The sequence below is a fragment of the Mixophyes fleayi genome, chromosome 7 (genome assembly GCF_038048845.1).
Source record: "Mixophyes fleayi isolate aMixFle1 chromosome 7, aMixFle1.hap1, whole genome shotgun sequence".
In the NCBI taxonomy this organism is placed as follows: Eukaryota; Metazoa; Chordata; class Amphibia; order Anura; family Limnodynastidae; genus Mixophyes; species Mixophyes fleayi.
The window spans coordinates 112,515,122-112,577,700 of record NC_134408.1 but is presented as its reverse complement, the minus strand read 5'-3'; the positions used below and the strand labels follow the sequence as shown (position 1 = coordinate 112,577,700).

At 56.8% G+C, this 62,579-nt stretch overlaps 1 protein-coding gene and 1 long non-coding RNA gene across 2 annotated transcripts; both read left to right on the top strand.

Annotated features, from left to right (window-relative positions):
• Positions 1–3,441: 3,441 nt before the first annotated feature.
• On the top strand, positions 3,442–8,460 carry LOC142098551 (protein kinase C delta type-like). Its single transcript, XM_075181386.1, has 4 exons — positions 3,442–3,482; positions 4,823–4,914; positions 7,184–7,246; positions 8,283–8,460. The coding sequence occupies exons 2-4, from the start codon at positions 4,841–4,843 to the stop codon at positions 8,458–8,460; spliced, it is 315 nt and encodes a 104-aa protein (XP_075037487.1). The 5' UTR covers positions 3,442–3,482; positions 4,823–4,840.
• Positions 8,461–9,332: 872 nt separating this feature from the next.
• Positions 9,333–12,913, top strand: LOC142097035 (uncharacterized). The gene is made up of 3 exons (XR_012678095.1): positions 9,333–9,472; positions 10,083–10,211; positions 12,814–12,913. It is a non-coding gene; the product is annotated as an uncharacterized LOC142097035 (long non-coding RNA).
• Positions 12,914–62,579: the final 49,666 nt, after the last annotated feature.

Sequence of the window (62,579 nt, the reverse complement as noted above, 5' to 3'; positions counted from 1 at the left end):
TACATGTCTGTGTGTATGATCCTGTGTGTGTTTATGTATATGTGAGTCTGTGTATGGGCATACTTGCCAACTCTCCCGGAATGTCCGGGAGACTCCCGCATTTCGCATGAGTCTCACGGACTCCCGGGAGGGTGTGGCAATCTCCCTGATATGCCCACTTCCTAGTGAAATGGGCAGAATTAGGTCCAAAACGCTGCGATTCTCCGGGAATCTGTGTTTGACCCCTCCCCCTATTGTAAAATGACGCATTTGCGTCATTACGTCACGGGGCGGGTGCAAAATGACACAAATTTTGGAGCCCTGCCCACCATCATGCCCACCTCCCCCGGCAGGCTCCCAGAAGCCAACTCTAGAAAGTTGGCAAGTATGTGTATGGAACAGTTTACATGTCTGTGTGTTTGACCCGGTGTGTGTTTGTAGCCACCCCCCTACACATACTGGACATGTCCACTGATATCGTGGCGTGGAATTTCCCCTCCTCAAATCCTGCGTTTGCCCCTGAAGGAGATGGCTTGCATGGAGGAGGAAGAATTGTAAAGTTCATCCTCCAAACCTTTTATTAACTTAGACGTTTACCTACTTCTTTCAAAATAAGATTTGGTGTAGCAGCATTTACAACTTAAATTAACCTTGAGAGTGATAGGATATCATCTCTGTCTTTATTATAAATGTCAATTTTGTGTGTGTGATTTTTTATTTTATTTTATACATCGTGTAAAGAAATGTTTATATATAGTATATAGTGGTCGAAGTGGAAATTTAGACATGGAGGCATTAAAAATATAAGTGAATAGAATTTAATAATTTTACAATGAAGGCGTTAGGTATGAGAAGTGGCGGTACGGAATACCTCTGTATACACCCCCGCTTTGACCAAAATAGATAGATAGATAGATAGGTAGATAGATATGCGTCTGATTATAAAAATAGAGCTGAAGACTTCAGGAGTAGCAATATTTTAACTCTATCATCATCATCATCACCATTTATTTATATAGCGCCACTAATTCCACAGCGCTGTACAGAGAACTCACTCACATCAGTCCCTGTCCCATTGGGGCTTACAGTCTAAATTCCATAACACACACACACACACACACACAGACTAGGGTCAATTTGATAGCAGCAAATTAACCTACCAGTATGTTTTTGGAATGGGGGAGGAAACCGGAGCACCCGGAGGAAACCCACGCAAACACGGGGAGAAGATTCAAACTCCTCACAGATAAGGCCATGGTCAGGAATTGAACTCATGACCCCAGTGCTGTAAGGCAGAAGTGCTAACCACTAAGACACCGTGTGATAATAGCAGGGAAATACCCTGTAAATAACTGGCTTAATCTTATTTAACTAATCCTGTATTAAAAATTAAAAACTGATTTTCGCACTTCAGTGCAAACTAATTGCACTTCTACTTTTAATACACACTTAACAAATACCAACCACTGTACTTATCATTGTTGCAAACTTTTGCCCACAAGACATGGTTGTTGAAAGAGCGCAGGGGGCATGTACAAAGTACCCTTCCTGGACATCACTTAGAGGCTTAGTGTTGGCAATCTGAGCTTTAGATCCTTTGAGCCAAAGAACACAGGTTTAGCATACATACACTGATCAGTGACATCACTAAAAAGACTGACAAATGAGGTGAATAACATTTATTATTGTGTTACAATGGCACCTGTCCAGGTGTGGGATATAATAGGTAGTTTTGGAAGTTGATGTGTTGGATGCAGGAAAAATCGGCAAGTAAGGATATGACCAAGGCCAAATTGTGATGGCTAGACAATTGGCTCAGAGCATCCCCGAAACTGTAGGTCTTGTGAAATGTTCCTGCAGTGGTTAGTACCTACCAAAAGTGGTACAAGGAAGAACAACTGGTGAACTGGCGACACCCAAAGCTCATTGATGTGCGTGGGGAGTGAAGACTAGTCCATTTAGTCCAATCCTACACTATCCCACACTATCCTACTGTAGCACAAATTGCTGAAAAAGTTAATGCTGGCTATTATAGAAAGATGTCAGAACACACAGTGCATGGCAGCCTCAGACCAGTAAGAGTGCCCATGCTGACCCTTGTCCACCGCCAACAGTGCCTACAACGGGCATGTGAGCGCCAGAACTGAACCTTGGAGCAATGGAAGAAGGTGACCTAGTCTGATGAATCACATTGTAATTTACATCATGTGGACGGTTGGGTGCGTGTGTGTCGTTTACCTGGGGAAGAGATGGCACCAGGATGCACTATGGGAAGAAGGCAAGCTAGCAAAGGCAGTGTGATGCTCTGGGCAATGTTCTACTGAGAAACTGTGGGTCCTAGCATTCATGTGGATGCTAATTTGACACGAAAAATCTACATAAACATTGCTGCTGACCAAATACACCCCGTCATGGCAATGGTTCTCCCTGATGGCAATGGCCTCCTTCAGAAGGATAATGTACCCTGTCACACTGCAAAAACAGTCAAGGGGGTATATTTACTAAACTGCAGGTGTGGCGATGTTGCCTATAGCAACCAATCAGATTCTTGCTGCCATTTTGTAGAATGCACTAAATAAATGAAAGCTAGAATCTGATTGGCTTCTATAGTTTTCAAACCTTCAGTTTACTGAATATATACCCCAGGAATGGTTTGAGAAACATGACAAATAGTTTAAGGTGTTGACTTGACCTCCAAATTCCCCAGATCTCAATCCAATCAAGCATGGGGTGTGCTGGATAAACATGTCTGAGCCATGGAGGCCCCACCTCACAACTTACAGGATTTAAAGAATCTGCTGGTAACATCTTTGTGCCAAATACCACAAGACACCTTCAGAGGTCTTGTGGAGTTCATGATTCCATGGGTCAGAGCTGTGTTGGTGGCACAAAGGTGACCTACACAATATTAGACAGGTGGATTAAATGTTGTGACATGAGTTGGGCAGACAAGATATAAGGGTAGACTTTGGAAAACACCCAGTAAGAAAGGCATCATAGGTAAAATTCATGGACATATATGTGTATATATGTGTGTATGTATGTGCATTGGGTGTTATAATTAAACGGGAATGTGATGGGGTTCCCGTTAATATTTTACACTAGTAGTTAGGTACATTTAGCTAAACCATGGCAACACATGGTTAAATATTATTAAATATGTATTCCCCATTATATTACATGTAACATCTTTAAAGGGTAATGTCACAATGATTTCGGAAGATATTTATAAACTTTTGCACACATACTTTATTAGTCCTCTATGTTACATATGCTTTTGTCTTTATGTTTCTGTGTTCTTTATGAGGCTGACCCTGTAATGTCTCCTCTAGGTCCTGCTGGCAAAAGATTCCATTACAAGTCACCATTTGGCTGTGAAAGTCATCAGTAAGAGGGATCTGCTAGTTGAGGGCGAAGAGAGTGTGATGGTGGAGCGTAGAGTATTACAACGTGCATCTGGAAGTGCTTTCCTTGTTCATGGCTGCTTTGCTTTCCAGACCAAGGTACCGCTGTGACCACCTCCTTATTGTCAAATATTCACACAAATGCAATATAACCTCACTTGTTTCTATTGCAAATTATGTTTCTTTACTAAAACAGCAAATCTTATCTCTTACATTCCAGATAGATCCAGAATCTTTCGGGCTCATTCACATCACAATTAAGTTCCACATTCAGGTTTATATCCCTCTCCACTGCAGTTTTGAATCTCCTGCCCTGTCCACTACTTCCGTACTGGTCATTTAGTCATTTCATTTTGAGTTTATCTGGGAATGGGCACTCACTGGACTGATATAAGGGACAAGGTGGTGGATCATGAGGATGAAATGTCCTACATTGGAAATTCAGTTACGAGCCAGCTGTCCATGACTCCTTCTATCATATAGTTGGTGATATATCATCCGCCATCACTGCTGTAAAGCACTCTCCCCATTACCACTGTAGCAACACATTTCGATTCTCCCACCTGTTGTATCACATTTCCCACCCCTCCTACCTCTGTGGTAACACATTCTCTCCCCCTCACCTATCTAGTAACACATCCTATCCCCTTATCTCTAAAGTAACACATTTCTTCCCCATCCCTCGCCTGTAAAACATTCAGTCCCCTCTGTTGCAACACACTTGTTCCCTGCACCCCTCCTGTCATGCATTTCCCTTCATATAATTTTCCAAGGCAGTGGAAATGCGAGACTATGCTCGACTGTAATACAGTGATGGTCTGGTAGCTCATTCATTCTGATTCACTGCCAGACTGACTTCACTAACATATTGATATGCTTCACTGCAGCACAGTGGGCAAACCCCTACAACTACACTGAGACTCAGTACAATGTGGGACAGGACTAATACAGGGGAAGAGTTATATTTCTTAGGTATAATAATAATAATAATGATAATAATAGGTACCCCTGCATCTGTCCTGCTGCATGTACACTGCCAGAAATGGCCTGGGGGGCCTCATGTGGCCCACAGGTTGTATATGGCTGCTACCAATAACAGCTTGTAGTGCTAATACAGCCTCTGGAATAATGATTGCATTTCCTCAAGTCTGTCCTGCTATTGTCTCCTAAAAGCATATTCTCCAGCTTCCTCCTTGCTGAAAGTCTGATTTGTATTACTCCATGTTCTTTATGCCTCTAATTGCCTCATCTTTCACTCTTGTATCTCCTGCTCTCCATCTGCCCTCCCAATGTCTGTCTGTTATAATCCCAAAAGGAAACAGGGAGGGAGGGAAATATTTAAAAATACATAACATATATATTTCTTTATTTATTGTTTATTTTTTCCTCCTGGCTAACCCCACATATTTAATTATAATTCTGCTTCTACCACAAAACAGGAGCTTGTGCTACTTGGAATGGAATATGCAAGCGGCGGCGATTTCCACGACTTGCTGTGCAGGAAAGGCCCCCTTAACATCCCCAGTGCAAGGTGAATATAAGAATAATACATTGTAAAAGCCACTGGATATAGGAAGGACTAGATATAGGAAGGACTAAATGCATTGATCATGGAGATAGATGGCATATTAGAAATAACTATTTACACTATATTTTGCAGAAAGAGTGCTACCAATAGAAATAGGTTTTCTAAAGCATGACTCATATCTGAGTTATATCTTATAAGTAGGATACAAAATTATAAGGGTGGGGTACGATAAAACAATGGTAGTAATTCCGACACCTGTCATGCCTCCAAAAAAAAGCCGGAGGAATAAAAAATCGACTTGCAAATAATTAGACTTACCTTGAAGACGACGCTGGAGATCCCTGAAAAGAGCAGCATAATGACAGGAAGGCTTTCCGATCGTAGAACTCACCGCCTCTGCTGGCAGACGTGATCACGACGTGTGTGAAGCAAAATTTAAAGCGGCAATGTGGGGTTCATTAAGGTTAAGTGGTTAAACACTTAACCGAACATTGCCGCTTTAAATTTAGCTTGACAGATGTCTGACGTGATGATGTCAGGCAGCAGAGGCGGTGAGTTCTCCAATTGGAAAGCCTTCCTGTCATTATGCTGCTGTCTTCAGGGATCTTCAGCGTCATCTTCAAGGTAAGTCTAATTATTTGCAAGTCAATTTTGTATTCTTTCGGGGTTTTTTTAGAGACATGACAGGTGTCGGAATGGTGGTAATCGTAAAAACAATTACCACCGAATTATAAGCAGTGAAAAACAGGTCGCAGTCTCAACATTAACTGACTCCTGGGTAAAGCCATCAGCATAGCCATCGTAGCTCTGTGAATTTTATTAGTTCTGGGTCCCAGATGAAAAAACTTAGCAATATTACCATGATTGATAAAACCAGCAATATTTAAAGTTAGAGCTATGGGGCCAGTTAGTCTCTATGGCCAGACACTAAACCAGGAACTTGTATTCTCTCAAAACTAGATGCATTGAAGTGCCTGGATGAACTAAGCTAGGAATGCCCCAATCTGCCCATCTACTCCTATTAATAGTTGTGACACTCTTCAGCCTCTGCAGTCTAAAAACCTCACCCTCTAAGTTTTGTGTGTCAAGCATAACAGGTGGAATTACAAAAATCATGTGTGACACCAGCAGGGTATTTGTTAGAATGTCCTTCAGTATATTATAATTACTATCAGAAGCATAAAAGTAAGAATCTCAGAACATCTGAGAATTATAACAAACAAATTGGAAAACCATAGCCTTCAAAATCACTTCCTGATAGACCATCGACCCCACTGCTCTCAGATTTATTGCCATCTAAAAAGTTCTCAAACTGAGGAGGAGTAGGAATCATTTATTGGCATGATCTTGAAAGAGGAAGACCGATGGATGTATCAGCTGAACACAAAATCCCCAAGAGGTCTCCCTTTAAATCTGCATATATATGATACTTCTCTTTGACAGCGTTAAGTTATCAGTCATAGGGGGCCTATTTATTAAACCCTCCCTGCCCTTAAATCCACCATCGTTCTTTAACATATGATTTCTGCTATTCATGCATGTTGCTATTATTGCTTTTATGTATTATAGATATATCGTTTAATGGCATTACCATTATTGGCATCTACTGTTATTTCCAATACTGTATGCTTTGTATTTTTCCTTACAAGCCTTTTATTTAATGTTTATTTAATTGTTGATTGAGGCAGGGATACATCAATGTCCTCTCCCCCTATAGCAGCTCCACACAAGACACATCACTGGGGCAAAGAAACAGTCTCTCTCCCTATATCAAATAACATATGTGTCACATACATGTCTCGGTCATGGATTATTATACTTTTGAGAATGCAGGATAAAAATCTAATGTTATTCTTGTTGTGGCTGATTGTTATAGGTTGCAGGAGCTAATACACTAAACAATTCCAGGCAGTTTATCAAGTCCAAATAGGACACAGATATTGCCTTACATGTGGCTACCTTTTATAGCCGACCTTAGAAGTGGTTAAATGGGTTCCATACTATAGTTTGTAACAATCCTCTGTTAATGGACATAATCATTGTCTGATTGTATTTTAGTTAATTTTTTAATTTATATACTTATTTTCTATAAACCCTTATAATGAATATATTGAATAAATAAATGTGAGACTTTCATCTAGCACACAGAACAAGAAGCATCATATTAGACAGTTGGTCAGTGTAGAAAAAAAAACAGAGGAGTTTTAAAGGATTTTAGCCATAAATTTACCATTACACTAATGCAAAATTAACTTATTTTTCTTTCCACCAGGTTCTACGCTGCTGAAATCATATGCGGGGTTCAATTCCTCCATTCTAAGGGCATAGTCCATCGGTAATTATAATGCTATAGTTTTACAGTAGTTTAATAAAGTTGTATTACAATGCTCTCTACTTTCTATCCATTGGCAAATATTTCCCTCTACAACTGACTGATAGCAGCTCTACATCCTCTATGCCATGGAAATTGGGCAGTAGAGTTTAGTACAAGCCAAGAAACAGACCATAAGCTACGTTTGGCTAGTGTTAATTTTCTTCTGAAAGTCCAAACCGTTACTAGAGTTCAGTATGGGAGTTATAGAAGATGCGATTTAGCAAATAATAGTAAAGGTTAGCAGCAGCTCAGAGAAAGAAGTGAAAGAATATATGAGTTAGAAAGTTCTAAACTGGATACCAAGAAACATAGGCCCTGCCTGGGACAGAAGAGGGTAGTAGGCAGACCACGCTTTCATCATCAGATCACATTTGTAACTTATTTTAAATATATGTACTTTTGTTGGGCGAAAGGGCTCTGATGCCATGAGTCACACATGTCTGCCACCATTAAAAACATCACTGAGCATTTTAATTACTGGTGAATAAAAACATTTATTATAAACAATTGGAGTTGATTGAGTTTGGGCCTGTTTATAAATCAGGGTATCAGGGAGCAGCACAGGAAATGTGGTCTAGGGGAAAGGCAATCCTGTACACTAGTCACTGGAAAGGGCTCTGCACAGGGTCTCTAAGCTGGTAAATTGTGTGGGGTCACTGTGCAGGTATAATGTTCTGGTATAATGTGTGAGGACACGACTGAGTATAATGTGTGGGGGTATAAACAGTAATGGTGAGATTAGTAAATTGGGTTTGTTTATGACATTATGCTAAATCCGCTTTGAATATCAAAATGGCACTAAATGCAATCATTCTCAGAGCATTAAAAGTGATCAAAGGTTTCCAGAGTGACACTGCTAAACATACATTCAAAACTACTAATGTTTGCAATGTACATTATTAAAGTGTAATTTCATTTTGCACAACAAAATAAATCTTGTTTGTATGAAAGCATCGCTTTATGGCAAAGGTCATAGAAAGGTTTTGTTTATTCACAGAGACCTCAAGCCTGAGAACATCCTAGTGACTGAAACGGGCCATTTAAAGATCGCAGACTTCGGTCTTGCAGTTGAGAACATCTATGGAGACCGAACAGCCACTGAATATGCTGGAACACCTGGCTATGTTGCTCCTGAGGTGAGGCTCACAGGATTTTCCTACAGTTTACTTATGTAACTATAGATATTTTGTATAGAAGCCTAGAGAAAAGCAATGTGGCTACAAAGGGGACACTTTAGAAACAGCCTGCACATTAACTGCATCTGCAAGCTATCCAATAATGAGTAAAGCAAAGTGCGGTTTCACACAAGACCTTCCAACAGAGATTATCAGTCAGTTAGCATTTTGAAGCTATTGTCATTATCCGTTACATAAATAGATGATTTTGCATATTTATAATTCTCACTTCATAGTGAGACTTCAGGTCTACCCTGTTTAAGTTGTACAGTTGATATGTCTGCAGAAGACCACTGATGATCCAACAATGGAAAGAAATAGACCCCACACTCATTGTGCCCTGCTTTAGTGGTAGGGAGTCCTGGCTATAATACAGGTGATAGCTACCTATTTTGGTAGGAAAGTTTAGGTTGTATTTTATTATATGTATTAAATGATATGTCTTTTAATGTCACTATTGGACACCTTTGAGAAAAAAGCACTATATAAATAAAAGTATTATTATCAGTAAATAGGAAGAAAGTGTGGGGAAAGGTAGGTGCATAAGTCATAAACTATTATTAGATTCCCTAAAATGTCAGGTTCAGAATTTACAAATGATGAAAGAAATTAATAATAATAATGATAATACATTTGTAAAGTAACTGCAGCCTACCACATGAAATACAGCACATGTTTCTGTATCTATAAGTTTGTCGCACATCAATGTCCTGAATATTTTGATACTAACTAACTGAATGCCAGTATCTTATCTATTTTCATATAAACTATTATATAGAGAGTGATGGACTTGGGCAATGGGATTAAAGAATAAGAAGTAAAAATTGATTGCTAAAAATTATAATAACTATTATCTCTCTGCCGGTAGATGCTGTCTGGTGAGGAATATAATGCCGGTGCTGATTGGTACTCATTTGGCGTCATTGTGACCCAAATGATCACTGGAAGACGTAAATATCATACCACACTATTCAAAGCACTTGGCGCAGATGTAAAGGACATCGTGAAAAAGGTAAAATACATTTTAAATTTAATATTAGAAGTTATCACAGTAAATGATGCAATTTTAATATCTATAGGCAGAAAAGTTGCTTCGGCACTTTACTTGTGAGAACTATGTACAATAACCATTGCCTTTCAAGAGCATGAACGCAACATAAAAGGCACCATGTGACACTACGATAACAGAGACCATTCCTAAAATGTGAGATAAATGATGTCTACTCATAGATGTGGCTCTAGATTTCCTGACCAGAGATATTCTCCTCTCATACACAATAGGGTACAGTAAAATACATAAAGATAAAGTACATTCCAATGAAGTTACAAGGAACACTCATACTTGCATAGAGAGATCAATATTGGGACAAATATAAAGAATGATTCGTGGTTAGATGTTCTGATTGTAGAATATTTATAATGTGAGACATACTACAGACCCCAGATATAATCTCTGTATCGACCTCCTGTAGCCATGGACAAATCATGCTATATGCCTCTGTTCCTTGCAGCAAAATGTTTGTAAATTGATTGTATTGTGTAGAAATGCAATGACTGAAAAAGTCTGTGCTCCGTGCTGAGTAAATCAAAGTGCCTAAATTAAAATCAAATTACTCTTTCAGCTCCTCTGTAAAGATCAAGGCATGCGATTAGGAGTTCATGGAAACATCCGCCAGCATCCATTCTTTAAGAATGTTGACTGGGTCTCGTTGGAAGCCCTTAAGGTTGAACCCCCATACAAACCTGCACCTGTAAGTATACAGCAGAACTTGTACAAACACTTGGAGAGCCTGTAAATAAATGCTGTTCAGCATATGGTACATAAGTACAAGGCACATAGACCTACCGAGATGTAGACATGTGTACACGTGTATCAGATGGCATGCAACCATTTGACATTTCTTTTTATGCAAAAAAATGTCTTCTTTATAATTATAACAGTGAAATTTAAAATGCATGCTCAGGGCTAAAGAAAGATTACAACAAGGCACATTTGGAAGAGTTTCCTTTCACCCTCTGGAGACAAATAAGTAGAAAATACTTTATTATTACTTTAACCATACTTTCTGTTAGCTGAATTCACATATGTGAAAACATCCGCTAACAATTTTTGTAAAGAAAATGTTTGTGCTGCACTTCATATTAAATTAATATGACAATGGGCCTCAAGCTTCAGTGGTGTCATAAGTTGCTTGCGAAATGATGGGCTTCATTATCTTGAATGTTGGTTCAGGGCACAAATATATTTAATCTCCTGGGCATCTATTATGAAGCACAACATGTCTGCTGCACAGCACAAAACCAGCTATGAACGTACCATGTGTCTTGATTTCCATCACTGTACCTAGATTTCCATCTAGGCTTGCAGAGCAAGATGGTAATGTTAGTGGAAGACCACTAGTTTGCACAATCAGAGGACTTGTGTAGAATAAGGGAGTTTTGTACGAAGCAGGTAGTAGGCACACCAGCACACCTACATTTCCAGATCATTGCAGAAACCAGGTTATCTTTTGCACTAGCTCATCGCTGCTGATCTTTGGGGCTCATCCTAAACGTTAATGTAACCCTTTTGTCCTTAAGTTTCATTTTGAGCTCCACATACTCAAAGTTGTCATATATAATATAGTATTTTAGAAGAAAAACTGAAGAAACAATGAAAGGGGTTTTAGTAGGTCGATCATGTTTACACTTTTGCACAGTGAGCTTCTAGAGATTAATTAGTCTCTCTGCACACAGAGATACACATCTAGTTTATGGAAGCGTGTCTCTAGAGTAGTGCTCTGGTTGGAACATCCATAAGAGGTGATGGAAAATCAAGGCATTTTATAGTAAGCACTGGGAGCAATTCATAAATTACCTCCACTGTGTAATTACTTTTATCTGACCAATGGCATATAATTCACATAATGCACATGGCTGCATTAGTTTAATATATTTCCATAATAGAAAGACAGAGATCTCCCCACTAAATGTATTGGTTGTATCTGATGATCCCCTCACAAACCCATGTTGTCCTACACTTTGTAAGAACCATTTAGGAATCTGTCGTCAGAAAATAGTGATTTACAATTGTGATACAGTTTCTAGACACAGTTACAGTGTTCCCTTCCAACATTTCAACCTGTTTCAATATCTCTAACAGGTTTATTACTGTGATGTCATAATAGCTGTTCTTATTTTTTACATCACTCTGTGATACTTTTATATAAATATATGCTGCTTTCCTGTAAATAAACTCTTCTGACCTGAGTCATTAAGGGCAAAGCAGAAAAAGGAGTAACATTGCACCTGGGCAAATTCATGTAGCATTGGAGGGGGAGGTAAATTTAAAATGTGAGGACAAATTTATAGTTGGGGAAGGGCATGTCCTAGATCAACTTTAAATTTCAGTGTAAAAATAAGCTAGCAAGTATTTGTGTGCTAGATAAAAAAAAACAGCCAGTATTTAACTTATGTGCAAAACAATAAACTAATTTACACCCATTGCATTGTACCATGGTTTGTCCCGGAGAACATTACTTATTACTATTTTTACTCCTTTTTTTGCCTTACTTTCCTTAATGACTCAGCCCTTCTTATTCTTTCAGCACCACTGTAACGCTGTAAGAGGCCAGAAAACACATGACACAATGGGAAGATTTGTGAAATAATTTAGTCACTTCTGTAAAACTGTTGTTCTGAGCAATAACTTTCTATATTTGCGCCACTTTTATGATATCTCATTCAGCGATCTGCAGAAATGTTGCAAGAGACAAAAAAATTGCTCCATTATACATAAGGAGCCTGATTCATCTTCAGACGTAAGTCCCTTTGTGCGCCCTATCTTGTGTGAAATAGCTCTGAGCATGCTCAGAAATGTACCTTGCAACAGTGAATGCAATTGCATGCAATTCCTCTCTGAACACAAGTGACATTTACCACTGCCTACGACTTGAAGGGTGGAATGGGATAAGCAAGGGATGAATGAACGTAGGCAATGTACAGTAAGGCCATGCTGTGGGCGTGCCAACACAGATGTGGCTCATGCAAGTCCTGGGTTTCTCTTCAGTACGTGTTTTTTAGCCACATCATTTGTACTAGCTATAGGATAGGTGTAAGTGCTGACTGATATTGACGACTATCATACAGCAGTTTACATACAGCAAGTAATATGAGATACGCTTGTATTTGAATAAAGTCAAAACTATGATCATGTTAAGTGACCGTTATTTAAACACAAGATGCGTCCGATGATGAATCAGGCCCAAACTGCTCAAAAAGAACAATTGGCAGCATCATAAATCATTTCTGTATCTACTAAAAAAAAAAAATACAGTTATAGCTAAAGTACACATTTGTTGTGCTTTTCTATAGGTAACGATTACACACTCACCCTCCAGAAAGATGGATTTAAACAGGATGGAGAAAGCAGAGGCCCAGAGACCATCAATAGCAGCCAAGGACCAGGCCATATTTAGAGGATTCACATTTGTCACCTCCAAGTGGAAAATGCTCCCAACGGCAACGAGCCCGAGATGATAGCAATGCTGGTTAGAGCAATGGTTTCTGTATATATGTATATATGTATATATTTTATGTGTTTGAATGTTCATATCTATAAACTGCATAGGTCATATGTTTTTACCCATGTACTTAACCTTAACAGAAAGTAATTCTTATAACTTTAAAACAAGAGTAACCACACATACAATTTGTAACTTGGCATAAGATAATAGTTTATTTAGCTATACTGGTAACACCATCTGCTTATTAACCGCTGACTGCCCGCTCTCCTACCACCGCTGAGACTTCTTGCGGAGTCACAGCCCGCCAACACATAACCTCACTGCCTTACTCAACTGTGCGGAAAGTTGCTCAATAAAGATAACAGTTCCCTCATTACTCAAATGGACACCGTCTTGCCGAAACAGATGACCTTGCACCACTCTTATTAAAGGGTGAGTGATAGACATACCCCCTAGCTCTTTTATGACTAGCGCTATGGACCTGTTTTGCTTTCTCTTGCTTATGCCCATTTTTTTATTAGGGACCGGAAATCTCAATGTGATTTGGGGAATAATATTAGACTAAAGCAAAGTGTCACTCGCCGGGTCTTCGGTTTGGTTAAACCGAGACCAGGCTCACTCACCTCTCCGCCGGCGTCCTCACTCCACCGCCTACCAACCCCTATTTAAGTCACCTTCCACTCAGATCCTCTGCCTGTTCTTGGTCCACATTTTCACCTGGGAGCTCCTTGTGGATTTACCTCCTGGTATCTCTGCAGCTCTCCCTGTCCTACTGTCTACTGCTATCCTCCACCATTCCAGTGGTAATATTCGCAGTCCGCAGATCATCTCTACCGCCTCTTGCCGTCCACTCCTGCTGTCCGTAGCTCCAGTGGTGATATTCTGCTGTCCGCAGATCATCACTGCCGCCTCCTGTCGTCCACTCCTGCTGTCCGTAGCTCCAGTGGTGATATTCTGCTGTCCGCAAATCATCTCTAACGCCTCCTGGCGTCCAGTCCTGCTGTCCGCAGCTCCAATGGTAATACTCTGCTGTCCGCAGGTCATAACTGCCGCCTCCTGGCGTCCAGTCCTGCTGTCCGCAGCTCCAGTGGTAATACTCTACTGTCCGCAGGTCATCGCTGCCACCTCCTGGCGTCCGGTCCTGCTGTCCGCAGCTCCAGTGGTAATACTCTGCTGTCCGCATGTCATCCCTGCCGCCTGCTGGCGCCCGTTCCTGCTGTCCGCAGCTCCAGTGGTAATACTCTGCTGTCCGCAGTTCATCGCTACCACCTCCTGGCGTCCGGTCCTGCAGTCCGCAGCTCCAGTGGTAATACTCTGCTGTGTACAGGTCATCGCTGCCGCCTCCTGGCGTCCGGTCCTGCTGTCCGCAGCTCCAGTGGTAATACTCTGCTGTCCGCAGGTCATCGCTGCCGCCTCCTGGCGTCCGGTCCTGCTGTCCGCAGCACCAGTGGCAATACTCTGCTTACCGCAGGACATCGCTGCCGCCTCCTGGCGTCCGGTCCTGCTGTCTGCATATCAAGTGGTAATAGTCTGCTGTCCGCAGGTCATCGCTGCCGCCTCCTGGCGTCCGGTCCTGCTGTCCGCATATCCAGTGGTAATACTCTGCTGTCCGCAGTTCATCCCTGCCGCCTACTGGCGTCCGTTCCTGCTGTCCGCAGCTCCAGTAGTAATACTCTGCAGTCCGCAGGTCATCGCTGCCACCTCCTGGCGTCCGGTCCTGCTGTCCGCAGCTCCAGTAGTAATACTCTGCTGTCCGCAGGTCATCGCTGCCGCCTCCTGCCGTCCGGTCCTGCTGTGCGCAGCTCCAGTGGTAATACTCTGCTGTCCGCAGTTCATCCCTGCCGCCTACTGGCGTCCGGTCCTGCTGTTCGCAGCTCGAGTTGTAATACTCTGCTGTCCGCAGGTCATCGCTGCCGCCTCCTGGCGTCCGGTCCTGCTGTCCGCAGCTCCAGTGGTAATACTCTGCTGTCCGCAGGTCATCGCTGCCGCCTCCTGGCGTCCGTTCCTGCTGTCCGCAGCTCCAGTGCTAATACTCTGCTGTCTGCAGGTCATCGCTGCCGCCTCCTGGCGTCCGGTACTGCTGTCCGCAGCTCCAGTGGTAAAAATCTGCTGTCCGCAGATCATCGCTGCCGCCTCCTGGCGTCCGGTCCTGCTGTCCGCAGCTCCAGTGGTAATACTCTGCTGTCCGCAGGTCATCGCTGCCGCCTCCTGGCATCCGTTCCTGCTGTCCGCAGCTTCAGGGTTAATACTCTGCTGTCCGCAGGTCATCGCTGCCGCCTCCTGGCGTCTGGTCCTGCTGTCCACATATCCAGTGGTAATACTCTGCTGTCCGCAGGTCATCGCTGCCGCCTCCTGGCGTCCGGTCCTGCTGTCCACAGCTCCAGTGGTAATACTCTACTGTCCGCAGGTCATCGCTGCCACCTCCTGGCGTCCGGTCCTGCTGTCCGCAGCTCCAGTGGTAATACTCTGCTTACCGCAGGACATCGCTGCCGCCTTCTGGCGTCCGGTCCTGCTGTCCGCATATCAAGTGGTAATAGTCTGCTGTCCGCAGGTCATCGCTGCCGCCTCCTGGCGTCCGGTCCTGCTGTCCGCAGCTCCAGTGGTAATACTCTGCTGTCCGCAGGTCATCGCTGCCGCCTCCTGGCGTCCGTTCCTGCTGTCCGCAGCTCCAGTGCTAATACTCTGCTGTCTGCAGGTCATCGCTGCCGCCTCCTGGCGTTCGTTCCTGCTGTCCGCAGCTCCAGTGGTAATACTCTGCTGTCTGCAGGTCATCGCTGCCGCCTCCAGGCGTCCGGTACTGCTGTGCGCAGCTCCAGTGGTAATACTCTGCTGTCCACAGATCATCGCTGCCGCCTCCTGGCGTCCGGTCCTGCTGTGCGCAGCTCCAGTGGTAATACTCTACTGTCCGCAGGTCATCGCTGCCACCTCCTGGCGTCCGGTCCTGCTGTCCGCAGCTCCAGTGGTAATACTCTGCTTACCGCAGGTCATCGCTGCCGCCTCCTGGCGTCCGGTCCTGCTGTCCGCATATCAAGTAGTAATAGTCTGCTGTCCGCAGGTCATCGCTGCTGCCTCCTGGCGTCCGGTCCTGCTGTCCGCAGCTCCAGTGGTAATACTCTGCTGTCCGCAGGTCATCGCTGCCGCCTCCTGGCGTCCGTTCCTGCTGTCCGCAGCTCCAGTGCTAATACTCTGCTGTCTGCAGGTCATCGCTGCTGCCTCCTGGTGTTTGTTCCTGCTGTCCGCAGATCCAGTGGTAATACTCTGCTGTCTGCAGGTCATCGCTGCCGCCTCCAGGCGTCCGGTACTGCTGTCCGCAGCTCCAGTGGTAATACTCTGCTGTCCGCAGTTCATCGCTGCCGCCTCCTGGCGTCCGGTCCTGCTGTCCGCAGCTCCAGTGGTAATACTCTGCTGTCCGCAGGTCATCGCTGCCGCCTCCTGGCATCCGTTCCTGCTGTCCGCAGCTTCAGTGTTAATACTCTGCTGTCCGCAGGTCATCGCTGCCGCCTCCTGGCGTCCGGTCCTGCTGTTCACATATCCAGTGGTAATACTCTGCTGTCCGCAGGTCATCGCTGCCGCCTCCTGGCGTCCGGTCCTGCTGTCCGCAGCTCCAGTGGTAATACTCTGCTTACCGCAGGTCATCGCTGCCGCCTCCTGGCGTCCGGTCCTGCTGTCCGCATATCAAGTGGTAATAGTCTGCTGTCCGCAGGTCATCGCTGCCGCCTCCTGGCGTCCGGTCCTGCTGTCCGCAGCTCCAGTGGTAATACTCTGCTGTTTGCAGATCATCGCTGCCGCCTCCTGGCTTCCGGTCCTGCTGTCCGCAGCTCCAGTGGTAATACTCTGCTTACCGCAGGTCATCGCTGCCGCCTCCTGGCGTCCGGTCCTGCTGTCCGCATATCAAGTAGTAATAGTCTGCTGTCCGCAGGTCATCGCTGCTGCCTCCTGGCGTCCGGTCCTGCTGTCCGCAGCTCCAGTGGTAATACTCTGCTGTCCGCAGGTCATCGCTGCCGCCTCCTGGCGTCCGTTCCTGCTGTCCGCAGCTCCAGTGCTAATACTCTGCTGTCTGCAGGTCATCGCTGCTGCCTCCTGGTGTTTGTTCCTGCTGTCCGCAGATCCAGTGGTAATACTCTGCTGTCTGCAGGTCATCGCTGCCGCCTCCAGGCGTCCGGTACTGCTGTCCGCAGCTCCAGTGGTAATACTCTGCTGTCCGCAGTTCATCGCTGCCGCCTCCTGGCGTCCGGTCCTGCTGTCCGCAGCTCCAGTGGTAATACTCTGCTGTCCGCAGGTCATCGCTGCCACCTCCTGGCATCCGTTCCTGCTGTCCGCAGCTTCAGTGTTAATACTCTGCTGTCCGCAGGTCATCGCTGCCGCCTCCTGGCGTCCGGTCCTGCTGTTCACATATCCAGTGGTAATACTCTGCTGTCCGCAGGTCATCGCTGCCGCCTCCTGGCGTCCGGTCCTGCTGTCCGCAGCTCCAGTGGTAATACTCTGCTTACCGCAGGTCATCGCTGCCGCCTCCTGGCGTCCGGTCCTGCTGTCCGCATATCAAGTGGTAATAGTCTGCTGTCCGCAGGTCATCGCTGCCGCCTCCTGGCGTCCGGTCCTGCTGTCCGCATATCAAGTGGTAATACTCTGCTGTCCGCAGGTCATCGCTGCCGCCTCCTGGCGTCCGGTCCTGCTGTCCGCAGCTCCAGTGGTAATACTCTGCTGTCCGCATGTCATCCCTGCCGCCTCCTGGCGCCTGTTCCTGCTGTCCACAGCTCCAGTGGTAATACTCTGCTGTCCGCAGGTCATCGCTACCACCTCCTGGCGTCCGGTCCTGCAGTCCGCAGCTCCAGTGGTAATACTCTGCTGTGTGCAGGTCATCGCTGCCGCCTCCTGGCGTCCGGCCTGCTGTCCGCAGCTCCAGTGGTAATACTCTGCTGTCCGCAGGTCATCGCTGCCGCCTCCTGGCGTCCGGTCCTGCTGTCCGCAGCTCCAGTGTTCATACTCTGCTGTCCGCAGGTCATCGCTGCCGTCTCCTGGCGTCCGGTCCTGCTGTCCGCAGCTCCAGTGTTAATACTCTGCTGTCCGCAGGTCATCGCTGCCGCCTCCTTGCGTCCGGTCCTGCTGTCCACAGCTATAGTGGTAATACTCTGCTGTTTGCAGGTCATCGCTGCCGCCTCCTGGCGTCCGGTCCACTGGAGCTGTCCGCAGCTCCAGTGGTAATACTCTGCTGCCGCCTCCTGGCGTCCGGTCCTGCTGTGCGCAGCTCCAGTGGTAATACTCTGCTGTTTGCAGATCATCGCTGCCGCCTCCTGGCGTCCGGTCCTGCTGTCCGCAGCTGCAGTTGTAATACTCTGCTGTCCGCAGGTCATCGCTGCCGCCTCTTGGCGTCCGGTCCTACTGTGCGCAGCTCCAGTGGTAATACTCTGCTGTTTGCAGGTCATCGCTGCCGCCTCCTGGCGTCCAGTCCTGCTGTCCGCAGCTGCAGTGGTAATACTCTGCTGTCCGCAGGTCATCGCTGCCGCCTCCTGGCATCCGGTCCTGCCGTCCGCAGCTCCAGTGGTAATACTCTGCTGTCCGCAGGTCATCGCTGCCGCCTACTGGCGTCCGGTCCGGCTGTCCGCAGCTCCAGTGGTAATACTCTGCTGTCCGCAGGCAATCGCTGCCGCCTCCTGACGTCCGGTCCTGCTGTCCGCAGCTCCAGTGGTAATACTCTGCTGTCCGCAGGCAATCGCTGCCGCCTCCTGGCGTCCGGTCCTGCTGTGCGCAGCTCCAGTGGTAATACTCTGCTGTTTGCAGATCATCGCTGCCGCCTCCTGGCGTCCGGTCCTGCTGTCCGCAGCTGCAGTGGCAATACTCTGCTGTCCGCAGGTCATCGCTGCCGTCTCCTGGCGTCCGGTCCTGCTGTCCGCAGCTCCAGTGGTAATACTCTGCTGTCCACAGGTCATCGCTGCCGCCTCCTGGCGTCTGGTCCTGCTGTCCGCATATCAAGTGGTAATAGTCTGCTGTCCGCAGGTCATCGCTGCCGCCTCCTGGCGTCCGGTCCTGCTGTCCGCATATCAAGTGGTAATACTCTGCTGTCCGCAGGTCATCGCTGCCGTCTCCTGGCGCCCGTTCCTGCTGTCCACAGCTCCAGCGGTAATACTCTGCTGTCCGCAGGTCATCGCTACCACCTCCTGGCGTCCGGTCCTGCAGTCCGCAGCTCCAGTGGTAATACTCTGCTGTGTGCAGGTCATCGCTGCCGCCTCCTGGCGTCCGGTCCTACTGTCCGCAGCTCCAGTGGTAATACTCTGCTGTCCGCAGGTCATCGCTGCCGCCTCCTGGCGTCCGGTCCTACTGTCCGCAGCTCCAGTGGTAATACTCTGCTGTCCGCAGGTCATCGCTGCCGCCTCCTGGCGTCCGGTCCTGCTGTCCGCAGCTCCAGTGGTAATAGTCTGCTGTCCGCAGGTCATCGCTGCCGCCTCCTGGCGTCCGGTCCTGCTGTCCGCAGCTCCAGTGGTAATACTCTGCTGTCCGCATGTCATCCCTGCCGTCTCCTGGCGCCCGTTCCTGCTGTCCACAGCTCCAGTGGTAATACTCTGCTGTCCGCAGGTCATCGCTACCACCTCCTGGCGTCCGGTCCTGCAGTCCGCAGCTCCAGTGGTAATACTCTGCTGTGTGCAGGTCATCGCTGCCGCCTCCTGGCGTCCGGTCCTACTGTCCGCAGCTCCAGTGGTAATACTCTGCTGTCCGCAGGTCATCGCTGCCGCCTCCTGGCGTCCGGTCCTACTGTCCGCAGCTCCAGTGGTAATACTCTGCTGTCCGCAGGTCATCGCTGCCGCCTCCTGGCGTCCGGTCCTGCTGTCCGCAGCTCCAGTGTTAATACTCTGCTGTCCGCAGGTCATCGCTGCCACCTCCTGGCGTCCGGTCCTGCTGTCCGCAGCTCCAGTGTTAATACTCTGCTGTCCGCAGGTCATCGCTGCCGCCTCCTTGCGTCCGGTCCTGCTGTCCACAGCTTCAGTGGTAATACTCTGCTGTTTGCAGGTCATCGCTGCCGCCTCCTGGCGTCCGGTCCTGCTGTTCGCAGTTCCAGTGGTAGTACTCTGCTGTCCGCAGGTCATCGCTGCTGCCTCCTGGCGTCCGGTCCTGCTGTCCGCAGCTCCAGTGGTAATAATCTGCTGTCCGCAGGTCAACGCTGCCGCCTCCTGGCGTCCGTTCCTGCTGTCCGCAGCTCCAGTGCTAATACTCTGCTGTCTGCAGGTCATCGCTGCCGCCTCCTGGCGTTCGTTCCTGCTGTCCGCAGCTCCAATGGTAATACTCTGCTGTCTGCAGGTCATCGCTGCCGCCTCCAGGCGTCCGGTCCTGCTGTCCGCAGCTCCAGTGGTATTACTCTGCTGTCCGCAGGTCATCGCTGCCGCCTCCTGGCATCCGTTCCTGCTGTCCGCAGCTTCAGTGTTAATACTCTGCTGTCCGCAGGTCATCGCTGCCGCCTCCTGGCGTCCGGTCCTGCTGTCCACATATCCAGTGGTAATACTCTGCTGTCCGCAGGTCATCCCTGCCGCCTCCTGGCGTCCGTTCCTGCTGTCCGCAGCTCCAGTGGTAATACTCTGCTGTCCGCAGGTCATCGCTGCCACCTCCTGGCGTCTGGTCCTGCTGTCCGCAGCTCCAGTGGTAATACTCTGCTGTCCGCAGGTCATCGTTGCCGCCTCCTGGCGTCTGGTCCTGCTGTCCGCAGCTCCAGTGTTAATACTCTGCTGTACGCAGGTCATCGCTGCCGCCTCCTGGCATCCAGTCCTGCTGTCTGCAGCTCCAGTGGTAATGCTCTGCTGTCCGCAGGCAATCGCTGCCGCCTCCTGGCATCCGGTCCTGCTGTGCGCAGCTCCAGTGGTAATACTCTGCTGTTTTGCAGATCATCGCTGCCGCCTCCTGGCGTCCGGTCCTGCTGTCCGCAGCTGCAGTGGTAATACTCTGCTGTCCGCAGGTCATCGCTGCCGCCTCCTGGCGTCCGGTCCTGCTGTCCGCAGCTCCAGTGGTAATACTCTGCTGTCCGCAGGTCATTGTTGCCGCCTCCTGGCGTCCGGTCCTGCTGTCCGCAGCTCCAGTGGTAATACTCCGCTTTCCGCAGGTCATCGCTGCCGCCTCCTGGCGTCCGGTCCTGCTGTCCGCAGCTCCAGTGGTAAGACTCTGCAGTCCGCAGGCAATCGCTGCCCCCTCCTGGCGTCCGGTCCTGCTATCCGCAGCTCCAGTGGTAATACTCTGCTGCCGGCTCCTGGCGTCCGGTCCTGCTGTGCGCAGCTCCAGTGGTAATACTCTGCTGTTTGCAGATCATCGCTGCCGCCTCCTGGCGTCCGGTCCTGCTGTCCGCAGCTGCAGTGGTAATACTCTGCTGTCCGCAGGTCATCGCTGCCGCCTTTTGGCGTCCGGTCCTACTGTGCGCAACTCCAGTGGTAATACTCTGCTGTTTGCAGGTCATCGCTGCCGCCTCCTGGCGTCCAGTCCTGCTGTCCGCAGCTGCAGTGGTAATACTCTGCTGTCCGCAGGTCATCGCTGCCGCCTCTTGGCATCCGGTCCTGCCGTCCGCAGCTCCAGTGGTAATACTCTGCTGTCCGCAGGTCATCCCTGCCGCCTCCTGGCGTTCGTTCCTGCTGTGTGCAGCTCCAGTGGTAATACTCTGCTGTCCGCAGGTCATCGCTGCCACCTCCTGGCGTCCGGTCTGGCTGTCCGCAGCTCCAGTGGTAATACTCTGCTGTCCGCAGGCAATCGCTGCCGCCTCCTGACGTCCGGTCCTGCTGTCCTCAGCTCCAGTGGTAATACTCTGCTGTCCGCAATCAATCGCTGCCGCCTCCTGGCGTCCGGTCCTGCTGTGCGCAGCTCCAGTGGTAATACTCTGCTCTTTGCAGATCATCACTGCCGCCTCCTGGCGTCCGGTCCTGCTGTCCGCAGCTGCAGTGGTAATACTCTGCTGTCCGCAGGTCATCGCTGCCGCCTCCTGGCGTCCGGTCCTGCTGTGCGCAGCTCCAGTGGTAATACTCTGCTGTTTGCAGATCATCGCTGCCGCCTCCTGGCGTCCGGTCCTGCTGTCCGCAGCTGCAGTTGTAATACTCTGCTGTCCGCAGTTCATCGCTGCCGCCTCCTGGAGTCCGGTCCTGCTGTCCGCAGCTCCAGTGGTAATACTTTGCTGTCCGCAGGTCATCGCTGCCACCTCCTGGCGTCCGGTCATGCTGTCCGCAGCTCCAGTGGTAATACTCTGCTTACCGCAGGTCATCGCTGCCGCCTCCTGGCGTCCGTTCCTGCTGTCTGCATATTAAGTGGTAATAGTCTGCTGTCCGCAGGTCATCGCTGCCGCCTCCTGGCGTCCGGTCCTGCTGTCCGCATATCCAGTGGTAATACTCTGCTGTCCGCAGTTCATCCCTGCCGCCTCCTGGCGTCCGTTCCTGCTGTCCGCAGTTCCAGTAGTAATACTCTGCTGTCCGCAGGTCATCGCTGCCGCCTCCTGGCGTCCGGTCCTGCTGTCTGCATATTAAGTGGTAATACTCTGCTGTCCGCAGGTCATCCCTGCCGCCTCCTGGCGTCCGTTCCTGCTGTCCGCAGCTCCAGTGGTAATACTCTGATGTCCGCAGGTCATCGCTGCCACCTCCTGGCGTCCAGTCCTGCTGTCCGCAGCTCCAGTGGTAATACTCTGCTGTTTGCAGATCATCGCTGCCGCCTCCTGGCGTCCGGTCCTGCTGTCCGCAGCTGCAGTTGTAATACTCTGCTGTCCGCAGGTCATCGCTGCCGCCTTTTGGCGTCCGGTCCTACTGTGCGCAGCTCCAGTGGTAATACTCTGCTGTTTGCAGGTCATCGCTGCCGCCTCCTGACGTCCAGTCCTGCTGTCCGCAGCTGCAGTGGTAATACTCTGCTGTCCGCAGGTCATCGCTGCCGCCTCCTGGCATCCGGTCCTGCCGTCCGCAGCTCCAGTGGTAATACTCTGCTGTCCGCAGGTCATCCCTGCCGCCTCCTGGCGTTCGTTCCTGCTGTGTGCAGCTCCAGTGGTAATACTCTGCTGTCCGCAGGTCATCGCTGCCGCCTCCTGGCGTCCGGTCCGGCTGTCCGCAGCTCCAGTGGTAATACTCTGCTGTCCGCAGGCAATCGCTGCCGCCTCCTGACGTCCGGTCCTGCTGTCCGCAGCTCCAGTGGTAATACTCTGCTGTCCGCAATCAATCGCTGCCGCCTCCTGGCGTCCGGTCCTGCTGTGCGCAGCTCCAGTGGTAATACTCTGCTGTTTGCAGATCATCACTGCCGCCTCCTGGCGTCCGGTCCTGCTGTCAGCAGCTGCAGTGGTAATACTCTGCTGTCCGCAGGTCATCGCTGCCGCCTCCTGGCGTCCGGTCCTGCTGTGCGCAGCTCCAGTGGTAATACTCTGCTGTTTGCAGATCATCGCTGCCGCCTACTGGCGTCCGATCCTGCTGTCCGCAGCTGCAGTGGTAATACTCTGCTGTCCGCAGTTCATCGCTGCCGCCTCCTGGAGTCCGGTCCTGCTGTCCGCAGCTCCAGTGGTAATACTTTGCTGTCCGCAGGTCATCGCTGCCACCTCCTGGCGTCCGGTTATGCTGTCCGCAGCTCCAGTGGTAATACTCTGCTTACCGCAGGTCATCGCTGCCGCCTCCTGGCGTCCGTTCCTGCTGTCTGCATATTAAGTGGTAATAGTCTGCTGTCCGCAGGTCATCGCTGCCGCCTCCTGGTGTCCGGTCCTCCTGTCCGCATATCCAGTGGTAATACTCTGCTGTCCGCAGTTCATCCCTGCCGCCTCCTGGCGTCCGTTCCTGCTGTCCGCAGTTCCAGTAGTAATACTCTGCTGTCCGCAGGTCATCGCTGCCGCCTCCTGGCGTCCGGTCCTGCTGTCTGCATATTAAGTGGTAATACTCTGCTGTCCGCAGGTCATCGCTGCCGCCTCCTGGCGTCCGTTCCTGCTGTCCGCAGCTCCAGTGGTAATACTCTGCTGTCCGCAGGGTATCGCTGCCACCTCCTGGCGTCCGGTCCTGCTGTCCGCAGCTCCAGTGGTAATACTCTGCTGTCCGCAGGTCATCGTTGCCGCCTTCTGGCGTCCGGTCCTGCTGTCCGCAGCTCCAGTGTTAATACTCTGCTTACAGCAGGTCATCGCTGCCGCCTCCTGGCGTCCGGTCCTGCTGTCTGCATATCAAGTAGTAATAGTCTGCTGTCCGCAGGTCATCGCTGCCGCCTCCTGGCGTCCGGTCCTGCTGTCCGCAGCTCCAGTGGTAATACTCTGCTGTCCGCAGGTCATGGCTGCCGCCTCCTGGCGTCCGTTCCTGCTATCCGCAGCTCCAGTGCTAATACTCTGCTGTCTGCATGTCATCTCTGCCGCCTCCTGGCGCCCGTTCCTGCTGTCCACAGCTCCAGTGGTAATACTCTGCTGTCCGCAGGTCATCGCTACCACCTCCTGGCGTCCGGTCCTGCAGTCCGCAGCTCCAGTGGTAATACTCTGCTGTGTGCAGGTCATCGCTGCCGCCTCCTGGCGTCCGGTCCTGCTGTCCGCAGCTCCACTGGTAATACTCTGCTGTCCGCAGGTCATCGCTGCCGCCTCCTGGCGTCCGGTCCTGCTGTCCGCAGCTCCAGTGTAAATACTCTGCTGTCCGCAGGTCATCGCTGCCGCCTCCTGGCGTCCGGTCCTGCTGTCCACAGCTCCAGTGGTAATACTCTGCTGTTTGCAGATCATCGCTGCCGCCTCCTGGCGTCCGATCCTGCTGTCCGCAGCTGCAGTGGTAATACTCTGCTGTCCGCAGTTCATCGCTGCCGCCTCCTGGAGTCCGGTCCTGCTGTCCGCAGCTCCAGTGGTAATACTTTGCTGTCCGCAGGTCATCGCTGCCACCTCCTGGCGTCCGGTCATGCTGTCCGCAGCTCCAGTGGTAATACTCTGCTTACCGCAGGTCATCGCTGCCGCCTCCTGGCGTCCGTTCCTGCTGTCTGCATATTAAGTGGTAATAGTCTGCTGTCCGCAGGTCATCGCTGCCGCCTCCTGGCGTCCGGTCCTCCTGTCCGCATATCCAGTGGTAATACTCTGCTGTCCGCAGTTCATCCCTGCCGCCTCCTGGCGTCCGTTCCTGCTGTCCGCAGTTCCAGTAGTAATACTCTGCTGTCCGCAGGTCATCGCTGCCGCCTCCTGGCGTCCGGTCCTGCTGTCTGCATATGAAGTGGTAATACTCTGCTGTCCGCAGGTCATCCCTGCCGCCTCCTGGCGTCCGTTCCTGCTGTCCGCAGCTCCAGTGGTAATACTCTGCTGTCCGCAGGTCATCGCTGCCACTTCCTGGCGTCCGGTCCTGCTGTCCGCAGCTCCAGTGGTAATACTCTGCTGTCCGCAGGTCATCGTTGCCGCCTTCTGGCGTCCGGTCCTGCTGTCCGCAGCTCCAGTGTTAATACTCTGCTTACAGCAGGTCATCGCTGCCGCCTCCTGGCGTCCGGTCCTGCTGTCTGCATATCAAGTAGTAATAGTCTGCTGTCCGCAGGTCATGGCTGCCGCCTCCTGGCGTCCGTTCCTGCTATCCGCAGCTCCAGTGCTAATACTCTGCTGTCTGCATGTCATCTCTGCCGCCTCCTGGCGCCCGTTCCTGCTGTCCACAGCTCCAGTGGTAATACTCTGCTGTCCGCAGGTCATCGCTACCACCTCCTGGCGTCCGGTCCTGCAGTCCGCAGCTCCAGTGGTAATACTCTGCTGTGTGCAGGTCATCGCTGCCGCCTCCTGGCGTCCGGTCCTGCTGTCCGCAGCTCCACTGGTAATACTCTGCTGTCCGCAGGTCATCGCTGCCGCCTCCTGGCGTCCGGTCCTGCTGTCCGCAGCTCCAGTGTAAATACTCTGCTGTCCGCAGGTCATCGCTGCCGCCTCCTGGCGTCCGGTCCTGCTGTCCACAGCTCCAGTGGTAATACTCTGCTGTTTGCAGATCATCGCTGCCGCCTCCTGGCGTCCGGTCCTGCTGTCCGCAGCTGCATTGGTAATACTCTGCTGTCCGCAGGTCATCGCTGCCGCCTCCTTGCGTCCGTTCCTGCTGTCCACAGCTCCAGTGGTAATACTCTGCTGTCCGCAGGTCATCGCTGCCACCTCCTGGCGTCCGGTCCTGCTGTCCGCAGCTCCAGTGGTAATACTCTGCTTACCGCAGGTCATCGCTGCCGCCTCCTGGCGTCCGGTCCTGCTGTCTGCATATTAAGTGGTAATAGTCTGCTGTCCGCAGGTCATCGCTGCCGCCTCCTGGCGTCCGGTCCTGCTGTCCGCATATCCAGTGGTAATACTCTGCTGTCCGCAGTTCATCCCTACCGCCTCCTGGCGTCCGTTCCTGCTGTCCGCAGTTCCAGTAGTAATACTCTGCTGTCCGCAGGTCATCGCTGCCGCCACCTGGCGTCCGGTCCTGCTGTCTGCATATTAAGTGGTAATACTCTGCTGTCCGCAGGTCATCCCTGCCGCCTCCTGGCGTCCGTTCCTGCTGTCCGCAGCTCCAGTGGTAATACTCTGCTGTCCGCAGGTCATCGTTGCCACCTCCTGGCGTCCGGTCCTGCTGTCCGCAGCTCCAGTGGTAATACTCTGCTGTCCGCAGGTCATCGTTGCCGCCTTCTGGCGTCCGGTCCTGCTGTCCGCAGCTCCAGTGTTAATACTCTGCTTACCGCAGGTCATCGCTGCCGCCTCCTGGCGTCCGGTCCTGCTGTCCGCATATCAAGTAGTAATAGTCTGCTGTCCGCAGGTCATCGCTGCCGCCACCTGGCGTCCGGTCCTGCTGTCCGCAGCTCCAGTGGTAATGCTCTGCTGTCCGCAGGTCATCGCTGCCGCCTCCTGGCGTCCGTTCCTGCTGTCCGCAGCTCCAGTGCTAATACTCTGCTGTCTGCATGTCATCCCTGCCGCCTCCTGGCGCCCGTTCCTGCTGTCCACAGCTCCAGTGGTAATACTCTGCTGTCCGCAGGTCATCGCTACCACCTCCTGGCGTCCGGTCCTGCAGTCAGCAGCTCCAGTGGTAATACTCTGCTGTGTGCAGGTCATCGCTGCCGCCTCCTGGCGTCCGGTCCTGCTGTCCGCAGCTCCAGTGGTAATACTCTGCTGTCCGCAGGTCATCGCTGCCGCCTCCTGGCGTCCGGTCCTGCTGTCCGCAGCTCCAGTGTAAATACTCTGCTGTCCGCAGGTCATCGCTGCCGCCTCCTGGCGTCCGGTCCTGCTGTCCACAGCTCCAGTGGTAATACTCTGCTGTTTGCAGATCATCGCTGCCGCCTCCTGGCGTCCGGTCCTGCTGTCCGCAGCTGCATTGGTAATACTCTGCTCTCCGCAGGTCATCGCTGCCGCCTCCTTGCGTCCGTTCCTGCTGTCCACAGCTCCAGTGGTAATACTCTGCTGTTCGCAGGTCATCGCTGCCGCCTCCTGGCGTCCGTTCCTGCTGTTCGCAGCTCCAGTTGTAATACTCTGCTGTCCGCAGGTCATCGCTGCTGCCTCCTGGCGTCCGTTCCTGCTGTCCGCAACTCCAGTGCTAATACTCTGCTGTCTGCAGGTCATCGCTGCCGCCTCCTGGCGTTCGTTCCTGCTGTCCGCAGCTCCAGTGGTAATACTCTGCTGTCTGCAAGTCATCGCTGCCGCCTCCAGGTGTCCGGTACTGTTGTCCGCAGCTCCAGTGGTAATACTCTGCTGACCGCAGTTCATCGCTGCCGCCTCCTGGCGTCCGGTCCTGCTGTCCGCAGCTCCAGTGGTAATACTCTGCTGTCCGCAGGTCATCGCTGCCACCCCCTGGCGTCCGGTCCTGCTGTCCGCAGCTCCAGTGGTAATACTCTGCTGTTCGTAGGTCATCGCTGCCGCCTCCTGGCGTCCGATCCTGCTGTCCGCAGCTCCAGTGGTAATACTCTGCTGTCCGCAGGTCATCGCTGCCGCCTCCTGGCATCCGTTCCTGCTGTCCGCAGCTTCAGTGTTAATACTCTGCTGTCCGCAGGTCATCGCTGCTGCCTCCTGGCATCCGGTCCTGCTGTCCACATATCCAGTGGTAATACTCTGCTGTCCGCAGGTCATCCCTGCCGCCTCCTGGCGTCCGTTCCTGCTGTCCGCAGCTCCAGTGGTAATACTCTGCTGTCCGCAGGTCATCGCTGCCACCCCCTGGCGTCCAGTCCTGCTGTCTGCAGCTCCAGTGGTAATACTCTGCTGTCCGCAGGTCATCGTTGCCGCCTCCTGGCGTCCGGTCCTTCTGTCCGCAGCTCCAGTGTTAATACTCTGCTGTCCGCAGGTCATCGCTGCCGCCTCCTGGCGTCCGGTCCTGCTGTCCGCAGCTGCAGTGCTAATACTCTGCTGTCCGCAGGTCATCGCTGCCGCCTCCTGGCATCCGGTCCTGCCGTCCGCAGCTCCAGTGGTAATACTCTGCTTTCCGCAGGTCATCCCTGCCGCCTCCTGGCGTTCGATCCTGCTGTGTGCAGCTCCAGTGGTAATACTCTGCTGTCCGCAGGTCATCGCTGCCGCTTCCTGGCGTCCGGTCCGGCTGTCCGCAGCTCCAGTGTTAATACTCTGCTGTCCGCAGGCAATCGCTGCCGCCTCCTGGCGTCCGGTCCTGCTGTGCGCAACTCCAGTGGTAATACTCTGCTGTTTGCAAATCATCGCTGCCGCCTCCTGGCGTCCGTTCCTGCTGTCCGCAGCTCCAGTGCTAATACTCTGCTGTCTGCAGGTCATCGCTGCCGCCTCCTGGCGTTCGTTCCTGCTGTCCGCATCTCCAGTGGTAATACCCTGCTGTCTGCAGGTCATTGCTGCCGCCTCCAGGCGTCCGGTACTGCTGTCCGCAGCTCCAGTGGTAATACTCTGCTGTCCGCAGTTCATCGCTGCCGCCTCCTGGCGTCTGGTCCTGCTGTCCGCAGCTCCAGTGGTAATACTCTGCTGTCCGCAGGTCATCCCTGCCGCCTCCTGGCGTTCGTTCCTGCTGTGTGCAGCTCCAGTGGTAATACTCTGCTGTTTGCAGGTCATCGCTGCCGCCTCCTGGCGTCCGGTCCGGCTGTCCGCAGCTCCAGTGTTAATACTCTGCTTACAGCAGGTCATCGCTGCCGCCTCCTGGCGTCCGGTCCTGCTGTCTGCATATCAAGTAGTAATAGTCTGCTGTCCGCAGGTCATGGCTGCCGCCTCCTGGCGTCCGTTCCTGCTATCCGCAGCTCCAGTGCTAATACTCTGCTGTCTGCATGTCATCTCTGCCGCCTCCTGGCGCCCGTTCCTGCTGTCCACAGCTCCAGTGGTAATACTCTGCTGTCCGCAGGTCATCGCTACCACCTCCTGGCGTCCGGTCCTGCAGTCCGCAGCTCCAGTGGTAATACTCTGCTGTGTGCAGGTCATCGCTGCCGCCTCCTGGCGTCCGGTCCTGCTGTCCGCAGCTCCACTGGTAATACTCTGCTGTCCGCAGGTCATCGCTGCCGCCTCCTGGCGTCCGGTCCTGCTGTCCGCAGCTCCAGTGTAAATACTCTGCTGTCCGCAGGTCATCGCTGCCGCCTCCTGGCGTCCGGTCCTGCTGTCCACAGCTCCAGTGGTAATACTCTGCTGTTTGCAGATCATCGCTGCCGCCTCCTGGCGTCCGGTCCTGCTGTCCGCAGCTGCATTGGTAATACTCTGCTGTCCGCAGGTCATCGCTGCCGCCTCCTTGCGTCCGTTCCTGCTGTCCACAGCTCCAGTGGTAATACTCTGCTGTCCGCAGGTCATCGCTGCCACCTCCTGGCGTCCGGTCCTGCTGTCCGCAGCTCCAGTGGTAATACTCTGCTTACCGCAGGTCATCGCTGCCGCCTCCTGGCGTCCGGTCCTGCTGTCTGCATATTAAGTGGTAATAGTCTGCTGTCCGCAGGTCATCGCTGCCGCCTCCTGGCGTCCGGTCCTGCTGTCCGCATATCCAGTGGTAATACTCTGCTGTCCGCAGTTCATCCCTGCCGCCTCCTGGCGTCCGTTCCTGCTGTCCGCAGTTCCAGTAGTAATACTCTGCTGTCCGCAGGTCATCGCTGCCGCCTCCTGGCGTCCGGTCCTGCTGTCTGCATATTAAGTGGTAATACTCTGCTGTCCGCAGGTCATCCCTGCCGCCTCCTGGCGTCCGTTCCTGCTGTCCGCAGCTCCAGTGGTAATACTCTGCTGTCCGCAGGTCATCGTTGCCACCTCCTGGCGTCCGGTCCTGCTGTCCGCAGCTCCAGTGGTAATACTCTGCTGTCCGCAGGTCATCGTTGCCGCCTTCTGGCGTCCGGTCCTGCTGTCCGCAGCTCCAGTGTTAATACTCTGCTTACCGCAGGTCATCGCTGCCGCCTCCTGGCGTCCGGTCCTGCTGTCCGCATATCAAGTAGTAATAGTCTGCTGTCCGCAGGTCATCGCTGCCGCCACCTGGCGTCCGGTCCTGCTGTCCGCAGCTCCAGTGGTAATGCTCTGCTGTCCGCAGGTCATCGCTGCCGCCTCCTGGCGTCCGTTCCTGCTGTCCGCAGCTCCAGTGCTAATACTCTGCTGTCTGCATGTCATCCCTGCCGCCTCCTGGCGCCCGTTCCTGCTGTCCACAGCTCCAGTGGTAATACTCTGCTGTCCGCAGGTCATCGCTACCACCTCCTGGCGTCCGGTCCTGCAGTCCGCAGCTCCAGTGGTAATACTCTGCTGTGTGCAGGTCATCGCTGCCGCCTCCTGGCGTCCGGTCCTGCTGTCCGCAGCTCCAGTGGTAATACTCTGCTGTCCGCAGGTCATCGCTGCCGCCTCCTGGCGTCCGGTCCTGCTGTCCGCAGCTCCAGTGTAAATACTCTGCTGTCCGCAGGTCATCGCTGCCGCCTCCTGGCGTCCGGTCCTGCTGTCCACAGCTCCAGTGGTAATACTCTGCTGTTTGCAGATCATCGCTGCCGCCTCCTGGCGTCCGGTCCTGCTGTCCGCAGCTGCATTGGTAATACTCTGCTCTCCGCAGGTCATCGCTGCCGCCTCCTTGCGTCCGTTCCTGCTGTCCACAGCTCCAGTGGTAATACTCTGCTGTTCGCAGGTCATCGCTGCCGCCTCCTGGCGTCCGTTCCTGCTGTTCGCAGCTCCAGTTGTAATACTCTGCTGTCCGCAGGTCATCGCTGCTGCCTCCTGGCGTCCGTTCCTGCTGTCCGCAACTCCAGTGCTAATACTCTGCTGTCTGCAGGTCATCGCTGCCGCCTCCTGGCGTTCGTTCCTGCTGTCCGCAGCTCCAGTGGTAATACTCTGCTGTCTGCAAGTCATCGCTGCCGCCTCCAGGTGTCCGGTACTGCTGTCCGCAGCTCCAGTGGTAATACTCTGCTGACCGCAGTTCATCGCTGCCGCCTCCTGGCGTCCGGTCCTGCTGTCCGCAGCTCCAGTGGTAATACTCTGCTGTCCGCAGGTCATCGCTGCCACCCCCTGGCGTCCGGTCCTGCTGTCCGCAGCTCCAGTGGTAATACTCTGCTGTTCGTAGGTCATCGCTGCCGCCTCCTGGCGTCCGATCCTGCTGTCCGCAGCTCCAGTGGTAATACTCTGCTGTCCGCAGGTCATCGCTGCCGCCTCCTGGCATCCGTTCCTGCTGTCCGCAGCTTCAGTGTTAATACTCTGCTGTCCGCAGGTCATCGCTGCCGCCTCCTGGCATCCGGTCCTGCTGTCCACATATCCAGTGGTAATACTCTGCTGTCCGCAGGTCATCCCTGCCGCCTCCTGGCGTCCGTTCCTGCTGTCCGCAGCTCCAGTGGTAATACTCTGCTGTCCGCAGGTCATCGCTGCCACCCCCTGGCGTCCAGTCCTGCTGTCTGCAGCTCCAGTGGTAATACTCTGCTGTCCGCAGGTCATCGTTGCCGCCTTCTGGCGTCCGGTCCTGCTGTCCGCAGCTCCAGTGTTAATACTCTGCTTACCGCAGGTCATCGCTGCCGCCTCCTGGCGTCCGGTCCTGCTGTCCGCATATCAAGTAGTAATAGTCTGCTGTCCGCAGGTCATCGCTGCCGCCACCTGGCGTCCGGTCCTGCTGTCCGCAGCTCCAGTGGTAATGCTCTGCTGTCCGCAGGTCATCGCTGCCGCCTCCTGGCGTCCGTTCCTGCTGTCCGCAGCTCCAGTGCTAATACTCTGCTGTCTGCATGTCATCCCTGCCGCCTCCTGGCGCCCGTTCCTGCTGTCCACAGCTCCAGTGGTAATACTCTGCTGTCCGCAGGTCATCGCTACCACCTCCTGGCGTCCGGTCCTGCAGTCCGCAGCTCCAGTGGTAATACTCTGCTGTGTGCAGGTCATCGCTGCCGCCTCCTGGCGTCCGGTCCTGCTGTCCGCAGCTCCAGTGGTAATACTCTGCTGTCCGCAGGTCATCGCTGCCGCCTCCTGGCGTCCGGTCCTGCTGTCCGCAGCTCCAGTGTAAATACTCTGCTGTCCGCAGGTCATCGCTGCCGCCTCCTGGCGTCCGGTCCTGCTGTCCACAGCTCCAGTGGTAATACTCTGCTGTTTGCAGATCATCGCTGCCGCCTCCTGGCGTCCGGTCCTGCTGTCCGCAGCTGCATTGGTAATACTCTGCTCTCCGCAGGTCATCGCTGCCGCCTCCTTGCGTCCGTTCCTGCTGTCCACAGCTCCAGTGGTAATACTCTGCTGTTCGCAGGTCATCGCTGCCGCCTCCTGGCGTCCGTTCCTGCTGTTCGCAGCTCCAGTTGTAATACTCTGCTGTCCGCAGGTCATCGCTGCTGCCTCCTGGCGTCCGTTCCTGCTGTCCGCAACTCCAGTGCTAATACTCTGCTGTCTGCAGGTCATCGCTGCCGCCTCCTGGCGTTCGTTCCTGCTGTCCGCAGCTCCAGTGGTAATACTCTGCTGTCTGCAAGTCATCGCTGCCGCCTCCAGGTGTCCGGTACTGCTGTCCGCAGCTCCAGTGGTAATACTCTGCTGACCGCAGTTCATCGCTGCCGCCTCCTGGCGTCCGGTCCTGCTGTCCGCAGCTCCAGTGGTAATACTCTGCTGTCCGCAGGTCATCGCTGCCACCCCCTGGCGTCCGGTCCTGCTGTCCGCAGCTCCAGTGGTAATACTCTGCTGTTCGTAGGTCATCGCTGCCGCCTCCTGGCGTCCGATCCTGCTGTCCGCAGCTCCAGTGGTAATACTCTGCTGTCCGCAGGTCATCGCTGCCGCCTCCTGGCATCCGTTCCTGCTGTCCGCAGCTTCAGTGTTAATACTCTGCTGTCCGCAGGTCATCGCTGCCGCCTCCTGGCATCCGGTCCTGCTGTCCACATATCCAGTGGTAATACTCTGCTGTCCGCAGGTCATCCCTGCCGCCTCCTGGCGTCCGTTCCTGCTGTCCGCAGCTCCAGTGGTAATACTCTGCTGTCCGCAGGTCATCGCTGCCACCCCCTGGCGTCCAGTCCTGCTGTCTGCAGCTCCAGTGGTAATACTCTGCTGTCCGCAGGTCATCGTTGCCGCCTCCTGGCGTCCGGTCCTTCTGTCCGCAGCTCCAGTGTTAATACTCTGCTGTCCGCAGGTCATCGCTGCCGCCTCCTGGCGTCCGGTCCTGCTGTCCGCAGCTGCAGTGGTAATACTCTGCTGTCCGCAGGTCATCGCTGCCGCCTCCTGGCATCCGGTCCTGCCGTCCGCAGCTCCAGTGGTAATACTCTGCTTTCCGCAGGTCATCCCTGCCGCCTCCTGGCGTTCGATCCTGCTGTGTGCAGCTCCAGTGGTAATACTCTGCTGTCCGCAGGTCATCGCTGCCGCTTCCTGGCGTCCGGTCCGGCTGTCCGCAGCTCCAGTGTTAATACTCTGCTGTCCGCAGGCAATCGCTGCCGCCTCCTGGCGTCCGGTCCTGCTGTGCGCAACTCCAGTGGTAATACTCTGCTGTTTGCAAATCATCGCTGCCGCCTCCTGGCGTCCGTTCCTGCTGTCCGCAGCTCCAGTGCTAATACTCTGCTGTCTGCAGGTCATCGCTGCCGCCTCCTGGCGTTCGTTCCTGCTGTCCGCATCTCCAGTGGTAATACCCTGCTGTCTGCAGGTCATTGCTGCCGCCTCCAGGCGTCCGGTACTGCTGTCCGCAGCTCCAGTGGTAATACTCTGCTGTCCGCAGTTCATCGCTGCCGCCTCCTGGCGTCTGGTCCTGCTGTCCGCAGCTCCAGTGGTAATACTCTGCTGTCCGCAGGTCATCCCTGCCGCCTCCTGGCGTTCGTTCCTGCTGTGTGCAGCTCCAGTGGTAATACTCTGCTGTTTGCAGGTCATCGCTGCCGCCTCCTGGCGTCCGGTCCGGCTGTCCGCAGCTCCAGTGTTAATACTCTGCTGTCCGCAGGCAATCGCTGCCGCCTCCTGGCGTCCGGTCCTGCTGTGCGCAACTCCAGTGGTTATACTCTGCTGTTTGCAGATTATCACTGCCGCCTCCTGGCGTCCGTTCCTGCTGTCCGCAGCTCCAGTGCTAATACTCTGCTGTCTGCAGGTCATCGCTGCCGCCTCCTGGCGTTCGTTCCTGCTGTCTGCAGCTACAGTGGTAATACTCTGCTGTCTGCAGGTCATTGCTGCCGCCTCCAGGCGTCCTGTACTGCAGTCCGCAGCTCCAGTGGTAATACTCTGCTGTCCACAGTTCATCGCTGCCGCCTCCTGGCGTCCGGTCCTGCTGTCCGCAGCTCCAGTGGTAATACTCTGCTGTCCGCAGGTCATCGCTGCCACCCCCTGGCCACCGGTCCTGCTGTCCGCAGCTCCAGTGGTAATATTCTGCTGTCCGCAGGTCATCGCTGCCGCCTCCTGGCGTCCGTTCCTGCTGTCCGCAGCTCCAGTGGTAATACTCTGCTGTCCGCAGGTCATCGCTGCCACCCCCTGGCGTCCAGTCCTGCTGTCTGCAGCTCCAGTGGTAATACTCTGCTGTCCGCAGGTCATCGTTGCCGCCTCCTGGCGTCCGGTCCTTCTGTCCGCAGCTCCAGTGTTAATACTCTGCTGTCCGCAGGTCATCGCTGCCGCCTCCTGGCGTCCGGTCCTGCTGTCCGCAGCTGCAGTGGTAATACTCTGCTGTCCGCAGGTCATCGCTGCCGCCTCCTGGCATCCGGTCCTGCCGTCCGCAGCTCCAGTGGTAATACTCTGCTTTCCGCAGGTCATCCCTGCCGCCTCCTGGCGTTCGATCCTGCTGTGTGCAGCTCCAGTGGTAATACTCTGCTGTCCGCAGGTCATCGCTGCCGCTTCCTGGCGTCCGGTCCGGCTGTCCGCAGCTCCAGTGTTAATACTCTGCTGTCCGCAGGCAATCGCTGCCGCCTCCTGGCGTCCGGTCCTGCTGTGCGCAACTCCAGTGGTAATACTCTGCTGTTTGCAAATCATCGCTGCCGCCTCCTGGCGTCCGTTCCTGCTGTCCGCAGCTCCAGTGCTAATACTCTGCTGTCTGCAGGTCATCGCTGCCGCCTCCTGGCGTTCGTTCCTGCTGTCCGCATCTCCAGTGGTAATACCCTGCTGTCTGCAGGTCATTGCTGCCGCCTCCAGGCGTCCGGTACTGCTGTCCGCAGCTCCAGTGGTAATACTCTGCTGTCCGCAGTTCATCGCTGCCGCCTCCTGGCGTCTGGTCCTGCTGTCCGCAGCTCCAGTGGTAATACTCTGCTGTCCGCAGGTCATCCCTGCCGCCTCCTGGCGTTCGTTCCTGCTGTGTGCAGCTCCAGTGGTAATACTCTGCTGTTTGCAGGTCATCGCTGCCGCCTCCTGGCGTCCGGTCCGGCTGTCCGCAGCTCCAGTGTTAATACTCTGCTGTCCGCAGGCAATCGCTGCCGCCTCCTGGCGTCCGGTCCTGCTGTGCGCAACTCCAGTGGTTATACTCTGCTGTTTGCAGATTATCACTGCCGCCTCCTGGCGTCCGTTCCTGCTGTCCGCAGCTCCAGTGCTAATACTCTGCTGTCTGCAGGTCATCGCTGCCGCCTCCTGGCGTTCGTTCCTGCTGTCTGCAGCTACAGTGGTAATACTCTGCTGTCTGCAGGTCATCGCTGCCGCCTCCAGGCGTCCTGTACTGCAGTCCGCAGCTCCAGTGGTAATACTCTGCTGTCCACAGTTCATCGCTGCCGCCTCCTGGCGTCCGGTCCTGCTGTCCGCAGCTCCAGTGGTAATACTCTGCTGTCCGCAGGTCATCGCTGCCACCCCCTGGCCACCGGTCCTGCTGTCCGCAGCTCCAGTGGTAATATTCTGCTGTCCGCAGGTCATCGCTGCCGCCTCCTGGCGTCCGTTCCTGCTGTCCGCAGCTCCAGTGCTAATACTCTGCTGTCTGCAGGTCATCGCTACCGCCTCCTGGCGTTCGTTCCTGCTGTCCGCAGCTCCAGTGGTAATACTCTGCTGTCTGCAGGTCATTGCTGCCGCCTCCAGGCGTCCGGTCCTGCTGTCCGCAGCTCCAGTGGTAAAACTCTGCTGTCCGCAGGTCATCGCTGCCGCCTCCTGGCATCCGTTCCTGCTGTCCGCAGCTTCAGTGTTAATACTCTGCTGTCCGCAGGTCATCGCTGCCGCCTCCTGGCATCCGGTCCTGCCGTCCACATATCCAGTGGTAATACTCTGCTGTCCGCAGGTCATCCCTGCCGCCTCCTGGCGTCCGTTCCTGCTGTCCGCAGCTCCAGTGGTAATACTCTGCTGTCCGCAGGTCATCGCTGCCACCCCCTGGCGTCCGGTCCTGCTGTCTGCAGCTCCAGTGGTAATACTCTGCTGTCCGCAGGTCATCGCTGCCGCCTCCTGGCGTCCGGTCCTGCTGTCCGCAGCTCCAGTGGTAATACTCTGCTGTCCGCAGGCAATCGCTGCCGCCTTTTGGCGTCCGGTCCTACTGTGCGCAGCTCCAGTGGTAATACTCTGCTGTTTGCAGGTCATCGCTGCCGCCTCCTGGCGTCCGGTCCTGCTGTCCGCAGCTGCAGTGGTAATACTCTGCTGTCCGCAGGTCATCGTTGCTGCCTCCTGGCGTCCGGTCCTGCTGTCCGCAGCTCCAGTGGTAATACTCTGCTGTCCGCAGGTCATCGCTGCCGCCTCCTGGCGTCCGGTCCTGCTGTCCGAAGCTCCAGTGGTAAGACTCTGCAGTCCGCAGGCAATCGCTGCCGCCTCCTGGAGTCCGGTCCTGCTGTCCGCAGCTCCAGTGGTAATACTCTGCTGTCCGCAGGCAATCGCTGCCGCCTCCTGGCGTCCGGTCCTGCTGTGCGCAGCTCCAGTGGTAATACTCTGCTGTTTGCAGATCATCGCTGCCGCCTCCTGGCGTCCGGTCCTGCTGTCCGCAGCTGCAGTGGTAATACCCTGCTCTCCGCAGGTCATCGCTGCCGCCTCCTGGCATCCGGTCCTGCTGTCCGCAGCTCCAGTGGTAATACTCTGCTGTCCGCAGGCAATCGCTGCCGCCTTTTGGCGTCCGGTCCTACTGTGCGCAGCTCCAGTGGTAATACTCTGCTATTTGCAGGTCATCGCTGCCGCCTCCTGGCGTCCGGTCCTGCTGTCCGCAGCTGCAGTGGTAATACTCTGCTGTCCGCAGGTCATCGCTGCCGCCTCCTGGCGTCCGGTCCTGCTGTCCGCAGCTGCAGTGGTAATACTCTGCTGTTTGCAGATCATCACTGCCGCCTCCTGGCGTCCGGTCCTGCTGTCAGCAGCTGCAGTGGTAATACTCTGCTGTCCGCAGGTCATCGCTGCCGCCTCCTGGCGTCCGGTCCTGCTGTGCGCAGCTCCAGTGGTAATACTCTGCTGTTTGCAGATCATCGCTGCCGCCTCCTGGCGTCCGATCCTGCTGTCCGCAGCTGCAGTGGTAATACTCTGCTGTCCGCAGTTCATCGCTGCTGCCTCCTGGAGTCCGGTCCTGCTGTCCGCAGCTCCAGTGGTAATACTTTGCTGTCCGCAGGTCATCGCTGCCACCTCTTGGCGTCCGGTCATGCTGTCCGCAGCTCCAGTGGTAATACTCTGCTTACCGCAGGTCATCGCTGCCGCCTCCTGGCGTCCGTTCCTGCTGTCTGCATATTAAGTGGTAATAGTCTGCTGTCCGCAGGTCATCGCTGCCGCCTCCTGGCGTCCGGTCCTCCTGTCCGCATATCCAGTGGTAATACTCTGCTGTCCGCAGTTCATCCCTGCCGCCTCCTGGCGTCCGTTCCTGCTGTCCGCAGTTCCAGTAGTAATACTCTGCTGTCCGCAGGTCATCGCTGCCGCCTCCTGGCGTCCGGTCCTGCTGTCTGCATATTAAGTGGTAATACTCTGCTGTCCGCAGGTCATCCCTGCCGCCTCCTGGCGTCCGTTCCTGCTGTCCGCAGCTCCAGTGGTAATACTCTGCTGTCCGCAGGTCATCGCTGCCACCTCCTGGCGTCCGGTCCTGCTGTCCGCAGCTCCAGTGGTAATACTCTGCTGTCCGCAGGTCATCGTTGCCGCCTTCTGGCGTCCGGTCCTGCTGTCCGCAGCTCCAGTGTTAATACTCTGCTTACAGCAGGTCATCGCTGCCGCCTCCTGGCGTCCGGTCCTGCTGTCTGCATATCAAGTAGTAATAGTCTGCTGTCCGCAGGTCATGGCTGCCGCCTCCTGGCGTCCGTTCCTGCTATCCGCAGCTCCAGTGCTAATACTCTGCTGTCTGCATGTCATCTCTGCCGCCTCCTGGCGCCCGTTCCTGCTGTCCACAGCTCCAGTGGTAATACTCTGCTGTCCGCAGGTCATCGCTACCACCTCCTGGCGTCCGGTCCTGCAGTCCGCAGCTCCAGTGGTAATACTCTGCTGTGTGCAGGTCATCGCTGCCGCCTCCTGGCGTCCGGTCCTGCTGTCCGCAGCTCCACTGGTAATACTCTGCTGTCCGCAGGTCATCGCTGCCGCCTCCTGGCGTCCGGTCCTGCTGTCCGCAGCTCCAGTGTAAATACTCTGCTGTCCGCAGGTCATCGCTGCCGCCTCCTGGCGTCCGGTCCTGCTGTCCACAGCTCCAGTGGTAATACTCTGCTGTTTACAGATCATCGCTGCCGCCTCCTGGCGTCCGGTCCTGCTGTCCACAGCTGCATTGGTAATACTCTGCTGTCCGCAGGTCATCGCTGCCGCCTCCTTGCGTCCGTTCCTGCTGTCCACAGCTCCAGTGGTAATACTCTGCTGTCCGCAGGTCATCGCTGCCACCTCCTGGCGTCCGGTCCTGCTGTCCGCAGCTCCAGTGGTAATACTCTGCTTACCGCAGGTCATCGCTGCCGCCTCCTGGCGTCCGGTCCTGCTGTCCGCATATCCAGTGGTAATACTCTGCTGTCCGCAGTTCATCCCTGCCGCCTCCTGGCGTCCGTTCCTGCTGTCCGCAGTTCCAGTAGTAATACTCTGCTGTCCGCAGGTCATCGCTGCTGCCTCCTGGCGTCCGGTCCTGCTGTCTGCATATTAAGTGGTAATACTCTGCTGTCCGCAGGTCATCCCTGCCGCCTCCTGGCGTCCGTTCCTGCTGTCCGCAGCTCTAGTGGTAATACTCTGCTGTCCGCAGGTCATCGTTGCCACCTCCTGGCGTCCGGTCCTGCTGTCCGCAGCTCCAGTGGTAATACTCTGCTGTCCGCAGGTCATCGTTGCCGCCTTCTGGCGTCCGGTCCTGCTGTCCGCAGCTCCAGTGTTAACACTCTGCTTACCGCAGGTCATCGCTGCCGCCTCCTGGCGTCCGGTCCTGCTGTCCGCATATCAAGTAGTAATAGTCTGCTGTCCGCAGGTCATCGCTGCCGCCACCTGGCGTCCGGTCCTGCTGTCCGCAGCTCCAGTGGTAATGCTCTGCTGTCCGCAGGTCATCGCTGCCGCCTCCTGGCGTCCGTTCCTGCTGTCCGCAGCTCCAGTGCTAATACTCTGCTGTCTGCATGTCATCCCTGCCGCCTCCTGGCGCCCGTTCCTGCTGTCCACAGCTCCAGTGGTAATACTCTGCTGTCCGCAGGTCATCGCTACCACCTCCTGGCGTCCGGTCCTGCAGTCCGCAGCTCCAGTGGTAATACTCTGCTGTGTGCAGGTCATCGCTGCCGCCTCCTGGCGTCCGGTCCTGCTGTCCGCAGCTCCAGTGGTAATACTCTGCTGTCCGCAGGTCATCGCTGCCGCCTCCTGGCGTCCGGTCCTGCTGTCCGCAGCTCCAGTGGTAATACTCTGCTGTTTGCAGATCATCGCTGCCGCCTCCTGGCGTCCGGTCCTGCTGTCCGCAGCTGCATTGGTAATACTCTGCTCTCCGCAGGTCATCGCTGCCGCCTCCTTGCGTCCGTTCCTACTGTCCACAGCTCCAGTGGTAATACTCTGCTGTTCGCAGGTCATCGCTGCCGCCTCCTGGCGTCCGTTCCTGCTGTTCGCAGCTCCAGTTGTAATACTCTGCTGTCCGCAGGTCATCGCTGCTGCCTCCTGGCGTCCGTTCCTGCTGTCCGCAACTCCAGTGCTAATACTCTGCTGTCTGCAGGTCATCGCTGCCGCCTCCTGGCGTTCGTTCCTGCTGTCCGCAGCTCCAGTGGTAATACTCTGCTGTCTGCAAGTCATCGCTGCCGCCTCCAGGTGTCCGGTACTGCTGTCCGCAGCTCCAGTGGTAATACTCTGCTGACCGCAGTTCATCGCTGCCGCCTCCTGGCGTCCGGTCCTGCTGTCCGCAGCTCCAGTGGTAATACTCTGCTGTCCGCAGGTCATCGCTGCCACCCCCTGGCGTCCGGTCCTGCTGTCCGCAGCTCCAGTGGTAATACTCTGCTGTTCGTAGGTCATCGCTGCTGCCTCCTGGCGTCCGATCCTGCTGTCCGCAGCTCCAGTGGTAATACTCTGCTGTCCGCAGGTCATCGCTGCCGCCTCCTGGCATCCGTTCCTGCTGTCCGCAGCTTCAGTGTTAATACTCTGCTGTCCGCAGGTCATCGCTGCCGCCTCCTGGCATCCGGTCCTGCTGTCCACATATCCAGTGGTAATACTCTGCTGTCCGCAGGTCATCCCTGCCGCCTCCTGGCGTCCGTTCCTGCTGTCCGCAGCTCCAGTGGTAATACTCTGCTGTCCGCAGGTCATCGCTGCCACCCCCTGGCGTCCAGTCCTGCTGTCTGCAGCTCCAGTGGTAATACTCTGCTGTCCGCAGGTCATCGTTGCCGCCTCCTGGCGTCCGGTCCTTCTGTCCGCAGCTCCAGTGTTAATACTCTGCTGTCCGCAGGTCATCGCTGCCGCCTCCTGGCGTCCGGTCCTGCTGTCCGCAGCTCCAGTGGTAATACTCTGCTGTCCGCAGGCAATCGCTGCCGCCTTTTGACGTCCGGTCCTACTGTGCGCAGCTCCAGTGGTAATACTCTGCTGTTTGCAGGTCCTCGCTGCCGCCTCCTGGCGTCCGGTCCTGCTGTCCGCAGCTGCAGTGGTAATACTCTGCTGTCCGCAGGTCATCGCTGCCGCCTCCTGGCATCCGGTCCTGCCGTCCGCAGCTCCAGTGGTAATACTCTGCTTTCCGCAGGTCATCCCTGCCGCCTCCTGGCGTTCGATCCTGCTGTGTGCAGCTCCAGTGGTAATACTCTGCTGTCCGCAGGTCATCGCTGCCGCTTCCTGGCGTCCGGTCCGGCTGTCCGCAGCTCCAGTGTTAATACTCTGCTGTCCGCAGGCAATCGCTGCCGCCTCCTGGCGTCCGGTCCTGCTGTGCGCAACTCCAGTGGTAATACTCTGCTGTTTGCAGATCATCGCTGCCGCCTCCTGGCGTCCGTTCCTGCTGTCCGCAGCTCCAGTGCTAATACTCTGCTGTCTGCAGGTCATCGCTGCCGCCTCCTGGCGTTCGTTCCTGCTTTCCGCATCTCCAGTGGTAATACCCTGCTGTCTGCAGGTCATTGCTGCCGCCTCCAGGCGTCCGGTACTGCTGTCCGCAGCTCCAGGGGTAATACTCTGCTGTCCGCAGTTCATCGCTGCCGCCTCCTGGCGTCTGGTCCTGCTGTCCGCAGCTCCAGTGGTAATACTCTGCTGTCCGCAGGTCATCCCTGCCGCCTCCTGGCGTTCGTTCCTGCTGTGTGCAGCTCCAGTGGTAATACTCTGCTGTTTGCAGGTCATCGCTGCCGCCTCCTGGCGTCCGGTCCGGCTGTCCGCAGCTCCAGTGTTAATACTCTGCTGTCCGCAGGCAATCGCTGCCGCCTCCTGGCGTCCGGTCCTGCTGTGCGCAACTCCAGTGGTTATACTCTGCTGTTTGCAGATTATCGCTGCCGCCTCCTGGCGTCCGTTCCTGCTGTCCGCAGCTCCAGTGCTAATACTCTGCTGTCTGCAGGTCATCGCTGCCGCCTCCTGGCGTTCGTTCCTGCTGTCTGCAGCTACAGTGGTAATACTCTGCTGTCTGCAGGTCATTGCTGCCGCCTCCAGGCGTCCGGTACTGCAGTCCGCAGCTCCAGTGGTAATACTCTGCTGTCCGCAGTTCATCGCTGCCGCCTCCTGGCGTCCGGTCCTGCTGTCCGCAGCTCCAGTGGTAATACTCTGCTGTCCGCAGGTCATCGCTGCCACCCCCTGGCCACCGGTCCTGCTGTCCGCAGCTCCAGTGGTAATATTCTGCTGTCCGCAGGTCATCGCTGCCGCCTCCTGGCGTCCGTTCCTGCTGTCCGCAGCTCCAGTGCTAATACTCTGCTGTCTGCAGGTCATCGCTACCGCCTCCTGGCGTTCGTTCCTGCTGTCCGCAGCTCCAGTGGTAATACTCTGCTGTCTGCAGGTCATCGCTGCCGCCTCCTGGCATCCGTTCCTGCTGTCCGCAGCTCCAGTGGTAAAACTCTGCTGTCCGCAGGTCATCGCTGCCGCCTCCTGGCATCCGTTCCTGCTGTCCGCAGCTTCAGTGTTAATACTCTGCTGTCCGCAGGTCATCGCTGCCGCCTCCTGGCATCCGGTCCTGCTGTCCACATATCCAGTGGTAATACTCTGCTGTCCGCAGGTCATCCCTGCCGCCTCCTGGCGTCCGTTCCTGCTGTCCGCAGCTCCAGTGGTAATACTCTGCTGTCCGCAGGTCATCGCTGCCACCCCCTGGCGTCCGGTCCTGCTGTCAGCAGCTCCAGTGGTAATACTCTGCTGTCCGCAGGTCATCGCTGCCGCCTCCTGGCGTCCGGTCCTGCTGTCCGCAGCTCCAGTGGTAATACTCTGCTGTCCGCAGGCAATCGCTGCCGCCTTTTGGCGTCCGGTCCTACTGTGCGCAGCTCCAGTGGTAATACTCTGCTGTTTGCAGGTCATCGCTGCCGCCTCCTGGCGTCCGGTCCTGCTGTCCGCAGCTGCAGTGGTAATACTCTGCTGTCCGCAGGTCATCGTTGCTGCCTCCTGGCGTCCGGTCCTGCTGTCCGCAGCTCCAGTGGTAATACTCTGCTGTCCGCAGGTCATCGCTGCCGCCTCCTGGCGTCCGGTCCTGCTGTCCGAAGCTCCAGTGGTAAGACTCTGCAGTCCGCAGGCAATCGCTGCCACCTCCTGGCGTCCGGTCCTGCTGTGCGCAGCTCCAGTGGTAATACTCTGCTGTTTGCAGATCATCGCTGCCGCCTCCTGGCGTCCGGTCCTGCTGTCCGCAGCTGCAGTGGTAATACCCTGCTCTCCGCAGGTCATCGCTGCCGCCTCCTGGCATCCGGTCCTGCTGTCCGCAGCTCCAGTGGTAATACTCTGCTGTCCGCAGGCAATCGCTGCCGCCTTTTGGCGTCCGGTCCTACTGTGCGCAGCTCCAGTGGTAATACTCTGCTATTTGCAGGTCATCGCTGCCGCCTCCTGGCGTCCGGTCCTGCTGTCCGCAGCTGCAGTGGTAATACTCTGCTGTCCGCAGGTCATCGCTGCCGCCTCCTGGCGTCCGGTCCTGCTGTCCGCAGCTGCAGTGGTAATACTCTGCTGTCCGCAGGTCATCGCTGCCGCCTCCTGGCATCCGGTCCTGCCGTCCGCAGCTCCAGTGGTAATACTCTGCTGTCCGCAGGTCATCCCTGCCGCCTCCTGGCGTTCGTTCCTGCTGTGGGCAGCTCCAGTGGTAATACTCTGCTGTCCGCAGGTCATCGCTGCCGCCTCCTGGCGTCCGGTCCGGCTGTCCGCAGCTCCAGTGGTAATACTCTGCTGTCCGCAGGCAATCGCTGCCGCCTCCTGGCGTCCGGTCCTGCTGTCCGCATTTCCAGTGGTAATACTCTGCTGTCCACAGGCAATCGCTGCCACCTCCTGGCGTCCGGTCCTGCTGTGCGCAGCTTCAGTGATAATACTCTGCTGTTTGCAGATCATCGCTGCCGCCTACTGGCGTCCGGTCCTGCTGTCCGCAGCTGCAGTGGTAATACTCTGCTGTCCGCAGGTCATCGCTGCCGCCTCCTGGCGTCCGGTCCTGCTGTCCGCAGCTCCAGTGGTAATACTCTGCTGTCCGCAGGTCATCGCTGCCGCCTCCTGGCGTCCGGTCCTGCTGTGCGCAGCTCCAGTGGTAATACTCTGCTGTTTGCAGATCATCGCTGCCGCCTCCTGGCGTCCGGTCCTGCTGTCCGCAGCTGCAGTGGTAATACTCTGCTGTCCGCAGGTCATCGCTGCCGCCTCCTGGCTTCCGGTCCTGCTGTCCGCAGCTCCAGTGGTAATACTCTGCTGTCCGCAGGTCATCGCTGCCGCCTCCTGGCGTCCGGTACTGCTGTCCGCAGCTCCAGTGGTAATACTCTGCTGTCCGCAGGCAATCGCTGCCGCCTTTTGGCGTCCGGTCCTACTGTGCGCAGCTCCAGTGGTAATACTCTGCTGTTTGCAGGTCATCGCTGCCGCCTCCTGGCGTCCGGTCCTGCTGTCCGCAGCTGCAGTGGTAATACTCTGCTGTCCGCAGGTCATCGCTGCCGCCTCCTGGCGTCCGTTCCTGCTGTCCGCAGCTAGAGTGCTAATACTCTGCTGTCTGCAGGTCATCGCTGCCGCCTCCTGGCGTTCGTTCCTGCTGTCCGTAGCTCCAGTGGTAATACTCTGCTGTCTGCAGGTCATCGCTGCCGCCTCCAGGCGTCCGGTCCTGCTGTCCGCAACTCCAGTGGTAAAACTCTGCTGTCCGCAGGTCATCGCTGCCGCCTCCTGGCATCCGTTCCTGCTGTCCGCAGCTTCAGTGTTAATACTCTGCTGTCCGCAGGTCATCGCTGCCGCCTCCTGGCATCCGGTCCTGCTGTCCACATATCCAGTGGTAATACTCTGCTGTCCGCAGGTCATCCCTGCCGCCTCCTGGCGTCCGTTCCTGCTGTCCGCAGCTCCAGTGGTAATACTCTGCTGTCCGCAGGTCATCGCTGCCACCCCCTGGCGTCCGGTCCTGCTGTCTGCAGCTCCAGTGGTAATACTCTGCTGTCCGCAGGTCATCGTTGCCGCCTCCTGGCGTCCGGTCCTGCTGTCCACAGCTCCAGTGTTAATACTCTGCTGTCCGCAGGTCATCGCTGCCGCCTCCTGGCGTCCGGTCCTGCTGTCCGCAGCTCCAGTGGTAATACTCTGCTGTCCGCAGGCAATCGTTGCCGCCTTTTGGCGTCCGGTCCTACTGTGCGCAGCTCCAGTGGTAATACTCTGCTGTCCGCAGGTGATTGTTGCTGCCTCCTGGCGTCCGGTCCTGCTGTCCGCAGCTCCAGTGGTAATACTCTGCTGTCCGCAGGTCATCGCTGCCGCCTCCTGGCTTCCGGTCCTGCTGTCCGAAGCTCCAGTGGTAAGACTCTGCAGTCCGCAGGCAATCGCTGCCGCCTCCTGGCTTCCGGTCCTGCTGTCCGCAGCTCCAGTGGTAATACTCTGCTGTTTGCAGATCATCGCTGCCGCCTACTGGCGTCCGGTCCTGCTGTCCGCAGCTGCAGTGGTAATACTCTGCTGTCCGCAGGTCATCGCTGCCGCCTCCTGGCGTCCGGTCCTGCTGTCCGCAGCTCCAGTGGTAATACTCTGCTGTCCGCAGGTCATCGCTGCCGCCTCCTGGCGTCCGGTCCTGCTGTGCGCAGCTCCAGTGGTAATACTCTGCTGTTTGCAGATCATCGCTGCCGCCTCCTGGCGTCCGGTCCTGCTGTCCGCAGCTCCAGTGGTAATACTCTGCTGTCCGCAGGTCATCGCTGCCGCCTCCTGGCGTCCGGTCCTGCTGTCCGCAGCTCCAGTGGTAATACTCTGCTGTCCGCAGGCCATCGCTGCCGCCTCCTGGCGTCCAGTCCTGCTGTCCGCAGCTCCAGTGGTAATACTCTGCTGTCCGCAGGCAATCGCTGCCGCCTCCTGGCGTCCGGTCCTTCTGTGCGCAGCCCCAGTGTTAATACTCTGCTGTAAGCAGATCATCCCTGCCGCCTCCTGGCGTGTGTTCCTGCTGTCCGCAGCTCCAGTGGTAATACTCTGCTGTCTGCAGGTCATCGCTGCCGCCTCCAGGCGTCCGGTACTGCTGTCCGCAGCTGCAGTGGTAATACTCTGCTGTCCGCAGGTCATCGCTGCCGCCTCCTGGCATCCGGTCCTGCTGTCTGCAGCTCCAGTGGTAATACTCTGCTGTCCGCAGGTCATCGCTGCCGCCTCCTGGCGTCCGGTCCTGCTGTCCGCAGCTCCAGTGGTAATACTCTGCTGTCCGCAGGCAATCGCTGCCGCCTTTTGGCGTCCGGTCCTACTGTGCGCAGCTCCAGTGGTAATACTCTGCTGTCCGCAGGTCATCGCTGCCGCCTCCTGGCGTCCGGTCCTGCTGTCCGCAGCTCTAGTGGTAATACTCTGCTGTCCGCTGGCCATCGCTGCCGCCTCCTGGCGTCCAGTCCTGCTGTCCGCAGCTCCAGTGGTAATACTCTGCTGTCCGCAGGCAATCGCTGCCGCCTCCTGGCGTCCGGTCCTGCTGTGCGCAGCTCCAGTGTTAATACTCTGCTGTAAGCAGATCATCCCTGCCGCCTCCTGGCGTGTGTTCCTGCTGTCCGCAGCTCCAGTGGTAATACTCTGCTGTTCGCAGGTCATCGCTGCCGCCTCCTGGCGTCCGGTCCTGCTGTTCGCAGCTCCAGTTGTAAAACTCTGCTGTCCGCAGGTCATCGCTGCTGCCTCTTGGCGTCTGGTCCTGCTATCCGCAGCTCCAGTGGTATTACTCTGCTGTCTGCAGGTCATCGCTGCCGCCTCCTGGCGTCCGTTCCTGCTGTCCGCAGCTCCAGTGCTAATACTCTGATGTCTGCAGGTCATCGCTGCCGCCTCCTGGCGTTCGTTCCTGCTGTCCGCAGCTCCAGTGGTAATACTCTGCTGTCTGCAGGTCATCGCTGCCGCCTCCAGGCGTCCGGTACTGCTGTCCGCAGCTCCAGTGGTAATACTCTGCTGTCCGCAGTTCATTGCTGCTGCCTCCTGGCGTCCGGTCCTGCTGTCCGCAGCTCCAGTGGTAATACTCTGCTGTCCGCAGGTCATCGCTGCCGCCTCCTGGAGTCCGGTCCTGCTGTCTGCAGCTCCAGTGGTAATACTCTGCTGTCCGCAGGTCATCGCTGCCACCTCCTGGCGTCCTGTCCTGCTATCCGCAGCTCCAGTGGTAATACTCTGCTGTCCGCAGGTCATCGCTGCCGCCTCCTGGCATCCGGTCCTGCTGTCCGCAGCTCCAGTGGTAATACTCTGCTGTTTGCAGATCATCGCTGCCGCCTCCTGGTGTCCGGTCCTGCTGTCCGCAGCTGCAGTGGTAATACTCTGCTGTCCGCAGGTCATCGCTGCCGCCTCCTGGCATCCGGTCCTGCTGTCCCCAGCTCCAGTGGTAATACTCTGCTGTCCGCAGGTCATCGCTGCCGCCTCCTGGCGTCCGGCCCTGCTGTCCGCAGCTCCAGTGGTAATACTCTGCTGTCCGCAGGCAATCGCTGCCGCCTTTTGGCGTCCGGTCCTACTGTGCGCAGCTCCAGTGGTAATACTCTGCTGTTTGCAGGTCATCGCTGCCGCCTCCTGGCGTCCGGACCTGCTGTCCGCAGCTGCAGTGGTAATACTCTGCTGTCCGCAGGTCATCGCTGCCGCCTCCTGGCATCCGGTCCTGCCGTCCGCAGCTCCAGTGGTAATACTCTGCTGTCCGCAGGTCATCCCTGCCGCCTCCTGGCGTTCGTTCCTGCTGTGGGCAGCTCCAGTGGTAATACTCTGCTGTCCGCAGGTCATCGCTGCCGCCTCCTGGCGTCCGGTCCGGCTGTCCGCAGCTCCAGTGGTAATACTCTGCTGTCCGCAGGCAATCGCTGCCGCCTCCTGGCGTCCGGTCCTGCTGTCCGCATTTCCAGTGGTAATACTCTGCTGTCCGCAGGCAATCGCTGCCGCCTCCTGGCATCCGGTCCTGCTGTGCGCAGCTCCAGTGGTAATACTCTGCTGTTTGCAGATCATCGCTGCCGCCTACTGGCGTCCGGTCCTGCTGTCCGCAGCTGCAGTAGTAATACTCTGCTGTCCGCAGGTCATCGCTGCCGCCTCCTGGCGTCCGGTCCTGCTGTCCGCAGCTCCAGTGGTAATACTCTGCTGTCCGCAGGTCATCGCTGCCCCCTCCTGGCGTCCGGTCCTGCTGTGCGCAGCTCCAGTGGTAATACTCTGCTGTTTGCAGATCATCGCTGCCGCCTCCTGGCGTCCGGTCCTGCTGTCCGCAGCTGCAGTGGTAATACTCTGATGTCCGCAGTTCATCGCTGCCGCCTCCTGGAGTCCGGTCCTGCTGTCCGCAGCTCCAGTGGTAATACTCTGCTGTCCGCAGGTCATCGCTGCCACCTCCTGGCGTCCTGTCCTGCTGTCCGCAGCTCCAGTGGTAATACTCTACTGTCCGCAGGTCATCGCTGCCACCTCCTGGCGTCCTGTCCTGCTGTCCGCAGCTCCAGTGGTAATACTCTACTGTCCGCAGGTCATCGCTGCCACCTCCTGGCGTCCTGTCCTGCTGTCCGCAGCTCCAGTGGTAATACTCTGCTGTCCGCAGGTCATCGCTGCCGCCTCCTGGCGTCCGGTCCTGCTGTCCGCAGCTCCAGTGGTAATACTCTGCTGTCCGCAGGTCATCGCTGCCGCCTCCTGGCGTCCGGTCCTGCTGTCCGCAGCTCCAGTGGTAATACTCTGCTGTCCGCAGGCCATCGCTGCCGCCTCCTGGCGTCCGGTCCTGCTGTCCGCAGCTCCAGTGGTAATACTCTGCTGTCCGCAGGCAATCGCTGCCGCCTCCTGGCGTCCGGTCCTGCTGTGCGCAGCTCCAGTGTTAATACTCTGCTGTAAGCAGATCATCCCTGCCGCCTCCTGGCGTGTGTTACTGCTGTCCGCAGCTCCAGTGGTAATACTCTGCTGTTCGCAGGTCATCGCTGCCGCCTCCTGGCGTCCGGTCCTGCTGTTCGCAGCTCCAGTTGTAATACTCTGCTGTCCACAGGTCATCGCTGCTGCCTCTTGGCGTCCGGTCCTGCTATCCACAGCTCCAGTGGTAATACTCTGCTGTCCGCAGGTCATCGCTGCCGTCTCCTGGCATCCGTTCCTGCTATCCGCAGCTCCAGTGCTAATACTCTGATGTCTGCAGGTCATCGCTGCCGCCTCCTGGCGTTCGTTCCTGCTGTCCACAGCTCCAGTGGTAATACTCTGCTGTCTGCAGGTCATCGCTGCCGCCTCCTTGCGTCCGGTCCTGCTGTCCGCAGTTCCAGTGGTAATACTCTGCTGTCTGCAGCTCATCGCTGCCTCCTCCTGGCATCCGGTTCTGCTGTCCGCAGCTCCAGTGGTAATACTCTGCTGTCCGCAGGTCAACGCTGCCTCCTCCTGGCGTCCGGTCCGGCTGTCCGCAGCTCCAGTGGTAATACTCTGCTGTCTGCAGGTCATCGCTGCCGCCTCCTGGCGTCCGGTCCTGCTGTCCGCAGCTCCAGTGGTAATACTCTGCTGTCTGCAGGTCATCCCTGCAGCCTGCTGGCGTCCAATCCTGCTGTCCGCAGCTCCAGTGGTAATACTCTGCTGTCCGCAGGTCATTGCTGCCGCCTCCTGGTGTCCGGTCCTGCTGTCCGCAGCTCCAGTGGTAATACTCTGCTGTCCGCAGGCAATCGCTGATGCCTCCTGGCGTCTGGTCCTGCTGTGCGCAGCTGCAGTGGTAATACTCTGCTGTTTGCAGATCTTCGCTGCCGCCTCCTGGCGTCCGGTCCTGCTGTCCGCAGCTCCAGTGGTAATACTCTGCTGTCCGCAGGTCATCGCTGCCGCCTCCTGTCGTCCGGTCCTGCTGTCCGCAACTCTAGTGGTGATACTCTGCTGTCCGCAGGTCATCGCTGCCGCCTCCTGTCGTCCGGTCCTGCTGTCCGCAACTCTAGTGGTGATACTCTGCTGTCCTGCACTCCGGAGGTCATCACTGCCGCCTCCTGGCGTCTGGTCCTGCTGCCTACAGCACCAGTAGTAATACTCTGCTGTCTGCAGGTCATCACTGCCGCCTCCTGGCGAGCGGTCCTGCTGTCCGCAGCTCCAGTGGTAATACTCTGCTGTCCACAGGTCATCGCTGCCGCCTCCTGGCGTCCGGTCCTGCTGTCCGCAGCTCCAGTTGTAATACTCTGCTGTTTGCAGGTCATCGCTCTCGCCTCCTGGCGTCCGGTCCTGCTGTCCGTAGCTCCAGTGGTAATACTCTGCTGTCCGCAGGTCATCGCTGCCGCCTACTGGCGTCCGGTCCTGCTGTCTGCAGCTCCAGTGGTAATACTCTGCTGTCCGCAGGTCATCGCTGCCGCCTCCTGGCATCCGGTCCTGCTGTCCGCAGCTCCAGTGGTAATACTCTGCTGTCTGCAGGTCATCTCTCCCGCATCCTGGCGTCCGGTCCTGCTGTCCGCAGCTCCAGTGGTAATACTCTGCTGTCCGCAGGTCATCGCTGCCGCCTCCTGGCGTCCGGTCCTGCTGTTCGCAGCTCCAGTTGTAAAACTCTGCTGTCCGCAGGTCATCGCTGCTGCCTCTTGGCGTCTGGTCCTGCTATCCGCAGCTCCAGTGGTATTACTCTGCTGTCTGCAGGTCATCGCTGCCGCCTCCTGGCGTCCGTTCCTGCTGTCCGCAGCTCCAGTGCTAATACTCTGATGTCTGCAGGTCATCGCTGCCGCCTCCTGGCGTTCGTTCCTGCTGTCCGCAGCTCCAGTGGTAATACTCTGCTGTCTGCAGGTCATCGCTGCCGCCTCCAGGCGTCCGGTACTGCTGTCCGCAGCTCCAGTGGTAATACTCTGCTGTCCGCAGTTCATTGCTGCTGCCTCCTGGCGTCCGGTCCTGCTGTCCGCAGCTCCAGTGGTAATACTCTGCTGTCCGCAGGTCATCGCTGCCGCCTCCTGGAGTCCGGTCCTGCTGTCTGCAGCTCCAGTGGTAATACTCTGCTGTCCGCAGGTCATCGCTGCCACCTCCTGGCGTCCTGTCCTGCTATCCGCAGCTCCAGTGGTAATACTCTGCTGTCCGCAGGTCATCGCTGCCGCCTCCTGGCATCCGGTCCTGCTGTCCGCAGCTCCAGTGGTAATACTCTGCTGTTTGCAGATCATCGCTGCCGCCTCCTGGTGTCCGGTCCTGCTGTCCGCAGCTGCAGTGGTAATACTCTGCTGTCCGCAGGTCATCGCTGCCGCCTCCTGGCATCCGGTCCTGCTGTCCCCAGCTCCAGTGGTAATACTCTGCTGTCCGCAGGTCATCGCTGCCGCCTCCTGGCGTCCGGTCCTGCTGTCCGCAGCTCCAGTGGTAATACTCTGCTGTCCGCAGGCAATCGCTGCCGCCTTTTGGCGTCCGGTCCTACTGTGCGCAGCTCCAGTGGTAATACTCTGCTGTTTGCAGGTCATCGCTGCCGCCTCCTGGCGTCCGGACCTGCTGTCCGCAGCTGCAGTGGTAATACTCTGCTGTCCGCAGGTCATCGCTGCCGCCTCCTGGCATCCGGTCCTGCCGTCCGCAGCTCCAGTGGTAATACTCTGCTGTCCGCAGGTCATCCCTGCCGCCTCCTGGCGTTCGTTCCTGCTGTGGGCAGCTCCAGTGGTAATACTCTGCTGTCCGCAGGTCATCGCTGCCGCCTCCTGGCGTCCGGTCCGGCTGTCCGCAGCTCCAGTGGTAATACTCTGCTGTCCGCAGGCAATCGCTGCCGCCTCCTGGCGTCCGGTCCTGCTGTCCGCATTTCCAGTGGTAATACTCTGCTGTCCGCAGGCAATCGCTGCCGCCTCCTGGCGTCCGGTCCTGCTGTGCGCAGCTCCAGTGGTAATACTCTGCTGTTTGCAGATCATCGCTGCCGCCTACTGGCGTCCGGTCCTTCTGTCCGCAGCTGCAGTAGTAATACTCTGCTGTCCGCAGGTCATCGCTGCCGCCTCCTGGCGTCCGGTCCTGCTGTCCGCAGCTCCAGTGGTAATACTCTGCTGTCCGCAGGTCATCGCTGCCCCCTCCTGGCGTCCGGTCCTGCTGTGCGCAGCTCCAGTGGTAATACTCTGCTGTTTGCAGATCATCGCTGCCGCCTCCTGGCGTCCGGTCCTGCTGTCCGCAGCTGCAGTGGTAATACTCTGATGTCCGCAGTTCATCGCTGCCGCCTCCTGGAGTCCGGTCCTGCTGTCCGCAGCTCCAGTGGTAATACTCTGCTGTCCGCAGGTCATCGCTGCCACCTCCTGGCGTCCTGTCCTGCTGTCCGCAGCTCCAGTGGTAATACTCTGCTGTCCGCAGGTCATCGTTGCCGCCTCCTGGCGTCCGGTCCTGCTGTCCACAGCTCCAGTGTTAATACTCTGCTGTCCGCAGGTCATCGCTGCCGCCTCCTGGCGTCCGGTCCTGCTGTCCGCAGCTCCAGTGGTAATACTCTGCTGTCCGCAGGCAATCGTTGCCGCCTTTTGGCGTCCGGTCCTACTGTGCGCAGCTCCAGTGGTAATACTCTGCTGTCCGCAGGTGATTGTTGCTGCCTCCTGGCGTCCGGTCCTGCTGTCCGCAGCTCCAGTGGTAATACTCTGCTGTCCGCAGGTCATCGCTGCCGCCTCCTGGCTTCCGGTCCTGCTGTCCGAAGCTCCAGTGGTAAGACTCTGCAGTCCGCAGGCAATCGCTGCCGCCTCCTGGCTTCCGGTCCTGCTGTCCGCAGCTCCAGTGGTAATACTCTGCTGTTTGCAGATCATCGCTGCCGCCTACTGGCGTCCGGTCCTGCTGTCCGCAGCTGCAGTGGTAATACTCTGCTGTCCGCAGGTCATCGCTGCCGCCTCCTGGCGTCCGGTCCTGCTGTCCGCAGCTCCAGTGGTAATACTCTGCTGTCCGCAGGTCATCGCTGCCGCCTCCTGGCGTCCGGTCCTGCTGTGCGCAGCTCCAGTGGTAATACTCTGCTGTTTGCAGATCATCGCTGCCGCCTCCTGGCGTCCGGTCCTGCTGTCCGCAGCTCCAGTGGTAATACTCTGCTGTCCGCAGGTCATCGCTGCCGCCTCCTGGCGTCCGGTCCTGCTGTCCGCAGCTCCAGTGGTAATACTCTGCTGTCCGCAGGCCATCGCTGCCGCCTCCTGGCGTCCAGTCCTGCTGTCCGCAGCTCCAGTGGTAATACTCTGCTGTCCGCAGGCAATCGCTGCCGCCTCCTGGCGTCCGGTCCTTCTGTGCGCAGCCCCAGTGTTAATACTCTGCTGTAAGCAGATCATCCCTGCCGCCTCCTGGCGTGTGTTCCTGCTGTCCGCAGCTCCAGTGGTAATACTCTGCTGTCTGCAGGTCATCGCTGCCGCCTCCAGGCGTCCGGTACTGCTGTCCGCAGCTGCAGTGGTAATACTCTGCTGTCCGCAGGTCATCGCTGCCGCCTCCTGGCATCCGGTCCTGCTGTCTGCAGCTCCAGTGGTAATACTCTGCTGTCCGCAGGTCATCGCTGCCGCCTCCTGGCGTCCGGTCCTGCTGTCCGCAGCTCCAGTGGTAATACTCTGCTGTCCGCAGGCAATCGCTGCCGCCTTTTGGCGTCCGGTCCTACTGTGCGCAGCTCCAGTGGTAATACTCTGCTGTCCGCAGGTCATCGCTGCCGCCTCCTGGCGTCCGGTCCTGCTGTCCGCAGCTCTAGTGGTAATACTCTGCTGTCCGCTGGCCATCGCTGCCGCCTCCTGGCGTCCAGTCCTGCTGTCCGCAGCTCCAGTGGTAATACTCTGCTGTCCGCAGGCAATCGCTGCCGCCTCCTGGCGTCCGGTCCTGCTGTGCGCAGCTCCAGTGTTAATACTCTGCTGTAAGCAGATCATCCCTGCCGCCTCCTGGCGTGTGTTCCTGCTGTCCGCAGCTCCAGTGGTAATACTCTGCTGTTCGCAGGTCATCGCTGCCGCCTCCTGGCGTCCGGTCCTGCTGTTCGCAGCTCCAGTTGTAAAACTCTGCTGTCCGCAGGTCATCGCTGCTGCCTCTTGGCGTCTGGTCCTGCTATCCGCAGCTCCAGTGGTATTACTCTGCTGTCTGCAGGTCATCGCTGCCGCCTCCTGGCGTCCGTTCCTGCTGTCCGCAGCTCCAGTGCTAATACTCTGATGTCTGCAGGTCATCGCTGCCGCCTCCTGGCGTTCGTTCCTGCTGTCCGCAGCTCCAGTGGTAATACTCTGCTGTCTGCAGGTCATCGCTGCCGCCTCCAGGCGTCCGGTACTGCTGTCCGCAGCTCCAGTGGTAATACTCTGCTGTCCGCAGTTCATTGCTGCTGCCTCCTGGCGTCCGGTCCTGCTGTCCGCAGCTCCAGTGGTAATACTCTGCTGTCCGCAGGTCATCGCTGCCGCCTCCTGGAGTCCGGTCCTGCTGTCTGCAGCTCCAGTGGTAATACTCTGCTGTCCGCAGGTCATCGCTGCCACCTCCTGGCGTCCTGTCCTGCTATCCGCAGCTCCAGTGGTAATACTCTGCTGTCCGCAGGTCATCGCTGCCGCCTCCTGGCATCCGGTCCTGCTGTCCGCAGCTCCAGTGGTAATACTCTGCTGTTTGCAGATCATCGCTGCCGCCTCCTGGTGTCCGGTCCTGCTGTCCGCAGCTGCAGTGGTAATACTCTGCTGTCCGCAGGTCATCGCTGCCGCCTCCTGGCATCCGGTCCTGCTGTCCCCAGCTCCAGTGGTAATACTCTGCTGTCCGCAGGTCATCGCTGCCGCCTCCTGGCGTCCGGCCCTGCTGTCCGCAGCTCCAGTGGTAATACTCTGCTGTCCGCAGGCAATCGCTGCCGCCTTTTGGCGTCCGGTCCTACTGTGCGCAGCTCCAGTGGTAATACTCTGCTGTTTGCAGGTCATCGCTGCCGCCTCCTGGCGTCCGGACCTGCTGTCCGCAGCTGCAGTGGTAATACTCTGCTGTCCGCAGGTCATCGCTGCCGCCTCCTGGCATCCGGTCCTGCCGTCCGCAGCTCCAGTGGTAATACTCTGCTGTCCGCAGGTCATCCCTGCCGCCTCCTGGCGTTCGTTCCTGCTGTGGGCAGCTCCAGTGGTAATACTCTGCTGTCCGCAGGTCATCGCTGCCGCCTCCTGGCGTCCGGTCCGGCTGTCCGCAGCTCCAGTGGTAATACTCTGCTGTCCGCAGGCAATCGCTGCCGCCTCCTGGCGTCCGGTCCTGCTGTCCGCATTTCCAGTGGTAATACTCTGCTGTCCGCAGGCAATCGCTGCCGCCTCCTGGCATCCGGTCCTGCTGTGCGCAGCTCCAGTGGTAATACTCTGCTGTTTGCAGATCATCGCTGCCGCCTACTGGCGTCCGGTCCTGCTGTCCGCAGCTGCAGTAGTAATACTCTGCTGTCCGCAGGTCATCGCTGCCGCCTCCTGGCGTCCGGTCCTGCTGTCCGCAGCTCCAGTGGTAATACTCTGCTGTCCGCAGGTCATCGCTGCCCCCTCCTGGCGTCCGGTCCTGCTGTGCGCAGCTCCAGTGGTAATACTCTGCTGTTTGCAGATCATCGCTGCCGCCTCCTGGCGTCCGGTCCTGCTGTCCGCAGCTGCAGTGGTAATACTCTGATGTCAGCAGTTCATCGCTGCCGCCTCCTGGAGTCCGGTCCTGCTGTCCGCAGCTCCAGTGGTAATACTCTGCTGTCCGCAGGTCATCGCTGCCACCTCCTGGCGTCCTGTCCTGCTGTCCGCAGCTCCAGTGGTAATACTCTACTGTCCGCAGGTCATCGCTGCCACCTCCTGGCGTCCTGTCCTGCTGTCCGCAGCTCCAGTGGTAATACTCTACTGTCCGCAGGTCATCGCTGCCACCTCCTGGCGTCCTGTCCTGCTGTCCGCAGCTCCAGTGGTAATACTCTGCTGTCCGCAGGTCATCGCTGCCGCCTCCTGGCGTCCGGTCCTGCTGTCCGCAGCTCCAGTGGTAATACTCTGCTGTCCGCAGGTCATCGCTGCCGCCTCCTGGCGTCCGGTCCTGCTGTCCGCAGCTCCAGTGGTAATACTCTGCTGTCCGCAGGCCATCGCTGCCGCCTCCTGGCGTCCGGTCCTGCTGTCCGCAGCTCCAGTGGTAATACTCTGCTGTCCGCAGGCAATCGCTGCCGCCTCCTGGCGTCCGGTCCTGCTGTGCGCAGCTCCAGTGTTAATACTCTGCTGTAAGCAGATCATCCCTGCCGCCTCCTGGCGTGTGTTACTGCTGTCCGCAGCTCCAGTGGTAATACTCTGCTGTTTGCAGGTCATCGCTGCCGCCTCCTGGCGTCCGGTCCTGCTGTTCGCAGCTCCAGTTGTAATACTCTGCTGTCCACAGGTCATCGCTGCTGCCTCTTGGCGTCCGGTCCTGCTATCCACAGCTCCAGTGGTAATACTCTGCTGTCCGCAGGTCATCGCTGCCGCCTCCTGGCATCCGTTCCTGCTATCCGCAGCTCCAGTGCTAATACTCTGATGTCTGCAGGTCATCGCTGCCGCCTCCTGGCGTTCGTTCCTGCTGTCCACAGCTCCAGTGGTAATACTCTGCTGTCTGCAGGTCATCGCTGCCGCCTCCTTGCGTCCGGTCCTGCTGTCCCCAGTTCCAGTGGTAATACTCTGCTGTCTGCAGCTCATCGCTGCCTCCTCCTGGCATCCGGTTCTGCTGTCCGCAGCTCCAGTGGTAATACTCTGCTGTCCGCAGGTCAACGCTGCCTCCTCCTGGCGTCCGGTCCGGCTGTCCGCAGCTCCAGTGGTAATACTCTGCTGTCTGCAGGTCATCGCTGCCGCCTCCTGGCGTCCGGTCCTGCTGTCCGCAGCTCCAGTGGTAATACTCTGCTGTCTGCAGGTCATCCCTGCAGCCTGCTGGCGTCCAATCCTGCTGTCCGCAGCTCCAGTGGTAATACTCTGCTGTCCGCAGGTCATTGCTGCCGCCTCCTGGTGTCCGGTCCTGCTGTCCGCAGCTCCAGTGGTAATACTCTGCTGTCCGCAGGCAATCGCTGATGCCTCCTGGCGTCTGGTCCTGCTGTGCGCAGCTGCAGTGGTAATACTCTGCTGTTTGCAGATCTTCGCTGCCGCCTCCTGGCGTCCGGTCCTGCTGTCCGCAGCTCCAGTGGTAATACTCTGCTGTCCGCAGGTCATCGCTGCCGCCTCCTGTCGTCCGGTCCTGCTGTCCGCAACTCTAGTGGTGATACTCTGCTGTCCGCAGGTCATCGCTGCCGCCTCCTGTCGTCCGGTCCTGCTGTCCGCAACTCTAGTGGTGATACTCTGCTGTCCTGCACTCCGGAGGTCATCACTGCCGCCTCCTGGCGTCTGGTCCTGCTGCCTACAGCACCAGTAGTAATACTCTGCTGTCTGCAGGTCATCACTGCCGCCTCCTGGCGAGCGGTCCTGCTGTCCGCAGCTCCAGTGGTAATACTCTGCTGTCCACAGGTCATCGCTGCCGCCTCCTGGCGTCCGGTCCTGCTGTCCGCAGCTCCAGTTGTAATACTCTGCTGTTTGCAGGTCATCGCTCTCGCCTCCTGGCGTCCGGTCCTGCTGTCCGTAGCTCCAGTGGTAATACTCTGCTGTCCGCAGGTCATCGCTGCCGCCTACTGGCGTCCGGTCCTGCTGTCTGCAGCTCCAGTGGTAATACTCTGCTGTCCGCAGGTCATCGCTGCCGCCTCCTGGCATCCGGTCCTGCTGTCCGCAGCTCCAGTGGTAATACTCCGCTGTCTGCAGGTCATCTCTCCCGCATCCTGGCGTCCGGTCCTGCTGTCCGCAGCTCCAGTGGTAATACTCTGCTGTCCGCAGGTCATCGCTGCCGCCTCCTGGCGTCCGGTCCTGCTGTTCGCAGCTCCAGTTGTAAAACTCTGCTGTCCGCAGGTCATCGCTGCTGCCTCTTGGCGTCTGGTCCTGCTATCCGCAGCTCCAGTGGTATTACTCTGCTGTCTGCAGGTCATCGCTGCCGCCTCCTGGCGTCCGTTCCTGCTGTCCGCAGCTCCAGTGCTAATACTCTGATGTCTGCAGGTCATCGCTGCCGCCTCCTGGCGTTCGTTCCTGCTGTCCGCAGCTCCAGTGGTAATACTCTGCTGTCTGCAGGTCATCGCTGCCGCCTCCAGGCGTCCGGTACTGCTGTCCGCAGCTCCAGTGGTAATACTCTGCTGTCCGCAGTTCATTGCTGCTGCCTCCTGGCGTCCGGTCCTGCTGTCCGCAGCTCCAGTGGTAATACTCTGCTGTCCGCAGGTCATCGCTGCCGCCTCCTGGAGTCCGGTCCTGCTGTCTGCAGCTCCAGTGGTAATACTCTGCTGTCCGCAGGTCATCGCTGCCACCTCCTGGCGTCCTGTCCTGCTATCCGCAGCTCCAGTGGTAATACTCTGCTGTCCGCAGGTCATCGCTGCCGCCTCCTGGCATCCGGTCCTGCTGTCCGCAGCTCCAGTGGTAATACTCTGCTGTTTGCAGATCATCGCTGCCGCCTCCTGGTGTCCGGTCCTGCTGTCCGCAGCTGCAGTGGTAATACTCTGCTGTCCGCAGGTCATCGCTGCCGCCTCCTGGCATCCGGTCCTGCTGTCCCCAGCTCCAGTGGTAATACTCTGCTGTCCGCAGGTCATCGCTGCCGCCTCCTGGCGTCCGGTCCTGCTGTCCGCAGCTCCAGTGGTAATACTCTGCTGTCCGCAGGCAATCGCTGCCGCCTTTTGGCGTCCGGTCCTACTGTGCGCAGCTCCAGTGGTAATACTCTGCTGTTTGCAGGTCATCGCTGCCGCCTCCTGGCGTCCGGACCTGCTGTCCGCAGCTGCAGTGGTAATACTCTGCTGTCCGCAGGTCATCGCTGCCGCCTCCTGGCATCCGGTCCTGCCGTCCGCAGCTCCAGTGGTAATACTCTGCTGTCCGCAGGTCATCCCTGCCGCCTCCTGGCGTTCGTTCCTGCTGTGGGCAGCTCCAGTGGTAATACTCTGCTGTCCGCAGGTCATCGCTGCCGCCTCCTGGCGTCCGGTCCGGCTGTCCGCAGCTCCAGTGGTAATACTCTGCTGTCCGCAGGCAATCGCTGCCGCCTCCTGGCGTCCGGTCCTGCTGTCCGCATTTCCAGTGGTAATACTCTGCTGTCCGCAGGCAATCGCTGCCGCCTCCTGGCGTCCGGTCCTGCTGTGCGCAGCTCCAGTGGTAATACTCTGCTGTTTGCAGATCATCGCTGCCGCCTACTGGCGTCCGGTCCTTCTGTCCGCAGCTGCAGTAGTAATACTCTGCTGTCCGCAGGTCATCGCTGCCGCCTCCTGGCGTCCGGTCCTGCTGTCCGCAGCTCCAGTGGTAATACTCTGCTGTCCGCAGGTCATCGCTGCCCCCTCCTGGCGTCCGGTCCTGCTGTGCGCAGCTCCAGTGGTAATACTCTGCTGTTTGCAGATCATCGCTGCCGCCTCCTGGCGTCCGGTCCTGCTGTCCGCAGCTGCAGTGGTAATACTCTGATGTCCGCAGTTCATCGCTGCCGCCTCCTGGAGTCCGGTCCTGCTGTCCGCAGCTCCAGTGGTAATACTCTGCTGTCCGCAGGTCATCGCTGCCACCTCCTGGCGTCCTGTCCTGCTGTCCGCAGCTCCAGTGGTAATACTCTACTGTCCGCAGGTCATCGCTGCCACCTCCTGGCGTCCTGTCCTGCTGTCCGCAGCTCCAGTGGTAATACTCTACTGTCCGCAGGTCATCGCTGCCACCTCCTGGCGTCCTGTCCTGCTGTCCGCAGCTCCAGTGGTAATACTCTGCTGTCCGCAGGTCATCGCTGCCGCCTCCTGGCGTCCGGTCCTGCTGTCCGCAGCTCCAGTGGTAATACTCTGCTGTCCGCAGGTCATCGCTGCCGCCTCCTGGCGTCCGGTCCTGCTGTCCGCAGCTCCAGTGGTAATACTCTGCTGTCCGCAGGCCATCGCTGCCGCCTCCTGGCGTCCAGTCCTGCTGTCCGCAGCTCCAGTGGTAATACTCTGCTGTCCGCAGGCAATCGCTGCCGCCTCCTGGCGTCCGGTCCTGCTGTGCGCAGCTCCAGTGGTAATACTCTGCTGTCCGCAGGTCATCCCTGCCGCCTCCTGGCGTGTGATCCTGCTGTCCGCAGCTCCAGTGGTTATACTCTGCTGTTCGCAGGTCATCGCTGCCGCCTCCTGGCGTCCGGTCCTGCTGTTCGCAGCTCCAGTTGTAATACTCTGCTGTCCGCAGGTCATCGCTGCTGCCTCTTGGCGTCCGGTCCTGCTATCCACAGCTCCAGTGGTAATACTCTGCTGTCCGCAGGTCATCGCTGCCGCCTCCTGGCATCCGTTCCTGCTATCCGCAGCTCCAGTGCTAATACTCTGATGTCTGCAGGTCATCGCTGCCGCCTCCTGGCGTTCGTTCCTGCTGTCCACAGCTCCAGTGGTAATACTCTGCTGTCTGCAGGTCATCGCTGCCGCCTCCTTGCGTCCGGTCCTGCTGTCCGCAGCTCCAGTGGTAATACTCTGCTGTCTGCAGCTCATCGCTGCCTCCTCCTGGCATCCGGTTCTGCTGTCCGCAGCTCCAGTGGTAATACTCTGCTGTCCGCAGGTCAACGCTGCCTCCTCCTGGCGTCCGGTCCGGCTGTCCGCAGCTCCAGTGGTAATACTCTGCTGTCTGCAGGTCATCGCTGCCGCCTCCTGGCGTCCGGTCCTGCTGTCCGCAGCTCCAGTGGTAATACTCTGCTGTCCGCAGGTCATCCCTGCAGCCTGCTGGCGTCCAATCCTGCTGTCCGCAGCTCCAGTGGTAATACTCTGCTGTCCGCAGGTCATTGCTGCCGCCTCCTGGTGTCCGGTCCTGCTGTCCGCAGCTCCAGTGGTAATACTCTGCTGTCCGCAGGCAATCGCTGATGCCTCCTGGCGTCTGGTCCTGCTGTGCGCAGCTGCAGTGGTAATACTCTGCTGTTTGCAGATCTTCGCTGCCGCCTCCTGGCGTCCGGTCCTGCTGTCCGCAGCTCCAGTGGTAATACTCTGCTGTCCGCAGGTCATCGCTGCCGCCTCCTGTCGTCCGGTCCTGCTGTCCGCAACTCTAGTGGTGATACTCTGCTGTCCTGCACTCCGGAGGTCATCACTGCCGCCTCCTGGCGTCTGGTCCTGCTGCCTACAGCACCAGTAGTAATACTCTGCTGTCTGCAGGTCATCACTGCCGCCTCCTGGCGAGCGGTCCTGCTGTCCGCAGCTCCAGTGGTAATACTCTGCTGTCCACAGGTCATCGCTGCCGCCTCCTGGCGTCCGGTCCTGCTGTCCGCAGCTCCAGTTGTAATACTCTGCTGTTTGCAGGTCATCGCTCTCGCCTCCTGGCGTCCGGTCCTGCTGTCCGTAGCTCCAGTGGTAATACTCTGCTGTCCGCAGGTCATCGCTGCCGCCTACTGGCGTCCGGTCCTGCTGTCTGCAGCTCCAGTGGTAATACTCTGCTGTCCGCAGGTCATCGCTGCCGCCTCCTGGCGTCCGGTCCTGCTGTCCGCAGCTCCAGTGGTAATACTCTGCTGTCCGCAGGTTATCTCTGCCGCCTTTTGGCGTCCGGTCCTGCTGTCCGCAGCTCCAGTGGTAATACTCTGCTTGTCACGGGCACTAGGAGTCTTTACCCAGGAATCACCAGATGGTAGGCTTACCAGAGCAATGTAGATGGTAATAGGGTACTCTGGTAGCTGGGTGATCACGGAACATGAAATGATGGCCGATGAGATGCTCAGGAAAGTCTATGACTAGCAACACTGGTAATAATGAGGTAATAATACACAAGGAACTGTATGGACAAGGACACGTGAAGGTAGTCAGTGGTCTGCGATAGCAAGTTGTACCACTGCTATAGTGAGGAGGAATGTCCAACAGAAACAAGGAGGTGATGAGAGTCAGCGGTCTGCGGGTAGCAAGTTGTACCGCTGTCTGAGTGAAGGAATGGAATCCAAGTGGAGGTATCCAGGTAGTCAGTGGTCTGCGGTAGCAAGTTGTACCACTGCTATGTGAGAGGATAATGGAACAGATGATACCGGAAACAGGGATCAGTGGTCTGACATCAGCAAGTTGTACCACTGAATATATATGTGAGGAGGTGCACAGGGGAAGACTGCAACACAGGATATACACAGGCACCTTATACACGATCCACAGTAATATGCACAATATAGATATATATATATATAAATGACTGAGCAGGTCTGCAATCTAGAAAGTCTCTTGAAGTAGTCCAGCACAATGATAACACAGTCAATGATGGCAATAGACTCAGCGGATAGCAGACTCCAGAGAGAACCAAACACAGTCCAGCAAGATATGCAATACACAGCACAGTCAATGAGGCAAAAGACTCAGCGGATAGCAGACTCCAGAGAGAACCAAACACAGTCCAGCAAGATATGCAATACACAGCACAGTCAATGAGAAGTATGCATACCGTGGTTCAGCAGTAGCAGTCAGATGGGATTGCAGCGGTACCTGAGCGGCTGGAGGCCGACTGGATAGAAAGTCCCTGGACAGGTGAGGCAGAGGTCTAGCAGGTGCAGCGCACAGGTGAGTAGACCAACAGGGACACGAATCCACAGGAGTCAGCAACAAGTGGAACTGGACTCATAGGAGACCCAGGAGAATGGAGATGATCCAGCAGAGGGTAGTAGATGGGATACAAATCCAATGCTGACAGGAGGGTAGAGACCAGTGGAACACGTGAAGGCGTGGAGAGTGGATCAGCAGGAGATGGACGATAGCGCTGACCACAGCAGCAGGGCTCAGCGGCACACGGAGGTAACCAGTAGCAACCACAGGAACCAACAGC

Coding starts and splice junctions, on each gene's coding strand:
- LOC142098551 (XM_075181386.1), top strand. CDS start 4,841: ATGGAATATGCAAGCGGCGGCGATTTCCACGACTTGCTGTGCAGGAAA. Junction 4,915..7,183: donor CTTAACATCCCCAGTGCAAG/GTGAATATAAGA, acceptor TCTTTCCACCAG/GTTCTACGCTGCTGAAATCA. Junction 7,247..8,282: donor TCTAAGGGCATAGTCCATCG/GTAATTATAATG, acceptor GTTTATTCACAG/AGACCTCAAGCCTGAGAACA.